The following is a 72,089-nucleotide window of genomic DNA, read 5'->3' as shown; positions in this document are numbered from 1 at the left end:
TCATTGACGCTACTCTTACCTACAACCTCCTTCTCGGACATAGCTGGATCTACGCGATGAAAGCTGTTGCTTCATCTCTGTTTCGTATCATTCGTTTCCCTCATGAAGGGAAGATTGTTACCGTAGACCAGCTATCTTTCTTCACTTCCTCTTCTGAAGGCAACATCCCTTTTGTGGAGCATACCTCGAAGTTATCTGAGAGTCTGGGAGCCGGACTTTTCAAAGATGCCGCCCTTATGGGTGTTTTTCCACTCCCACCTCCTAACGTCGCTTCTGTTAATATGATTACTACTTGTTCTGATCCGTGGATTATTCCTCCCACCGACCAAGTAGATTCTTGGGGCGACCAGATGCCGTTGAGTCCTGCCGAACTCAACTACGTTGAAATTATTGCTACATCGGCTTCCTCTTCTGAACTTGCTCCTTTGAGCACGATTCTCCATTCATTCGATCCATCCTCAGGGCTTGTAGATGAAACTTCTTTGGATCCTTTACAAGAAACATTCTCTTCCGATGAAGCCATTATTGAGACTATGTCTCTCGAGGAACTTCCTTGGCATGATTCTCACCATCGTTCCTCGTTTCTCCCTGCCCCTCAGGATATTCTGACTTGCCTTGAGCGATTTGCTCCTTGTCTCCCATTACAAACACCTATTCAGATTTATCAGGTGTCTTCTGAAGGGAATATGGCAAACATTACGCAAACCCAGCCCATCGACATCTCTGTGAAACCAGGGATTGTTGAGCGTCTTCACATTGGAGTCACTTGTAATTCGGAGGAGATTCAACTATATTCTAATCTTTTTCGCGAATTTCGTGACGTCTTTGCATGGTCCTATGAAGAAATGCCCGACATTGATCCTAGCATAGTGGTGCATGAGATCATCACGTACCCAGGTGCTAAGCCTGTTTGTCAACGTTTACGCCCTGTACACCCCCGAAAGGCTGCAGCGATTAAGGCCGAGGTAGAGAAGCTTCTTAAAGCCAGTTTTATTTATCCTATTCCGCTCACAGATTAGGTCTCAAATATCATACCTGTGACTAAAAAACAGGGTACAATCCGTGTTTGTGTTGATTATCGTGATATAAATCGAGCCTGTCCTAAAGATAATTTTCCCACACCATTCATTGATCAAATTATTGACGAGTGTGCCAGAAGTGAAATGTATTCTTTTATGGATAGTTTTTCTGGCTATAACCATATCAATATTGCTCCCGCTGATCAACACAAAACTGCCTTTATCTGTCCATGGGGCACTTTTGCCTATAAGAAGCTCCCTTTCGGTCTTAAAAATGCCGGTGCTACCTTCCAGCGTGCAATGTCTTATGCGTTCCATGACATTCGACACATTGTATAGCCTTACCTGGATGATCTCCCTGCTCATTCAGCCAAACGTCAGGACCACCCTAAACACCTTCGCGAAATCTTTCTTCGTTGTCGATACTACCGAATTAGGCTTAATCCTCATAAATTTGTCTTCTGCGTTGAATCTGGCCGACTTCTCGGGTTTGTCGTTTCCCAAGAGGGCATCCATTTGGATCCCCTTAAAGTCGAGGCTATAGTAAATCTTCCTCCCCCTGCTTCTTTACAGCAATTGCAAAGCTTGCAGGGTAAAGCAAATTTTTTACATCATTTCGTTCCAAACTATGCCGAGGTGGCCAAAGGTTTTACACGATTACTAAAACGTGATGTCCATTTTCATTGGGATACCACTGCTCAGGAATCGTTTGAGCATCTCAGGGGCCTCCTTGTTTCTGCTCCATTTCTCCGTCCTCTGAATTATTATCGCGACTACACTCTGTATTTGGCCGCCGCCGACACCACCATCGACATGGTCCTTGTCCAAACTGACGATGATGACACTGAGCATGTTATCTATTATCTCAACCACAACCTTTTAGATACGGAAACTCGATATGCTTATGTCGAGAAGTTGGCTTTGGCCGTTGTTTGTGCTGTCCAACGTTTCCGTCATTATATTCTGTTGCGTACTACTACTGTGATTTCTGATTGCAACCCCATGATGTATATATTGTCACGCCAGTTGCTGGGGGGCAAGTACTCAAAGTGGATTGTTATCCTCCAAGAGTTTGACTTGGAATTTACCACTGCCAAGTCCAAGAAATCCCTTGTGTTTGCTGAGTTAATTTGCTCTTTGCCATCTTCTTCCCCGACATCTCACGTCGAGGATCAAATTCCGGATGAGACCTTATTCCTCATTAGCACCCTCAATCCATGGTACGAAGATATAATTATATATCTGCAAACGTCCTCCTTTCGCTCGGGCGTGTCCAAAGACGCTCGGCGAATGATTCGTCATCAATCTCAACTATACTGTATCATTGGGGATACATTATATCGTCTCGGCGCCGACTCTGTTCTCCGTCGTTGTCTTACTCTCGAGGAGGCTAAGCGGGTCTTGAATGACTACCACTCCGGTGCCTGTGGCAGTCATATGTCCGGATATGCTACTGCCCAAAAAATCCTTCGTACTGGCTACTTTTGGCCCTCTATCTTCAAGGATTGCATCCTTGCCGTCTGCTCTTGTCATGAGTGCCAGATATACCAGCGGAAAATGCAAGCGCCTCCTGCTCCGTTGCACCCTGTTCTCACCATCGGCCCTTTTGCAAAATGGGGCATTGATTTTATGACCTGTAACCCTCGCTCGGTCGGGGGGCATGGGTTTATTATCGTTTCCGTCGATTACTTTATTAAATGGGCCGAGGTGATGCCTACATTAACTGAAGACGGTCACACAGCGGCGCAATTTTTATTTAATCATGTTATTTCGCGATTCGGTGTTCCTCAAGCCATCGTCACTGATCACGGGAAGCATTTCCGTAATCATATGATGTCGGAATTAACAACCCAGCTAGGCTTGCAACATGATAGTTCAACTCCATACTACCCTCAGTCCAATGGCCAAGTTGAAGCTATCAATAAGATTTTGGTTACAATGCTTCAACGTACCGTTGGCATGCATAAGTCTAACTGGCATTTGATGTTGTTCCCTGCCTTGTGGGCCTACCGAACCTCTGTGAAGGATGCCACTGGTTTCAGTCCATTTCAACTTGTTTATGGACTAGAGGCTACCCTTCCAATTGAATGTGAAATCCCTTCATTAAAATTAGATGTCGAGCTACTTCCCAACACCACTCCATTAGAAGAACGCCTTCTTTACTTAGAATGGCTTGATGAGACTCGTCGCCTGGCCTCTTTGGCCATCGAAACACAAAAGAAGCGAGTCAAGACTCACTTCGATCATACCGTACGTCCACGTTCTTTTGTTGAGGGAGACTTAGTCCTACTCTATGATCAGGCAAAAGATAAGCTAGGAGCAGGAAAGCTCGAGTCTATGTGGCTAGGCCCTTACATTGTCAAGAAAGTTCTACAGAAAGGGGCCTATGAGCTGATTGATTATGAATGGAACCCTCTTGGGAAGCCCTGAAATGGGCTTTATTTGAAAAAGTACTATGCGTGATGCTGGTACATTTTATTTTGTACATACATGTACTCTAGCAAGTGTGTTGTGTGTGTGTGTGTGTCAGTTTCAAAGGCGTAACTGCCACTTATTGTGTTTTCACTTCTTGTGCAGGTGTCTGATGCACCTTATGTTGGTTTCACTGATGGTGCGTACCGCAGTACTCGCAACTTGTCCTCTGCGGCGTGGGTGATCTACGATCCTCATGGCGAGCTGACAGATTGTCAGGGTGTGTGTTTGGGTCGTACTACTAACAATGTCGCCGAATACTGTGCTGTAATCGATCTACTTGCTGAAGCAATTAATCTCGGCATTCGTGCATTGGTAGTGAACTTGGACTCTCAACTTGTTGTCCACCAGCTCAACGGGCAATATTCCATCAGAGGCCATCGCATTCTAAGGTTGTATTTACGAGTGATATTGTTAGAATGGAACTTTGATTTTATCACATATCAACATATTCAACGACAATTAAACACATTATCTGATGCATTGGACAATCATGTGTTAGATAGACATTTGCGTAATTTGTAACCAAAACAGTATACAAGCAAGCACATGAAAACAAAATAATAACCCTAGGCATATGTATATATATACGTGTGTGTGTCATAATGTTTGCACCACGGGCATTACATAATCCAAAAAATAATACATGTCCGAAACTCATACGGCCGCTGACAACATGTCTCTCAAAATATGCAAAAATGAAACCTAGGCGTCTAATCACGGTGATGCTCATGATAGCATGTCACCGCTCGCGCCAAACATCTCAACAGATGATGGATGCGAGTAGATACTCCCACCATGTGCCTCTGGTACACTCTGGGTACGTCTTCCAATCTGGCATAATCTGGAATCCCTCGAGTAAGTGCCTCAAGGTTCTGTACTAGATCGTCACCCGCATCACCCTCTACCTGAGGGTCGGCTGCAGGTTGTGCCCTCCGTGCGATGTGAGACAAGTCAGCTGGTCACTCTGCACCAACATCTGCATAAATATATATATCTGTTGTCAGAGACTGGCATGTATAACAAAAAAAAAATATAAAAAACTTAAATACATAAAAACATCAAAAACACAAAGAGTTCTTACCTAGCTCCTCGTCCCAGTCTTCTCCCACAGGCAATGGGAGATCTCGATCTCCAGTAAAATCAGTGCCCGCATAGGGCCAGTCCTCTATGAAGATCATCTGGTGACGGAGCAAAATGAAGAACTCGGGCCTCTAGGCCATCTGCTGGCCCCCTCCTCCTCTAGGCATGAGTTCTGCCCATCGAGTCAACCTCAGCTCCCGTGGCACTCGATCTGCCACTATACCTCCCTGAATCCGGAATATCAGCAGTCGCTCCAGGAAGAAAGATACCACGATGGATCCATATCCAAACTGTTTGTTGCCATCGTGCTTACACTTGGTAAGCTGCCTCTTGATGTTTGTCGTCACTGCCGTGGCCCAATCAAACAGTGTAGGTTGGAGACACTCGGTGGCCAGCAACAAATGATTCTTGCTGGCCTCGTGGGGCGCCTATACCCCAGCCGTTCATGTGATACTGAACAATATCACTCGTAGCACCAGGTCGGGAACCGTGATAATATCTACTTTGGCACTGTTTGATCCAAACTGTGCCCCAGGACAAACTCATTCCATCACCTCCCCCATCTTCTCCCCGGAGGGCCTGCTACCAGTCAAGATGGGCTGTGCACCTCTCCGCGATAGTCCAGTGATGAAGTAGACATCGGAAACATCTAACTCCAATGTCTGATCTTTCAGGCGGAATACCTGATCCTCCGTATCCCAAGCATCCACGATAAATCGCAGCAACTCAGGTTGTGCACGTAAATACGAGGTGAGGAAGAATTTCTTCAAGCCACAGTCTCTCAAAGCATCCATGCATGCATCATCCTCCATTGCCATGGCATAGATGGCATCATGCTCTCTTTCTCTCCATTCTACAGCCATTCTGACAAATCCCTGCAACCATAAAGTCGAAATTTTCATCATTAGATCACTGGTGAAACCAAAATTGGAAGAAACTTGCAAAACCAACGGTTAAATTCATGGGAAATTTAGGTCGCGCGGTTGGCGCGACTGTTTTCAAAACAGTCGCGCCCCCTTTGGGCAAAAAATCCCATTGGCGCGATCCCGTGTGGAAAACTCGCGCCAATGGCGCAACCCTAAGAATTTGCAATTCCTCTGGCAGGGGACTAATCTATGGATGAAAAACTGAAAAAATGGAATGAAAATGAAGCTAAGGATGAGGCCTCTTACCTGCTTCAGACGGCGGCTCGAATGCTCTCCTGGATTGATCGCAATCAGCAGTTGAAGTTTGCACCCAAAACCCTCCAATGGTAAACTCACAAGGTAAAAAGTGAAAAGTAAATTTATTTTTTACCATTTCACTATTTATAGCAATTTTTGACCTAAAAATACATTAAAAATAATATTTTTTGGGTATTTTTGGAATATATTTATGTCGAAGTGGGTTTTACGCTGTTTTTGTATGATGACAGGGGTTGGTGCAACTCAAGCAATCAAACGAGCTCCTTTTCCTACTTTTTCAAGCTCGGTAAAACATGTGAAAAGGTTACTTTAAGGTACGCTTTCAGCGCTTTTCTGACCGTTTAAAGAGGAAAAGATTGCCGAGTTACTCCTCTTGACTCGCTAAACGTTAATAAGGGGCGATCGTTTTAAGTTCTTTTTTTCGATCGTTAAAACATAAAAAGATTACTGGGTTTTTGTCGTTTCAAGCTCGTTAATGGTTACGAAACGACATGGTTTTGATCGCTTTTTTACTTTTTCAGGTCGAAATCACTATTCATGAAAAGTACTCCTCGATCGTAATGGTCGGGCGGTTCTTTCAAGCATTGTTTTATACTTTTTCGGGCTCGAGAGACACAACTTTACGAAAAAGGACACCCCTGGAGTTTCCTTTTCTGCTGTCTTTTCAAACTCTCTAAACATGAAAAGACACCGAGTTCTTCCTTTGTCAGACTCGTTAAAACCTGATGACATCGGATTTTGTCGAAATGACGCACCACAAGCATATGTTATCCCCATCAAGCTTGTTAAAAATAATTGGGGTACTCGCCAGAAATGGCGGGGGGGGGGGGGGGGGGGGGGGGGGAAGAGGAACCATAATTATTATCGTGTCGGCAGTATGTCGCTCTTGAACATGGCACTTCTCTGCTTTCGTGTCTGGGTGGGTGTTATAGACATTTTTGTGCCTAACAGCGTGGAGCATGAAATGTCAATAATCTGAGTGATCCAAAGTCCCTAAACATGTTGTTCTTACCCTTAGAGGAACAAGGTCTGCAAACCACAGCACTGAAAATCAGTTCTCCACTCAAAAACACTCAAAAACAGGCTATTTCTGGATCATGTCAGCTGCTCCACTGAGCATCTGCGCTGAATGTCAACTGCTCCTCCTTGTACCTGCGCTGAAGGTCAAAATCAATGAAGGCTACCTGCGCTGGGCGAGATTGGCCAAGTGGCACAGTCATTCTGCAAGGTGTCAACTGCCCAGGAAGCTTCCAAACTGACACTTGGTTCAAGGAATTCGCCCTATGATGAGTAAGAGGGTCTTGATCTCCAAGTGGAAGCAAGATTCTCCAAGTGGACTCAAGAACTGAAGATTAACTAAAGTGGGAGAGGACACTAGTCAGCTTTATGCCAGCCTCAAGCTGACTCATCCTTTCTCCAAATCTCCTATATATAGAGCTCTCTCATGAGGTCTAAGGAGGCTGGAATTTTGTGCAAGTAAGGAAGTGTTGTTGGTTTGTGATTAGAGCTATTGGGTTTTTGCTTGAAGGAGGTGAAGAGGAGATTTATTTCAGCTGGGAGGTGTTGCTGGATTGGGCCCATTGTGGTTGTAACTCTCTCAGAACTTTACTTCTATTATCAATAAAGTATTCGAGATTCTTCTATGTGCATGTGTCTTTATGATGAATAGATGTTTGTACATTTGATTTATGCTAATCCTATAATCGATTATGGATGTATGCTGCTTGTAGTTTCCTTTTCTTATGCTTTTACAGGATCTGTGTGTAGCTGGGCCGGTGAAAGGGCAAGGAGCTAGGAGCAAGCGGCAAGGAGTGAAGACTGGATCGACTATTAAGCGCAAGATAACGGTTAGTAGATCATCCTTTTCTTCCCTCTCTCATCTCATAAAGAAGAAACTTTGAATAGCTTTGCATTCAGTTGTTGCTGGAGTACTATCACCTTCAGAGTAAGGATAGAGGCATTCTGCATTAGATACTTTTCCCCCCAACAAAATGGCGACTCCGCTAGGGATCGTATCTTGGTAGTTTGTTGTGTTTCTTGCTATTCATTTCATAAACAAGGAGAGTACCGAATCGAACTGTGTTTGAATCTATCAAACACAAAGTAGAGGGCAGCTACTCTGGCTTAGTTTCTGAGCAAGTTTATGATTTGAAGAGCTGATCCACAAGGACTCTAATAAGCTCTTAGTGATAGCTTTTCATCCTCCTTTACATCCCTAAGTGTGTCCTTGACTGATAGCTTCCGATTTGAGCAAAAACTGTGAATTTTTGAGCAATCTGTGACCCGGAAACCAAGACGGACGAAAGTCTCGTTCTTCATTGCAGGCTGTACACTAGCAGTCTGCATTTCAGCGCAGTTCCCGAAGGGGCTACCTGCGCTGAAGGTCAAACAGGCAGTGTTACACCTGCGCTGGACCAGTCTTGGCTTGAGTTCCTGTGGTTTCTTGCTGTGTCTTGATTTGTTTTCACTGTTGTTTTTGTTGTTTGCTGCTAGTCAGTAGGCCTATCTGAAACCATCTTCCTTTGTCATTATTCCGCCTCAGTTGTATAAAGAAACTGTATTTGTTCTTTTGTATTTCTTATGTCATTTACAGTTTCCCATAACAAAAGTGAACCAGTCTTGCATTGACCTCTTAGATCTAGACCTGTGATTAAGTGTTGTTTCTGATCTTAAGAGTTAGCTTATTTGATGTTCATAGATGATTGAGTTTGTCGCTTTCGTTATATGGTTTGAATTTACATATTTCTAAGTGTCGAAACAAGTAAATTGTAAGGTGTCTTTCGATTTTGGACGAACTTGTTTGCTTTCGCTTGAAATTGAATTCAAAATTATACAACAACTTTCTTTTTGTATTTCATCAAACATTAAGAAAGAGAAAAGAAATACTTGCATTGTGCATGTACATTATGATAGTTTGCATGTTGATTTAGGAAAGTGCATTAGTGTGTGCTCTATGATCTGTGTGAAAATGTGTTATCTTCCTTCTCCCTCAGTAGTTAAGGTTTTCAAAGTTGAAAGATTGAAAAGCTTGCTTATCATCTTAGATTGCATTCAGGAGTGTTTCTATACATCTCGTGGTGATCCATAAAGGCAAACTGCTAAACAAGATCAACCTTAAAATAAATTGAATTTACATAACAACGCATTGAAACATAATGCAAACATCTAGAGGTCTAAGCTAGAGACGTGTTCCGGTGTCGTTAAACGTGATATCTTAGCATTGAGTGGTTGGGTGATTCCTCCACGGTGAAGCGATAAGTATCAATACGGACTTGTGCTCCCACGTACCGTCGCGTATATATTGGGAGACCCCTATAGGATCAAAGCCTTTATCCATAGGAAACCGTGTCGGCTACCCTACTGATCGCAATGCAGTGAACACAGCATTCACGAAGATCGACCACTCGTACCGTAAAACGTATTCTGTGGTTTTGCGAAAAGTTTGGCACACCCTCTGCCTAGAACTCCAGAGAAGTTTCTTTTGGCCTTTTTCAAACTCTATAACTGAAAAAGTCCATCCGAGCATTTGTCACTTCGGGCTCGTTAAAACATCGAAGGAGACTAGAGTCATCTTTAGCTTTTTCTCGACTCTTAAAAAGTGAAAAAGCAAGTTGTGTCTAAGCGTCGTTATAAAATTTATTTTAAACGGAACATAATCACCTCCTATTCCCGCGTTGATATTAAGTTGAGAACATGGAACGCCCCAACCAAGGAACTCCACATGATGGAAGTCCTAGTCCATTCTCCTCTTGGGGAGAAGTTGGTGCGCCCCACATGGCCACATTGTCGCTTCCAGGACTAACAATTGGCCTGCCTGTTTGGCTATTCTCAACTAGTGTAGTTCAGAACACCATGGTTCCTGAGCAGTCGAGTCAACAGTTAGACGAGTCTAGAGCATCCCACTAGCCTTCTACTTCCTCTAACCCTTCCTCCGATCCTTCATCTTCAAAAGGTAAAGCTGGCAAAAGCCAAGCTCCCATGGAGAAGAAGGAAAAGAAGAAGAAAGAGAAGAAGAAGAAGGAGCCTAAGGCGACTGGGGGCAAGCAAAAGACATCTAACAAAAACCCACACACAGCACAGACCGGGCCTAAATCGCCATGTGTCATATCTAGAGGAGACCACTTCCATAGAGATTGTCCCTGTATTCCCCGGATACTAAGGGACTGGTCACCTCGTTTGCACAATTCGGGAGCATCAACCTCTGATAGCCATGTTGATTTCTTACCGTCAACCAACGAAAGTGAAGGTTCAAGACAAAGAGGGGGAGCAAGATCCCCCTGCAGACTGTGTGAAGGCGGTCACGCCATCCACCGTTGTCCCTTCTTAGACGAAGCGAAGAGAGTTTTGGAAGATCGTCCGGTTTCTCTGGTAATACTTCCTCCTGGATACAAAAAACTCGTGCCAAGTCCTTCGTTGGTTGAAAATACAGCTGGCCCGCTCAAGTGGTCAACTGAAGCGTCAGTCATTGAAAATGAACCTACTGAATCCAGACCAGACGAAAGTCTAAAGGTCGATACGGCAGTTGACCCGGTTCTTCCTTCAGAGGTTTCATCCTCAAATGACACCGTCACTGAAGATTCATCTTCAAATGACACCCTCACGGAAGAGAATAAGGATGACACCATCCAGATTCTTTTCGTCAACACAGATTCTGATGAGCATCAGGGCAATGCGCCCATTACTTTATCGCAGGAAGGAACATCGTCAGGATCGCATCCGGCCGTGTATTCGGTCCCACCACCAAGCAACCTGGTTGTGTCCTTTGATTGGAACCAACTGGGCAGACCCCGGTTACCAGCCAGTATACCATTCAGAATCATAGTCCAAATTTATAGAATGGTGATGGCTGGAACTATCATTGATGAAGGGGCATCTGTGAGTATCCTTTCCTCTGTTGTTTGGAAAGCACTGGGTTCCCCGACGCTTTTGCCTGAGATGAGAAATCTCTCGGGCTTTGATAAAGGAACCAGTCGACCATTAGGGATCCTCCCCAATGTGCCTGTTACATTGAAAGGGAAGACCGTTAATATGAACGTGATGGTCGTTCAAGGACCCTTGGATTATAACCTACTCCTTGGACGTGACTATATATATTGCATGGGAGTTATAGTCTTCTCACTCTTTAGAGTAATGTGTTTTCCACACGAAGGAAGGATGGTCGAGCTCGTAGACCAACTTTCATTTCTGGGATCACGCATCGCAAATAGTCAAATACCAATCCTCAATGGTCTATTCACCCAAGAAATGTCTCCACCCCCAGTCCTCCTTCCCAATGAATGCGAGTGATTCGGAAAGATAGAACTGGAACCCAGGGGGCATGCATCCTGGTCTGCTTCAGGCAGAAGAAACCTTGGGTATAAAGTAGAATTTCCGCGAAAGAATATGACTAGTCCGTACCCCGTCCGTGGATGGAAGAGGGGTTGTTCTAGAATAGGATTCTTTTGATAAGGTTACTTGTCTGACAAGTGTCACTCATCTTTTTCTAAAAAGGTAGGCTACCAAGGAAAGAGATTCTATTGCGGCAGCAAATGGTAACCGTCTTTGGGTAAAAGGCAAGGCTCACCCATTAAAACTATGTTTTAGAGGATAAGTAGGGGCAGCCCCCAAAGAAGGGGACTCTTTGCTGCAACAAGTAGTAACCATCTTTGAGTAACCTAATGATAGACATCGCCGAAGAAAGAGTTTCGTTTGCGGCAGCAAATGAAACCATTCTTTGGGCAACCAGAAAGAGGCAAGCCTCACCCTTTAAAACAAATGTTTTATCGGATAAGTAGGGGCAGCCTTGAAATTGTACTTTATACCTGGGGGCATGCAAACCTTTTGGAGTGCAAGCAAAGAGCGGTTATTTATCTACTTTTTGGATTAGTCGTTTCCGAACTTGCATAAAGAAAGGATGTGGGGCAAAGGTCAAAAATTGCCAAAGAGCATAGCTTATGTGAGGTGCAAGCTCTATAAAAATTAGAATCTTGCAGGAAGACATTTCTTATCTTATGACTAGTATATCGAGCAGTTTTAGCATAAAGTTCATGCTCGTTAAAAAATAAACGCAAGATCCGAGCAGTTTTAACGCGGTCTTCATGCTCGTTAAAAAATAAATATAAGCAGTGAGCAATGTTTCCTCCAGAGTTTAAGCTCATTTTTAAATAAAAAATGAACCTATTCCGGTAAATAACCATTGTGATCGTAAATTTATTAGCCATAAAAGCCTTGGTCGTGTTTGCACTCGCCACCTCCATTTCATTTGGCCTATCGTTCACCTCCATATGATTGTTTACCCATTTTGAGGAACAGCCGCGAAGAGTGATTTCACTTAGCCATCCTTGTGACACTGCCGTGATTGGAAAATTCCAACTTGTACCTGGAATCTGCTGCTATCCCTGTTTATCACTTGTTCATCAAAAGACGAGTCTTCTTTGAGCTCTTTTCATCTGACTCGTAAAATATGAAAAGTTTGCCGAGTTTTGGCCTTCCAGCTCGTTAAAAGGACCGGAAGAGCTATCCCTCTAGATTTTAATCTTTTTGGACCTGAGGGATTATTGCACAAAAAGGTCGAGCGCTTGTTTTATTTGGCTCGTTAAAATTATCGAAAATTCATCCCTTCTGTATTGTTTTATACTTTTTTCGGACTTAAGGGATTAGATGACGAAAAAGGAATTTTGGAGTTAACTTTCTGTACCTTTTCAGACTCTCTAAAAATGAAAAGGACCGAGTTTTCCTTGTCGTTAGACTCGTTAAAATGATTAAATAGCGACAAACTTGTCTTTAGACGAGAACGAGTTTCCCTATCGCTAGGCTCGTTAAAACATAGCGATGGGCTTGCCCGAAGGGCAGGTTATAGAACAAGCATATGTTATCCTCCTCAAGCTTGACAAAAATAAAGAGGTACTGGTCAGAAATGACTGGGGAAAAATTGGGAGAATCTTGAAGCTTTGATGGTAGCAAGTCACTCTTGAACATGACACTTTGTCCTCCGTACCACATCGGGTTGGGTTGTTTCATTCACCGGTCTCATCACCATGGTCCTCGCCAAACCATCCGTATTTGGGGTAATGCTACCGATCCATCACAATAGTGTCGTTATATGTTCAAGAGATGTGTTCAGAAAGAGTCAACCGTGTCCCATCCACTGCCATACATTATCCTTCATCCACCCATGATCGCCACCCTGAATCATATCTCACAGTTTGTTTTCACCTCCACTAAAGTCATTAGCTCAGTTCTGTGTCACTGATGTGGGATTCATTAAGGCCCTCCTTTGACAGATCGCTTCTTGTCGACTTCAGCTCATTATCCAAGAAGTTGATCTAGGAACACCCCCCCCAGTACTTTGAAGCTTGCATGCCTCAATGGCAAGTTTCTCACTTCCGGCGATAGGTATACATCAATGACCTTCGACCAGAAGATTTTGCGTGGTGTTCGACGCCAAGTCCTTTATTCACACCACGTGAATTGTACTGTAGTACCTTGAGGGTCATTTTCATTATTGGTGATTCCTCTCGCGCTTGTTAATGGTTTACATTATTGACCGGTAATCAAGCGATGTCTTTCCATGTTCGACTTCAGCGTAATTCTCACATGGATCGACTTGTACTTAGAGTGAAGATCGAATGAGATTGAAGACCCCGGATCTAGTTTCATCCATCCGGGCTGCGATATATATTCAGGATATAAAGACATTTGATATGTACATCTTTACAGTAGATGATCATCCTACTCAAAGGATGATAATTTCAGCAGAGAATTATCAGTCTATCATCAGACGGTCGTCTGTTATATGTACCAAAATGAATTTATAAAGCTGAGCATGGGAATGCCCGCCTCAGCTAGATCATGAAAGCAGAATGAAAAATAATGTATTGTATTGTATTTTATTGCAGGGCACCTCTCCGCCGATTGAATGAACTTCGGATCCTCCTAATAAAGCATTTCACCCGATAAACGACCTCATACTTTAGGGGGAAACTGTTATAGACATTTTTGTGCCTAACAGCGTGGAGCATGAAATGTCAATAATCTGAGGGATCCAAAGTCCCTAAACATGTTTTTCTTACCCTTAGAGGAACAAGGTCTGCAAACCACAGCACTGAAAATCAGTTCTCCACTCAAAAACACTCAAAAACAGGCTATTTCTGGATCATGTAAGCTGCTCCACCGAGCATCTGCGCTGAATGTCAACTGCTCCTCCTAGTACCTGCGCTGAAGGTAAAAATCAATGAAGGCTACCTGCGCTGGGCGAGATTGGCCAAGTGGCACAGTCATTCTGCAAGGTGTCAACTGCCCAGGAAGCTTCCAAACTAACACTTGGTTCAAGGAATTCGCCCTATGATGAGTAAGAGGGTCTTGATCTCCAAGTGGAAGCAAGATTCTCCAAGTGGACTCAAGAACTGAAGATTAACTAAAGTGGGAGAGGACACTAGTTAGCTTTATGCCAGCCTCAAGCTGACTCATCCTTTCTCCAAATCTCCTATATATAGAGCTCTCTCATGAGGTCTAAGGAGGCTGGAATTTTGTGCAAGTAAGGAAGTGCTGTTGGTTTGTGATTAGAGCTATTGGGTGTTTGCTTGAAGGAGGTGAAGAGGAGATTTCTTTCAGCTGGGAGGTGTTGCTGGATTGGGCCCATTGTGGTTGTAACTCTCTCAGAACTTTACTTCTATTATCAATAAAGTATTTGAGATTCTTCTATGTGCATGTGTCTTTATGATGAATAGATGTTTGTACATTTGATTTATGCTAATCCTATAATCGATTATGGATGTATGCTGCTTGTAGTTTCCTTTTCTTGTGCTTTTACAGGATCTGTGTGTAGCTGGGCCGGTGAAAGGGCAAGGAGCTAGGAGCAAGCGGCAAGGAGTGAAGACTGGATCGACTATTAAGCGCAAGATAACGGTTAGTAGATCATCCTTTTCTTCCCTCTCTCATCTCATAAAGAAGAAACTTTGAATAGCTTTGCATTCAGTTGTTGCTGGAGTACTATCACCTTCAGAGTAGGGATAGAGGCATTCTACATTAGATACTTTTCCCCCCAACAGTGGGGATATCTCATCTCATATTTTTCACTTGCCTCCATGGATTTGGGTAATCCTGTTTGACCTCTCATTTGCTCATTGCCTCGTCACCATGACCTCCGATCCATTGATGTCAAATACTGCCAATTCCACTGTCGTGCCGCCAATATGTTCAAGAGAATTTGATCTCTGCAAAGAAACAACCTCCCTCTGATAGCTTGCACAATCTTGATTCACAACATTATCTCTCTGTCTCGTGTGGATGATGTGGGAAACATTATCGCCCACCTTCGATCAAGGTCACTTCCTATCGACTTCAGCTGATTATCCAGGAAGCTGATCTAGAGACTCCCTTCTGGTGCCTTGGAGCCTGCATGCCTCAATTGCAGGTTCTTCGTGTTCGACGTGAGGTTTTCATCATTGGCCTCCGATCGAATGGTTCTACGGGTGTTCGACATCAGATCACTAATTCGCATGCCGTAGATTGTACCTGTAGTACCTTGAGGGCCATTGTCATTATTGGTGGTGCCTCTCGCGTCTGTTAACAATTTTCAATATTGACTGGTAATCAGACGATGTTCGTGCATGTTCGACTTCAGCTCATATATTCGCATGCTTGAACTTGTACTTTTGTTTGGGTCGAGATGGAGTGCAAGACCCTGGATTGTGTCTGTTGTAATCCAGGCGTGATTCTTGATACATGACTCATTCACTGGATGGCTGCGACCATACCTGAGTCGATTCATTGATCCTAACCAGATGGCTGCGTCCATACTATGGATCTAGATTATTATGTACTCTCTAATGGATGGCTGTGACCATACCACATACATCATGTAGTTGAGCTATCAGTTGTATCTCTCAATGCAGATTCTCGGTGGCAGCTACATGTGTTCTTGTAAAGCATTTCACCCCTCTCTCTCTCTTGGGCCTCATGCTTTAGGGGGCATCTGTTACACAGTAATTTGTCACCATTGGTCACCGTCCCTGTTACCCCTGTTTCCGTACGTTGGAGGATGCATTCCGGGACCTGTGAGCAGTGACATAACATAAAAACACTTGCATTATGTTCCCCTGAGTATGTACTTCATGTTCCCTGAAGACACCTTCTGTAAAATATCCTTGAAAAGTGCCTTTTTTCCATTAGCGCGGGTCCACAATGTCCTACCCGTGCCAATCACTGGGATCCTCAAAAGAGGGTGCGACCATTGGTGCTCTGTCTTAGAACAACACCCGCGCCAACCAAGTTTGGTAATGATTTTTGACAAACGCGTGCCCAGATGTTTTTTCCCCTTTAGATCACGAAGTATTTTGAGGATAAAGTTTATCTGATAGAGGTTGAGAGTCATCATCTATCCTTGACATCTATCCACAGTGGCTTTTCGGAGATAATGCCAACCCACAATAGGTGTCCTGATGCATTGTATCTTCCTCCCTTCTCCATCTATAAAAGTCTGTCCTCATGCATTTGACAAGCTAGTTTTTGGAGTAATGCTAGTTGTGATTATGCTTGTCTTGAGCGATAGTAAGAGTCTTGAAGCATAGGGAGGTTATGCTGCCGGAAGTCTGAGAGAGAGAAGGTCTATGGCAAGACATACATAGCTGCTCGCCCAGCCAGAGGAGTGGTTCAACTTCAGAACCTTGGTTGTATCTTTCTCTGTTGATTATTCATTAATAAACCACTACTGTTATGGTTCCAATCTCATTGTTCATCATGATAATGTTTGATTTATTTCCTTTCTGACTGAAATATAGTTGTATTTTAGTGGATTTTATGCTTGTATTCGCTTCGTTCTTTGCATGTGCAGGTATCCATTCGCGGGGATCGCAAGGATTGTGACCTGCCAGAGAAAGGGAACGGGAGTATCAACTCTTCTTCGACATTAGCGTTGGACTCCAGGTTGGTTCTCGTAATCCACTTTCAGTATGCAACTAGGAACTTGCATAGTAGCGTGAATTGATTGTTGCTAGACCCATTTTAGGCTAGTGGGATCGCCTCTATCCGCAGAGGGGATTTACCTCTCCAACAGCAACATCAAACTCTTCTTTAATATCTCCATATCATTTGAAGAAGCAAACCCAATTTCAAAATCTTGAATAAATCGACTACTACAATCTGTAGGGATTTCAAAATAAGTTGAGGTCCTTGGCCAGTCCTGGTTGAAACATGCAGAAAGATATGTTGAAGAATCCATTTTCAGTAAATGTTAATACATAGCAACATTAAGTGGATATCGTGACTATGACTGAATCTTATACATTACCGTAATAATTTATCCTCCAAGTAGGAGAATACTGAAATTGTAGAGTATGGTTTTAATTTTTTTTTTCATTGTATATTTATTTATTTATTTTCTTTGTCAAGGTTATGATAAGAGGTTCGCTTACACCAGACTATACAAACAAAAGGGTATGCAAACTCAGTGAATGTGCATTGAGATTAAACTGTAAAGAATTTCCATCAAGCCCCACTTATTGCCACAGAAGGATTAAACATTTGGATGCAATGTGCATTGGATTCTTCCATGCAGGTACACATACATGAATTTGAACTAAATGGAATATGCAAAAGCTTTGACAGAAAACATGCCTAAAAGAGCAATATTTTCACAGGCAGCTCCCACAAATTCTGGAGATGCTAAAGAATAACAAAATGAATTGTTATAAAATGAATCCATACAACGTTCACATGAACTCCTTCACTAATGGATGAACTGGTTAAACATGATTAAGACATGTCTAATTCTACTATCTCATTAAAATCTTTACAAAAGCAAACTATTGCTAAAATATTATATTGACATCAAATTGCTTATAGTGCTAAAATAATACAAGTACTTGCGGTTGGAAGAATATAAATATTTTACAATTGAAATCTTTGAAAACTAAAATGTAGAACTTTGATCATTTAATGCCATTTCACTATTCCTTGTTGCAGTGTGTTTAATATTTGCAAGCATAGCAGATATGCTTTCTTTTGATCCATTTGAAGCAACATTCTTTTCCACCAAATCTTTTTTAAAACTCTCCAACAGAGTTGACACATCTCTCATAGTTGGGCGTTCTTTGGGTGAATCTTTTGAGCATAACAAACCAACATGTAAGAGAGAAAGTAGGCATTTATATGCATCATTTTCTCCAATTACAGCATCATCCAAATCCCTCAATATATGAGGGTCAATTACCTCCTCCACTCTATTTGGAAATGCTAAGTTCACCCACTTATGCAAGTTCAAATCTCTTGCAAACATGTCACTAGTTGGTTTTTTTCTGGTAAGTATTTCTAATAATAGAATGCCATAGCTATAAACATCCCCTTGAGTAGAAACTCTCTAACCTATTCCATACTCTGCATTCAAGGAAACATTGATCAAGATTTACTCAACAAATCCATATCAAACTGTTGTGAAGACAATTCAATTAAAAATAATATTCTAAAATATCCATACCTGGGGCAATGTAGCCCATGGATCCTTTTAGAGCAAGTGTTGAAGAAAGTGAATCATGGGAGGTTGCACCAATTAATTTTGCAATCCCAAAATCTGTTACGACACCATGCATGTTTGCATCTAACAACACATTGCTTGGTTTTATATCACAATGCACTAGTTGTACACAAGCATCATGATGAATATATTCCATGCCATGGGCCACATCTATGGCAATGTCTAATCTTGTTTCCAATCCCAACTCACACACATCCTCAGCATTGTTGTCATCTTTATCAGGATACAAATGTTTCTCTAAGCTTCCATTACCCATAAGCTCAAACACTAAACCTTTGAAATCAAGATTGGAACATGAGGTTATAATTCTCACAAGATTTCGATGTCGAACATTTTGCAAGATTTTTCACTCCCTTTGAAAACTCTTCACAACCTGGTCATTTTGCAAACTGAAAACTTTTACAGCGACAAGCATGCCATCACTCAAGATTCCCTTGTATATTGATCCAAAACTACCCTTCCCCAACAAATTGGCTTCAATAAATCCATCAGTTGCTCTGGAAATCTCTTGATATGATATCCTTCGATGCTCTAATTTATGGGAAATAACTTGTGGGAAATCAAACTTTTGTATATGAAAATTTCCACTTGAGCAGAATCTCAAAAGAAAACAACACAGGATAAAACCAATCACACCACAAATTGGCAATAGAACTTTTCTTAGAACATCAAAATGACTTCTTGGTGTTGGAAACGTTGGTAAGGAAAATACTTGTGGCCCACAGAGGCCTGGATTTCCAATTAAGGATATGGTAATGGTTTGATTTGTAGAAAATTATCGTTTTGGTATTTCTCCTTTGAGATCATTGAAAGATAAATTCAAATAGTGAATCTATTTCAACTTGTTGATAGTAATTGGTATTGTCCCAGATAAGGAGTTGGAAGAGAGATCCAACACCTTGAGATTTTGTAGATATCCAAGTGAATCTGGAATGGAACCTTCTAACGAATTGTTAGATAGATTCAATGATTCGAGTGCAGTGCAACTTCCAAGTGTTGGTGGAATGACACTAGTCATTAGATTGGCAGAAATGTCTATAGTTAAAACATTTCCAAGTTTCTCTATCTCTAGAGGTAAGGGGCCATCCAACAAATTTCATGAAAAATTCAAATAAAAACACAATGAAGGAAGAATGGTGACTTCTGGTGGTATGTTTCCACTAATTCTATTGTGAGACAAGTCTAGCAACCCCAATTTTTTGCAATCTCCTAAACTAGAAGGTATTTTACCTGATAAGTAGTTGTGATGAAGAGAAAAGATCCAAAGTTCTTTAAGATGGTGCAAGGAATCAGGAATTTTTCCAGAAAGCATGTTTTTACTAATATCTAGGATACCAAGATGTTTTAATTGTTTGATATCATTGGGGATGTTTCCTTCTAATCTATTATTGCTTAAATCCAATAATTGTAGATTTTCAAGATTACCCAAAGGTGGTATAGTTCCATTTAAAAGATTTTTATATAATTTTAAAAAAATTAGGCCACTAAGATTGCCAATATGTGGAGGGATGTTTCCTTCTATTAGGTTATTTGATAATAACAAGTAAGACGAATTGGTAGAAAATAGACTTATAGATGGGGGCAAAACACCACTAAATTTATTGTTTCTCAAGTCTAGTTCTTCTAGGTGGGAAGAATTGGTAAGAGATGTGAGAAAGGGCATGTTTGTGGTGCTCCCACTATCAAGTTCATTAGATACTAAGTCTAGCCGTTCAAGGAGTGATAAATTACCCAACTCAATTGGCACACTTCCACTCAACTTGTTGTCGCCAATCAATAATATCATGAGCTTGGAACAATTTCCAATAGATTTTGGTATGTTTCCACTTAGTTGATTTTTCCATAAAAAGAGGCCATTCAAATTAAAGATATTTGACAAAGAAGAGGGAATCAGGGAAAATTTTAAGAAGCCCCCCTAAATTTACATGTATAATAAATGGGCGAATCTCCATAGTATATAGGAAAAATGGAAGGCGATTTTATCAATAATATGATATGTATATATAAATTTTTGGCGAATCTCTCACCAGGCATGGCGAATATTTTACTCAATTATAAAATCTTGTGTTTATTGAATACACAAATGAAATCATTGCATTTCTTTAAAATATCTTTTGAAATCAAAATTACCAATATTTGATACCTTTCGGGGGTTAATAGATCCAGAGTAAAGATGGATCTATGCTGGCTTAATTCCCCCATTTAAATAGGCTACATTCCAGGTGAATACCATGGGTCAATACCATGTGCCATTTTTATTTTTATTAATACTAATATTAGGGTTAATAATGTTTTTTTGCATGGTATTAATAACAATCTAGTCCATGGTATTTGTCCCATAGGTTTCACCTAAATATAACACATTTTTTGAGTGTTCGTAAATATAAGGTGACTTATGGAGTAAATATAAAAAAATGTTTTATTTGTTTACCATACCTCTCGTTTATTTATATTTTTATTAATTTACCATACCTCTTTTACAAATATGGTATTTGGCCCATAGGATTCACTTAAATAAAACCTCTTTCTTGAGCCTTCATAAATAGAACGAGGGTTATGGACTAAATATAAAAAGAGGTTTTATTTATTTACCATGCGTCTAGTTTATTTATATTTTTATTTATTTACCATACCTTTTGAGTAAGTATACAAATGTTAATAAACTTATTTCATAACATAAATAATTACTAAGAGGAATAAATATAAAAATGTTAATAAATATACTGCATAACATAAATAATTACTAAGAGGAATAAATATAAAAATAACCAGCAACAACCATAAACACATAAAAACAAATTTTTATCCAGGAAAACCCCAAATCTGGTGAAAAACTCAACCTAATAAGATCTCATTAGCATTGGCCAAAACCCTGGCCAATCCGACCAAGTGAGCCTTCGCCGCTCACCTCCAGGTCTTGCATCACAATGAAGTCCTTCCAGTATTTTATAAGCTCCATTACATATAATACCACAGGCATAATACTATGGGTGCACAATACCATGTGCCCCAAAACCATCAATGTTTAACCTCGTCACCTTTGACTCTGTCCCGAGTCAAGTTTACCTAACAAAAAAAACATTTTATTTATTTACCATACCTCCACTTTACTTATATTTTTATTTGTTTACACCCTTGCATGTATATAAGGTGATTTATGGAGTAAATATAATTTTTTATTTATTTATTTACCATACTTCTCATTTATTTATATTTTTATTAATTTACCATACCTCTTTTATAAATATGGTATTTGGGCCTTTGGCCCATAGGATTCACTTAAATAAAACCTATTCTTGAAAATGGGCGAATCGATTCACTTAAATAAAACCTATTCTTGAAAATGGGCGAATGGAAGGTTGTAACTCCTAATTTCAAGGGCTAAATTTACCTTTTTTACCCTCTCCCTTAAAAGAAGGTGGGCTATTTGAGGTGATTTGTAAAAGTGTACTATGATACAAAATAATCGCCCACTAAAAATTTAAAACCCCTTAATTTCGCCAAAGGGCGAAAATTCGCCCCTAAAATCACCCCTAGAGGGAATGTTGCCTACCAAGTCATTTTGATATAAGGAAAGTGTTTTGAGGTGGGTGAGCAAACCCAATTCTTATGGAATGATGCCAGTGAGTGAGTTTGTAGAAATATCCAAGTAAGTTAGAGCAGAGAGATTTGAGAAAGAAATGGGAATGGAGCCTGACAACTTATTTTCAAAGAGACAAAGTGTTTTTAGATTAGTTAGCAGGTCTAATTCTTGTGGAAGGTGTTGAAATTATAATTCCAACTGCCACGTCATTTATTTCAGAAAACCACCAGATCTTCCAACGCACCACTTTTCACGAGCAAGTGGTTTTCCTTTGGAGAGCAGTGATAATGTACACTAGTTGACACGTGCACAACAGTTTTGCAAAAGAGGTTTTCATCGGAGCATAAAGTTCGTGTGGATTGAGCGAGCGATATCTGTTCGATTGAAATCAAGGCTGTCCACCGTCGATTGAAACCAAAGCTGCGTACACGCTTGCACATGGAGCTGACGTGAAGTAGAAGTTTCGTCTTGACCGCTGTTTGTATCAGTAAAGAATTTAATAAAATTTACTGTGGTCGTAAATGTAGGTAGAAGTTTTAATTTTAATGTTTTTTTTTGTGGTAGAACATGTAATGAAATATACGCAGAAGTGAAAAAGGCGCGTATGTAATTTTTGTTTGTTGTTCATTGAAATGAAAAAGGGGAGCACGCAGTGCGATGAGAAAATGTGAAAAATGCAGCAGTGTGAAGGAATAGTTTGTTGTTTGTTGTTTGTTGGATATGAAATTAAATATAATATGCACAACAAGGCAAGTGAGTTTTTTTTGTAGTTGCATAGGAAATGCAATAGAAGCAGCAGAGCGTATGTAAAAAAATTTTACACAGCAGTATAAAGTTTTCAAGCTGAGAAAAAGTAATTTTTTCTGTGTGGAATTGAAATGTTCCTGTGTAATCCCTCTGAGAGAGGAAGAAGTTTGTAATAGGCAGTATTTATTAATGAATAGAAATCGTTTTTTATGTGTGTGAAAAACTCTAATCTTCTTCAACAAACAAATTTTTGATCCTGTGGTTATAACAGAGCATCTTTTTCTCTGTATATTTGTTTTGGAATTAAACAGAAAATTCCCAGCATGGTATCAGAGCTTGTCCAGGCTCTTTGAAGGTGTCAAAGAAGCTGAAGGAAATATTTCTTGCTGCAGAAGTTTCTCCAGCAGAGTGAAGACTCATTGAAGGTATTTCTCAAGTTAGTTTCTATGTTACTGTCCTCACAGTCAGTTATTTTTGAAAAACACAGTCAATTTTTTTGAAGCATAGTTAAGAGTGCAAGAATGGCTAGAGCCAGCACTAGCATGGGTATCTTTAATAGTCAGCTCCCACACTTTAATGGAAAAAACTATGAATATTGGGCAATAACTATGAAAGCTTTGCCTGCCTCACAAGACTTATGGGAATTTGTTGAAGATGGTTTTGAAGAACCAGCAGATGAAAATGAGTTTAATAGGTTAAATTAGGCAGAGAAAGATCTGTTGAAGAGCTATAAGAAGAAGGATTCTAAAGCCCTCTGCTTTTTGTATCAAGCAGTGCATGAGAGTGTGTTTCCAAGGATAGCAGCAACCAAGACATCCAAAGAAGCATGGAAAACTCTCAAGACAACCTATCAAGGCATGGAGAAAGTGAAGAGAACAAAACTACAGTTGCTAAGGAGAGATTTTGAGAATCTTTGCATGAAGGAGTCAGATAATATTGACTCATTCTTCACACATGTGATTGGTCTGGTCACAAAGATAAGGCTTCATGGAGAAATTCTTGAAGAAAGGAGGATTATGGAGAAACTATTGAGGATCTTACCGTCAAGGTTCGATGTGATTGTCACCACCATAGAAGAGACAAAGGATCTCACAAACTTCTGAGTTGATGAACTACATGCATCACTGATAACACATGAGCATAGATTGAATAGAAATGAAAGCTCATCTCTAGAACATGCCTTCAAGACCCAGATGTTCTTTGGAAGAGGAAGAGGTCAAGGCAGAGGAAACAAGAGAGGAAGAGGCATAAGCCAAAACAGAGGTGGAAGAAACAGTCCAGCAAATGCACAAGGAAGAGGCAGCAATCCAAATCAGAACCAAGGCCAAGGTAGTAGCCAAAAAAGTAGACAACATCATGCTCAAGGACAAAGGCATGATAAATCCAATGTCCAATGTCACTATTGTAAAAAATATGGGCATTATGCAAATGAATGTAGGAAAAAGCAGCATGATATGAATAATAGAACTAGTGAAAATTTCACTAGAGAAAATATCAGCCAAGATAATTTGTTTGTAGCCTGTAATATAGCTGAAGAAAAGAGTGAAGATGTATGGTTTCTAGACTCCGGTTGCAGTAACCATATGACAGGAAACATAGCCCTGTTTTCTATGTTAGATCAGAATGTGGAGTCACAAGTGACACTAGGGACTGATAATAAAGTTTCTGTTATGGGAAAAGGAGAAGTAAATGTCTTAACAAAGAAAGGTGAAAAGAAAACCATAACAGATGTTTATTATGTTCCTGGAATGAAATGTAACCTCTTAAGTATTGGACAGCTTGTTCAAAAGGGTTACAATGTTTTCTTTGAGGATGATGTATGCACCATCATGGATAAAACACCCAACAAACGATGTATTGCTGAAGTAAAGATGACAAGTAATAGGACGTTCCCTCTCAGAATGAAGGCAGATTTGAAAAATAAAGAAGTAATAGCAGCAGTGACTCAAGAGGCTTTCCAAAGCAAACCAAAAGATGAAAATTGGTTATGGCACTTGAGATTTGGACATCTCAAATTTGGAGGTCTTAATTTGTTGAATAGAAAAGGAATGGTAAGAGGATTACCATTGATAGAGAAACCACACAACCTTTGTGAAGGTTGTATCTTGGGGAAACAACACAGAGAAAGTTTTCCATCAGGGAAAAGCATAAGGGAAAAAGCACCTTTAGATATTGCCCACTCAAATTTATGTGGACCGATGCAAACTCCATCACTTGCAAGCAGCCACTATATACTAACATTTATTGATGATTTTACTAGAAAAATTTGGGTTTATTTCCTGAAGAACAAAAGTGAAGTGTTTGACAAAAAACCAAAGCGGGCTGCATATCAAAGTTTTAAGAACTGATAGAGGAGGTGAGTATATCTCCAAAGAATTTCTATGTTTTTGTAGAGAAAATGGAATTCATAAGCATTTTACCACTAGGTACACTCCACAGCAAAATGGAGTTGCCGAAAGAAAGAACAGAACAACCATGGATATGGCGAGGAGCATGTTAAAGGCAAAGCATTTGCCAAATGATTATTGAGCTGAAGTTGTACACTATGCAGCGTACATTTTGAATAGATGCCCTACAAAAGCAGTGATGAAGAGAGGGCCGAAAGAAGCATGGAGTGGGACAAAGCAAGGAGTTACCCACATGAAAGTTTTTGGATGTGTGGCTTATGCACACATTCCAGATCAGCTAAGGAAGAAGTTGGACAGCAAAGGGGAGAAATGTATTTTCATTGGATACAGTGAGGAATCCAAAGCTTATAGGTTGTATAACCCATCCACCAAGAAGCTTATTGTGAGTAGAGATGTTCAGTTCATTGAGGAGGAAGCTTCGGATGAAAGCATAGAGAACACAATGAATGTTAAAAACTCTATGTCACATGATGAAAATGATGAGGAGATCGCTGAAATACATCCCCAAACAGCAGCACCAACACAAGGGCAGCAAGATACACCCTTGAGGAGAAATGAAAGTGCTTCTCCAAGCACACCACAAGGAGGAAATTCAAGTGCTTCTTCAAGCACTTGTACACCAAACGAAAGAGGTAAGAAGTTTAGAAATTTAAGTGACATTTATGAACAAGAGGCAGCAAATGAAGGTATCAACTCTTTGTTTGATTTATATTGTGATTTTGATGATCCTATTCATTTCGAAGAAGCAATTAAGGATACGAAATGGATAGAAGCTATGGATGAGGAGATCAATACCATAAAAAGAAACAAGACATGGGATTTGGTTGAACTACCAAAAGGAAAAGAAGTCATTGGAGTTAAATGGGTTTACAAGACCAAGAGTAATGCTGAAGGAAAAATAGAAAGACACAAGGCAAGACTGGTTGTCAAAGGATACAAGCAGCAGTATGGGAGAGACTCTGAGGAAACTTTTGCACCGGTTGCTAGAATGGAAACCGTGAGAGCAGTGTTGTCCATAGCAGCACAAAACAAGTGGAAATTTTACCAAATGGACGTGAAGTCAGCATTTCTAAATGGAGTGTTAATGGAAGAGGTTTACATTGAACAACCTCTAGGCTATGAAAAGAAAGGCCAAGAGCACAAAGTGTGCAGATTGAAGAAAGATCTTTATGGGCTGAAGCAAACACCAAGAGCATGGTACAGTATGATAGATTCCTATCTACTGGAAAATGGATTTGAAAAGTGCGAGGGAGAACCCACCCTCTACATCAAAGAAAAAGATGGTAAAATACTAATTGTTGTGTTATATGTTGATGATGTTATTTTCACAGGTAATGATGATTATCTTATTGAAAATTCCAAAACAGTCATGAAAGAAGAATTTGAAATGACTGACATGGGTTTGCTGAGATACTTCTTAGGAATAGAAGTAGAACAAAATGGAAATGAGATTTTTATCTCACAAGCAAAATATGTTAATGAAGTGTTGGAAAGATTTAATATGTAAGAAAGCAAGGCAACAATCACTCCCACAGTGATGGGATTAAAACTCAGCAAAGAGGACAACAACAAGAATTTTGATCCTAGGTTGTACAAAAGCATAGTTGGCAGCCTCATGTATTTGACTGCAACTAGGTCGGATATAATGCATGCTGTTAGTTTAATTTCCAGATTCATGGAAAGGCCAAAAGAAGCACATTGGTAGGCAGCAAAAAGAATTCTGAGGCATGTTAAAGGTACTAAAAGGTTTGGCATTTTATATACTGTTTCAGAATGTTCAGATTTAATTGGATACACTGATAGTGATTGGACTGGAAGTGTAGATGATTGGAAAAACACATTCGGTTATGTTTTTCACATGGGTTCAGGAGCTATTTCATGGGCTTCTAAAAAACAACCTATTGTAGCATTGTCTACAGCAGAGACAGAGTATGTGGCAGCTACAGTAGTAGCATGTCAAGCAATTTGGATGAGAAGGATGTTAAAGAGCTTATGCCAAGAACAAGCAAAAGGAACTGTGATTTTTTGTGACAATAGCTCAGCTATTGCATTATCCAAGAATTCTGTGTTTCATAAGAGAACGAAACACATTGACACAAAGGTTCATTACATCAGGGAATTGGTAAACAATGGAGAAATTGTTTTAAAACACTGCAGAACTCAGGAGCAGGTTGCTGATATTCTCACCAAACCATTAGGGCATAAAAGTTTTGAATTTTTGAGGAAATGTTTGGTTATGACTCATAACCCAGCAGTTGAAATTAAAGGGGAGTGTTGAAATTATAATTCCAACTATCGGGTCATTTATCTCAGAAAACCACCAGATGTTCCATTGCACCGCTTTTCACGACCAAGTGGTTTTCCTTCAGAGGGCAGCGATAATGTACACCAGCTGACACGTGCACAGAAGTTTTGCAAAAGAGGTTTTCATCGGATCATAAAGTTTGTGTGGATTGAGCGAGCGATATCCGTTCGATTGAAATCAAGGCTGTCCACCGTCGATTGAAACCAAATCTGCGTACAGGCCTGCACATGCAGCTGACGTGAAGTAGAAGTTTCGTTTTGACCGCCGTTTGTATCAGTAAAGCATTTAATAAAATTTACTTTGGTCGTAAATGTAGGTAGAAGTTTTAATTTTAATGTTTTTTTTTGTGGTAGAACATGTAATGCAATATACGCAGAAGTGAAAAAGGCGCGTATGTAATTTTTGTTTGTTGTTCATTGAAATGAAAAAGGGGAGCACGCAGTGCGAAGAGAAAATGTGAAAAATGCAGCAGCGTGAAGGAATAGTTTGTTGTTTGTTGTTTGTTGGATATGAAATGAAATGTAATATGCGCAGCAGCGCATGTGAATTTTTTTTGTAGTTGCATAGGAAATGCAATAGAAGCAGCAGAGCGTATGTAAAAAAAAATTACACAGTAGTGTAAAGTTTTCAAGCTGAGATAGAGTAATTTTTTCTGTGTGGAACTGAAGTGTTCTTGTGTAATCCCTCTGAGAGAGGAAGAAGTTTGTAGTGGGCAGTATTTATTAATGCATAGAAATCCTTTTTTATGTGTGTGAAAAACTCTGATCTTCTTCAGCAAACAAATTTTTGATCCTGGTTATAACAGAGCATCTTTTTCTATGTGTATTTGTTTTGGAATTAAACAGAAAATTCCCAACAAAAGGGTGTCAATGATTTTGTTGGACGAGATATCCAAAGAAGCTAAGGTGGAGATATTTGACAAAGAAATTGGAATGGTGCTAGACAATTCATTTTCAAATATGGACAGAGTTTTAAGATTAGGGAGCAAACCCAACTATGGTGGAATGGCACCACTGAGACTATTTTTTGCTATTGCTAAAACATTCAATTCTGAAAGGTTTGCTATGAAAGAGGGAATAATAACTGTGAGTCTGTTTGCACCCAAGTGAAGGAACTGCAATTGTTTAAGGGAACCCAACTCCACGGGTATACTTCCTTCTAGCTGATTGAAACGCAGGGAAAGAGTTCTCAAACGAAAGAGACGTCCCAATTGAGGCGGGATATGACCGTGGAGCACATTGTGGGAAAGATCGAGGGAGTGGAGAAACGACAAATTGGCGAGGGAAGGAGAAATGGTCCCTTGTAGATCCATGGCACCGAGGTTGAGCATGATCACTCTGTCAAATGGATGGCGGTGGATGCATGTAACCGCAGTCCAGTTGCACAAGGGAACGGCGGAACTTCAATCAGCCATGGATTGATTAGGATAGCTGGTGATGAGCGACTTGAACGCCAGTAGCAATTGCCGATCATCGTGAAATGGGTGAGAGGTACAGGAAACGATGAAGAGCAGCAAAGAAAGTGGAAAATAAAACTAGGGAGACTACATCATAACTTGAATGGGGAAAGGCGAAGAGTAGAATTGTCGTTCTGGGCACAACCTCTTGGCTATTTATAACGGGGAAAGAAATGGTGGCCCGGAGGGCAGCCCAAAGGAAGGAATGAGACCTATCAAGTGCCATGGTGGCAATGCCTTGTTTTTTCAAACGCGTGTTGTTGAGATAGAGAGACGGGGGCACCGTAGTTTATGGAGTGACGGGGATACCGAAGAAAAGTAGCGGAAGTTTGTGTGTTATAACTATTGTAACAGAGACATGCAATATTGTTATAGACACTAAATATTCCGTCAATATGAAAATGTTGGAAAAAAACAGTAGAGAAAGGTGCCAAACAATTCAATTTCTAATAGCTCAAATTCTTCTTTTCAAATGCGTGTTGTTGAAATTGTAGATAGGGAGACGCGGGCACCGTAGTTTATGGAGTGACGGGGGCACCGAAGAAAAGTAGCGGAAGTTTGTCTATTATAACTGTTGTAATAGAGACATCCAATATTGTTATAGACACTAAATGTTCAGTCAATATGGAAATGTTGGGAAAGAACAATAGAGAAAGGTGCCAAACAATTCAATTTCTAATAGCTCAAATTCTTCTTTTCAAATGCGTGTTCTTGAAATTGTAGATAGGGAGACGCGGGCACCGTAGTTTATGGAGTGACGGGGACACCGAAGAAAAGTAGCGAAAGTTTGTATATTATCACTGTTGTAACAGAGACATGCAATATTATTATAGACACTAAATGTTCAGTCAATATGGAAATGTTGGGAAAAAACTATAGAGAAAGGTGCCAAACAATTCAATTTCTAATAGCTCAAATTATTCTTTTCAAATGCGTGTTGTTGAAATTGTAGATAGGGAGATGCGGGCACCGTATTTTATGGAGTGACGGGGACACCGAAGAAAAGTAGCGGAAGTTTGTCTATTATAACTGTTGTAACAGAGACATGGAATATTGTTATAGACACTAAATGTTCAGTCAATATGGAAATGTTGGGAAAAAAAAATAGAGAAAGGTGCCAAATAATTCAATTTCTAATAGCTCAAATTCTTCTTTTCAAACGCGTGTTGTTGAAATTGTAGATAGGGAGACGCGGGCACCGTAGTTTATGGAGTGACGGGGACACCGAAGAAAAGTAGCAGAAGTTTGTCTATTATAACTGTTGTAACAAAGACATGCAATATTGATATAGACACTAAATATTCAGTCAATATGGAAATGTTGGGAAAGAACAATGGAGAAAGGTGCCAAACAATTCAATTTTGAATAGCTCAAATTCTTCTTTTCAAACGCGTGTTGTTGAAATTGTAGATAGGGAGACACGGGCACCGTAGTTTATGGAGTGACGGGGACACCGAAGAAAAGTAGCGGAAGTTTGTCTGTTATAACTGTAGTAACAGAGACGTGCAATATTGTTATAGACACTAAATGTTCAGTCAATATGGAAATGTTGGAAAAAAAAACAATAGAGAAAGGTGCCAAACAATTCAATTTCTAATAGCTCAAATTCTTCTTTTCAAACACGTGTTGTTGAAATTGTAGATAGGGAGACGCGGGCACCATAGTTTATGGAGTGACGGGGACACCGAAGAAAAGTAGCGGAAGTTTGTGTGTTATAACTGTTGTAACAGAGACATGTAATATTGTTATAGACACTAAATGTTCAGTCAATATGGAAATGTTGGGAAAAAACAATAGAGAAAGGTGCCAAACAATTCAATTTCTAATAGCTCAAATTCTTCTTTTCAAACGCGTGTTGTCGAAATTGGAGATAGGGAGACGGGGGCACCGTAGTTTACGGAGTGATGGGGACACCGAAGAAAAGTAGCGGAAGTTTGTGTTATAACTGTTGTAACAGAGACATGCTATATTGTTATAGACACTAAATGTTCAGTCAATATGGAAATGTTGGGAAAAAAACAATAGAGAAAGGTGCCAAGGAATTCAATTTCTAATAGCTCAAATTCTTCTAGTAGAGAAAGGTGCTCAATTTCTTTTGGACATGGAGAGAGGGCTTCATGTTGTTCAAAGTAGACAGCTTTTAAGTCAATGATTTTTTTCTTTTCAAACGTGTGTGGTTGAAATTTGAGATAGAGAGGTCTCCAGTGGTGTTGGTGGTGTTGGGTCGATGCGTTGTTTTTTCAAAGGAGTTGTTTAACGAGGCAGAGGAATTGTCCGGATGGTCAAAAGTAGTTGGAATCCGGGAAAACAAATTCAAAAAATCTAGTAGAGGAAGTGTTTGAATGGTGTTTTTGATGGTGGAAATGGATTCAGCACCATCAAAAACGTCTAAGACACCTAAAATTTTGAATTTTAACAACTATAATTTGGATTTACAAAAATCTTTGCCGGATTTTCTCTAAATATGATCGGAATTTCCATAGCTTTCCGGGAAACTCCTCCGCCTGGTTAGACTACGCGTTTTTCAAATGCGTGTTGTTGTTGAGATAGAGATAGAGAGACACCCTAGAAAAGTAGGGGAAGTTTGTAGAGCTCTTACGTGACATTAGTTGTTGAGATACAGAAACTACCCGGGGCTTGTTGGTGCGAAAATCAATTCAAATGCGTTGTTTTTTCAAATGAGATGAGAAGAGATGCTGCCCACATGATTAAAAATATGTCAAACCAAATCAAACAAAACATATCGCATGTTGTTGAGATAGAGAAATGGACACCAAAGTAAACTTCCGGCCAGACGAATAAAATGGTGTTGTCTATTATGGGGCGGAGGAGGAGGCGGCGGCGTGGCAGGGGTTGGTGACTCAGTAACAATGAGATTTTATATTCTTTTTTCTGATAAGCTTACAATCCTCTTTTTATAATATGTTACTTGTGAGAGCATTCATTCATAAAATAAATGAGCAACAAAGTTAAATATTCATGTTCATACAACCAATCACATGAGAAGCACACATATTTGACATAGTGTTTTCATGTGGAAACCTAGAAGGAAAAAACCACCAAATTGTTTTTCTTTATGATGTAAATTAAAGACTTACTTAATTGCATTTGCATGTTTGTGAGAACCCACTCACAAGAGGCACCAGCTCCCTTTGGTTAGCAAGCACCTTCTTGCCAAGAGGCACCAACCTACTCTTGCCACTTTTCTATTGTTTCACACAATTTCCAAAATGAAAATAAAGGCATATGCATTACAAGTAAAATATCAAAATGCTAGGTTGTGGAATCAACTTCTGCTCTCATTCCTCTGTTATTCCATTGACTCCCTTTGGTCTCATGCAATGGCTCTTTACTCGCTTCTCACAACAATGTATCCTTAACACTCTGTCTTATCTCACAAAGGATCTATGATGCATACACTTTAGCTTTTCCCTTATTGTTTTCCTCACAACACATTTGTTGCTCTCACTACTCCAGCTCTCTATCTGCTCTTGGTTCTTAGACCTTCTTGTCTACACACTCATCTCTCACTCCTAAGCACTCCGGTGATATGCTCAACTCCTCCAATTTCTCACTGACAATCGATGGTTTTGATCCACAAATGCACACTATGCAAAGTTTTCTATGCTATCTGTATCCATATTGCTCAAGTGTACTTCGCCATAGCTCCTTCTACCACTATTGCGTCTTCTGGTTGAACCCTGTCATAGCATTAACCATAGAGATGGACCTTGAAATTCTTTATTGACTGACAACATAAAACTCCATGCCGATAATTCAATTCTTTGGTGGCATGCACACTCCTCCGAAAGTCTCCTTCTTATTTATTACTCCAAAAAGCTTGATAGTCCTCAGGGATGGCTACTTTGATCCTCATTTAACTTTTCCAAGCGTGCACATGAAGCAGCCGATTGCTTCCTTCATGCCTGCAAATTCGTCTCTGTTAAATGTTATCCTTGTTTCCTTGTTTCCGAGTCTTTTGCAGGCCTGGCTAGCTTCAACAACCAACTCTGACATTTTTGCATTCGATTCTTCAACTGTCGACTGATACATTCACTTAACTCATTGTAATACTTCATCAAAACCCAACATATCGTAACTTACTCAGGAGGCATATTATGATACTACACTCTCCAATATCAAATCACCATGGCCATCATTGTATGGATTCTCTAGTAAGCCTACTACTATGGTGATTCTCTACATGAATCATGCAGCTACCATGGGATTTCGTCTAGATTCCCAATCATCATATTGACCTTGGTTGACAACAATGCCAACACTAACACAACCACTAGCCATCTAGATGATGAGCGTCAGTATTGCAACAAGGATGCTGCAACTCTTGGGCTACCAGCGTTACTTATCAACTCGGGGTTCGTACAAACTTGGAGGTGACAATGTTGTATGCACAAGTAAAATTGATGGTTATGCCTGTTGTCACTGTTTATTGCGAGAGACCACTAGGGTTCCAAGACAGACTTCTATAGCATCAAAATAAGCTTGATTCTTTGATGGAAGAAGGGAAAATCTACTCTAAGAGAGTTACTCTACTGCAATAATGGAAAAAAACCAACATGTAATGCTAAACCACACCATACCCTAATTAACATTTAAGAAGCTATGCTAATCAGAATTGCTAAATTAACACTAAATAAATGCTACTATCTAAGTTGGAGATGTAAGAAGCATCAAACAATACTAATGTGCAAGCAAAGAAATTAAACTAAATCTGTTTTCATTTTTTGGATTTTTAGGCAAAATCAAGTATGCAAACTAATTGTTTTTGTGGATGTGACAGGTTGATGGAAGGTGTTTGAGGATGGATAGAAGGTTTATGAAGTGGTTGGATGGTGTGGAGGGGTCCTAGGAGGCTTTTTGTGACTTCCTAGACGTTTCCCATCAATTCGGCCTCAAAATAGGTTGTTTCAGGAAAACCTATAGGATGTACTAGAAACTTACAGGATGATCCTGTAGGAATTACAGGAAACCTACAAGATACAACTGAGAGCTAATTGTGAGGTGTTGCAGGTATTGGGAAGCTTGGGAAAGATGTGCGATGGGTGGAATGGAGTGTTAGAAGGTCTAGGAGCACTGAGGAGTCAATATCCAATATAAGAGATGGCTAGATTCGCTCAATGTGTTTAGGGAAATTTTAATGAAAAATGATGAAAAACTAGTGAGGGTGATGGTGAAACAAGGGATGGCTAAGGTGGATGAAGTGGAAGGTGGTTGCTGATTATGAAGTCTTGGTCCCCTCCTGAGGTACCTACTCTGCATAAAACATATGTGTCTTCCAAAAGAACTATGCAACAAGATATATTTTTCATAAACTAGAAAAGAATCAATCAACTACCTATATTATGCACGAAGAAAGTTGTTGAAGGGAATATAAGAATGAGTGAGATCTTATTGCAGAAATGGAAATGGAAAAGGATGACAATGAAATATGCCTTGCAACATTAACCAACTACTAAATTAAAGACAACAAACTCCAAAGCTCATAAAAGAATTAGAAATCTGTGTTTTTGGGGCTACTGAAGGGTCCCTTCCTCAAGTCATGGTCCCAAAGGGAGGAAGTGAGGCCAAGACAATTGCTGACAATCTTGTGGTGATCATTTTTCTCCTTGCTAACCTACTACTTGAAAGAAGGCACAAATGGAAGCAAACTATCACACAACCAATCTGATCTACACTACTTGTAATGGCAATGCATTTACTAAGCAAACTAACAACTAAGCTATGAATCTACACTAAGCATACATGTACAATAAAGAGGAGCCTTGTTTGCTAGGGTTGGGTCCTAACTGAAGAGCTTCAACCCTCTGAGTTAACTCAGTGTTGGCTAAAAAAAAACTCATTCTTATTACCAAAACAATAGATTACATCAAAAACTGTCACAATTCTTGCAACTCGAAAATAGAGTATAGTTTTACAATAAAAATCCGAATCCTACTGAGGTCCTAGGCCTCTCTACTTATACATCTGAACTCTCCATCGAATTCCTTAAAATTAGGGAGGCTCGGCTCCCAAACTCGAGATAAACTGGTGCTCTATCTTTCACTTTCTCGGCTGCCTTCTAGTCCTCATGATTTGATTGTTTGCACTCTGAGCTGATGGAGGAATATTCGAATGGAGGAGTAGTAAATGAGGAGGATTTACCTCCTATAATCCCTCTCCCTTGTCCCATTCGAATTTTGACCTTGGTCTTTGCCAAAATTCCTTGATTTTATTATTTAATCATGCATTAAATGCACAAAGCAAAATATCCAACTCTAACTCATTTCATAAACAAAATATAATCAAAATTATGCAATAAGTTATGAGAATAGTTGGTTTGACTAAGCTAGGAGGTGAATTAAGGCCCATATAATTACCCAATGATGAGGCTCATCACCAGACACCACCAATTGTCCAACAATCTCTCCCTTTAGCATTGATGGTAACACCATAAGCTTCCCCTTAGGCTAAGAATAGTCTTCTTTGATGCCCTATTAATCTTCTCCCTTTTTGGAATCAATGGAAAATAATACTTCTTGAATACTCCCCCTAAACCACTGCAACCTACTCTTCCATGGATCCCATGTGCTGAGTAGCTAATTTAGTCGGTGGCCAATAGTGGCTAATTTACAGTATTTTATAACACGACCAACTTTTAGTCATTTTTAGCTTAGTCATTAATTGGTTTCCTCAATTTTACCATCTAGTAGTATATTTAGTCATAAATTTGTTTATTAATTTTTCATTGGTTTAGTCATTAATTGTCGCAATCAATAACCAAATATACAACAAAATATATTACTATAAGAATTCGCGAGAAAATCAATTAATGACAAAAATGTTGGTCCTCTTATAAAATACTGTAAATTAGTTGTTACTAGTCACATATATGCAAATTTTAGTCATTATTTAAAACCAATTAATGACCAAAGAAATATGACTAAATTTTAGTCGTGTTATAAGATATTGTAAATTAGCTACTAATAGTCATATATAAGCAAAATTTAATAATCTTTTTAATAAAAAATTTATCATTTGCAGTAGTCATTTATGTTTTTTTTGGTATTTTCATATTCATTATATAAACCACTGATTTAGTAGTTTCTATTCATTTCATTTAATTTCATTCATAATCATTATAAATGACTAATTTAGACATATATTCATTTTATTCATGTTCATCATTAATTAAATTAAACTATTAATTGAGTAGTTTTAGATTGATTTTATGTGTTTATTATTAATCAACATAAATTAATTAGTATGATTTTGTGACTAAATTTTTAAAAATGTCATATAATGTGCATGTTTATCTAATATGATAACGCAAAGTTACATATGTTAATTACAATACTAAATAATATTAAGTGCAAATAAAAATAATTTCAACCGTATAAATTTTATTATATAAAATATCAAATATTACAATATGAGTTTTCAACTTAATATCGGTTGGACTATAATTTACAATATTGTTTCTGAAGGCTTGACCATTATTCTCTATGAGTGTCTTATGCAAGATATTGGCTCTAAGGGTATCACTAGACAGATTCTCTTTTCTCTCTCCTTTTGCATTTGTCGCTCCAGTGTTATTTTTCTCCTCTTTCTTCAATTGCTGTTTTTTACCATCAATAATGAGTTCCTCTCCTAAAAATGAAAGAAGATACAATGCAGAGTATAAGACATGAATTAAGACGATGAATACTTGAATATAAAATAAAGTAGACTATAAAATATTTATACGAGATATGCCTCAACATTCGATAGTGGCCACTATATGGCTAGATGACCTATATAAACAAATAAAATAAAACGTCACTATAGAAAATAATACCTTAGGAACTTAATATTCAACCTTCAACAAAACCTTAGGCACAATCATACTAACTAAGTTATATGTTAATAATATAAGGCAATAAATAACTCGTGAAAACAAATGAAACAAAAAAGAAGACCAGTGTAAAAAATACCCTTATTACTTGTTCTAAAAGAGTCATGTTCCTTAAATTTGGGTATTCTTTTTCCCACAGTAAACGTTCCTCGATATTACGACCTATGTTTTTAGGATCGTGAGATTAATCCAACATCATATTGGATTGTGGAGATAAAATGATTCAATTTTCCAAGATGAGTACCTCACTTGGTTGAATGAAGGTGCTAGTTATGAGTAATGTCAAAACCTTAGGGAAGCATAACACTAAGGCCTAAGAAAATATATCACCACTTGTCCACTGAAAGAAAAAATTTCAATCCCACAATGGCCTCTGGGAGTACATTTCGTTGGATGGATATCACACTCTCAGAGATGATTGTCTAATACAATTAGAAGTGTACATATATTGTCACAACGCCCCTCACAATCAAACCCTATAGTTGTCTCCTATAATATTAATCATATTATACTATTTAATTATAAATTATGACTATCAGATAATTATTAGTTTGAATAATTAGTCTGAAATTGTGTTTCTAGTATTTATGTATACATGAAAATATTCGGAAAAAAAAAGGTACTTTTTGTGACTAGTTAATTTCGAGTGACTCTAAATACAGAAGAAATTATGGTGCCTCAGTGTTTCTCTAGCAGTTACCTGCTCATTGTACCAATTTCTCCCATGTCCTCTATTGCTTTTGGTGAATTCCTCTTTGATGATGTCTAATGCCAATGCAGTGGACATTTATCATCGATGTTTTTTGAGCCAAATGGAAGCTCCCCAAGTAACAACCAAAAAGTAGCCTCAAATATATTATTGGGGGCCAAAATGCAGTGATTATATTACAAGCCAAGAAACATTGCATGTTAATCATCTTCCCTTTAATATTGATTAATAATTTCTTTGTATGATCGTGTAATACTAAAGTGTCAAGTAGGGATATTAAAAGCCAGTCATCCATCAATATCACATTTGAGAGTGCTTAGTAGTTAATACTTCATGTTACACACACAGTAGATCACCAACTTCAAGGATAGCAATATAAACACAACAAAAATGAGATTAAGAGAAATTCTAGGAAGTCAAATGCGACTAATCTTGAGTCAAGAAAATACCAAGCCCTTCACATTAGCAAGGCATTCTTAGGCACTAAAACAGAAAATCATTCCATTGCATAATTTTCACCTTTTCTTTAATTTCTTTAATTGAGAACATAACTTTCAGAAGAAGAAAAAAAATCATTGAAAAAGGTCTCAAAATCCTAACGAATGCTCAAGTGATTGTCGTATCACTTAAATAGAAAGGAAATCCTTCGATATGATTTTAACTTGCGGAATATATTGAAGAATATGAAGCTTTCTCATCCCTTTCTCCTAATAAAATTGTAATTTGTGTGTTCCAATCAAGTAATCAATTTCCCTCCAAGATAGTTAAGATATCACTTTGGAGAAGGACTTCAAGAAACATTGGGATAGTAGAAATGGAATTAACTAGGAGGAAAATAGAGAACTTTAGTGGGTGATCCAAAATATTTGAACGCAACTGAAAATGATTTTATACTCCCTCCACGCACGCATGTTAAAACAGAAACCATTCAGCTGCATCTCATTTATTTTCCACCTTTCTGTAATATGTAATTCTTTGAGCAATAAAAGAACATTCATAAATATTGTCATGAAGGAGGACTCTTCATAATCCTAATAAGTTGGGCTCTAACAAATAAATAATTTCATGTAGTGAATAAATCTTACATGGTAGATTTCAGTGATTAAAATGACAATTTTATTCTTAATCTCATTACAACAAAAATAAATTCAACCCTAACTAGTTGGGATCTAACAAATCAAGAATTCCATGTAGTAAAGTAAACTTACATGGTAGATCCCAATTATTTGCAATGAAAACTTTATTCTTGATCTTATTACAACATAGATAAATTCAAGAGTACATACATATTTCCTTATCTGAGACAAACTTTGAACACATTCTGAGATTTCATAGAAATATAATGATACGATTTACCTGTAGGACATGAGAAAGCTATCTACATCTAGCACCCGTCACTGGACAATAGTGTTATTGAGACACCATCTCATGGCATTAGAATCATGTAGATAGATAGTGTTATAGAGATACCTTGCAACACCTATTCAACACTACCTTCAAGCTTCGAATTCATCAATTGATTTACTTTACTAGCAAATTCTAGTGGGATTTCATTAAATACAACCCAACAAAAGCCATTTATGATAGATGTTGTTGCCTTATCTGGATCTATCCCCCTCTAGAAATAACATAATTGATATTCCCCAATTTTTGAGGTACTTGTTTCATGTTCAACATGGGATATTGGGTTCTTCACGTGAAAATGGTTGCAAATATTCAATGTATAATGGAAACAAGCATGAAATTCAAGGTTGCTCCTAAAGTCTCTTGGGTGAATTATAAAACACCATGAACTTAAAACATGATATATGGTAGTAACAAAAACCTACCCAATATCCCACTTAAGAATTCAAAATGTTGGAAATATGAGATGTCTTAAATAATATCAACTATTTAATTGCATAATCACACTAAAATAGACAAATCTTTAAAAGTTTGAGAAAAATGGAGTTGGAATATTATAGTTATGTCAGGGTAGATATAGATATGTAAAATGAAACTTCTATCTAAAACACGTAAATGTAACTTCTATAGCTACATGAATCTATATAAAAAAATGGAGTTGGAATATTATAGTTACGTCAGGGTAGATATCGCTACGTGAAATGTTATTTTTATATAACATTCTAAATATCCTTTTTTAGTCATTTAAGAGACTAATATTTTTTTTTTTTATCTTTGGTTAGAAAATTAATACTCCACTAAAAATAACATTGAATTGGTTCTTCACCAACCAAGGGGAAATTTTAAAACAGTGTGAAAATACTTACTCATTTCCACTGGGGCTTCACTGGGGGAGCAATATCATACCATGTGGGTTCATATTGGGGGATGTTTATTGAGGAAAAAAATGACATACTATAGTGGGGGATATATAGGGGTAAAGGCTTTTTATATTGGCAAATATAAAAAATGGAGCTTAAAGTTAATGAAAAAATATAATGGGGTATAAAAAAATTTAATGGAAAAATGGATACGTATAATATCTAGTGAAAGTGGGAGTTTTCTAAATTGGGAAGCTGTATTGGTTCATATTGGTAGGGGGTAAATAATGTGATTTTAGAGGGATTTTTCAATATGTAGTCAAATTAAGGGTATTGTTTAATATGCCACGAATGCGCATGATATGTCATAGGTTCACTGAATGAATCCCCCATGCTCATTCCCCTTCCATATTTTTGATATTTCATTTGTGTGTGGATTTAAGCTAGTGTAATGTAACTTCCACATATTTGACAATTTAAATGTAAAAAATTACTGAGGTTGAAGTTATACAATTAACATATGCACAATAAGATACAATATGCATGAGCTATAAATAATATGGCATTTACATGTTATATCAAGACAAACTTTTTCTCATCTCATTAACTCTTATCTTAAAGTTAGTGATGGATATAGCCTTTAAAATTATGAGCCATCCTTGTCATATCTTATATTTAATGATGGATATAGATTTTAAAAGCATCAACGTTGTTTGTTATTTTATGTACGGTCAATTTAAATGGAAGTGCTCATAATTGTATTCAATATTATCTTGTACAACTAGAAACAAAATGATGTGTGGGTGGTGTTTCTACTTATTTTCAAACATGTTTTAATTACCTAAATTTAACCTATTTAAAATAAATAGCTGCACTGACCATCTTATCTTCAAGTCAGTAACTTTACTTGAGGGAATCTTCATGACATCCACCATCTCTGAAAATTATGAAATATTAGTAGTATCTTGCACTAAATAGGTAACGTTGGCATATAATCTTTTGCTGTGTTTTTTACTCCGTGTCACAAATTTATTGATATTTTATGATTCTTCGTTTCGAATTCCATGCTAAGACTAGATTCATCACACCTGCTAGGATTTTTAGTTGTGCACACATCATATTACTCGCTTCTAATTGTATCAAAAACGAAGAGTATGCACAATGTCATGTAGTGACATGTGGGTGTCTATTTTACTCAATGATATGCTTGATTTTTTAACCCATTCCAATCCTACCACAATGAAATTAAGAGATACAAGGACACAAGAAGGACTATCAATAAATGAAATTAGAGACTTTAGAATGCAACTCAATTGTACCTAAATGCAACGATAAGTATTTGCAAGTTCTTGGTCAGCGATGAGCATCGAATCACACTATGAAAAATGCCTTGCATTATGAGAATTTGGTTGCACCCACACTAATCCTCTATAGTAGTTCTTTGAGTTACCTATAGATATAATTTTAGAAACAATCCTACTCCTGCAATAGATGTTGGGAATAAAGTGATGGTTTCTACCAGTGTAGGATTTGGGGTCACTGCTTCATCTCAACCAGTGTTATAGGGACCGGCCCTCCCCTGTGTTCAAAAGCCGGATTCATGTCCCGTTCGGAACTACGGTTATGATGGAAATTAATTCTTCTTGGAATTTTGGAGCTTGAAATTAACGCTTCTTGGACTTTCAGAACTGTGATAGTTTCTGAAACGCAGTTCCGACACGAACTATGGTTGCGAAAATCAAGAAGCCATGTTTCTAGATATTTCCAATGTATTTTTTTGACACTTTTTAAATACTATTTAATGGTAATGTTAAATTCTTAAAATGTTAAATTATTGAAGTAAAAGTGACATTCCTAAATTTATTTTTTTACTTAAATTTTTAACATTACCATGACATGATTCATGATGTTTAAGAGTCATTCCAACCTCATCAAACTTCATATGGAAAAATTAGAACTTCATATCCCACTCAAAATTCAGTAGACTTAACAATTTTCAATATTTTAAAATCTATAGGATTGTGGCATTTCATTAGATTATTTTATGTATGAGGGTATGTGATTGGCATTTAATCAAGAGCACCAAGCCTTATATGTACCCAAGTGTTGGTGGTGTTGACTGCAAAAATGTACCTTTCGCTTCCGTCAAAATCATTGATCTGGCGTCTAATGCTTTTTTTTCCATATTATAAGGCTTGGATTAGGCAATTTGATAAAGATTGGGAAATGTTGACTAATATCCTTAAAGAATCAAGGTAAAGGTAAAAGCTAAACCAGAGAAAAAGAATCTAGATTTTAGATAGTTGATGCTCCAATAATTAAACATTAATGTACTATGGATGTCATCTCTATTTTAATTTGTGTATAATATACATACTTTAATATATTATGCAACTCATTTAACACTATTAGTTGTTTTTTTTAATATAAATGCAATCTCACACATATATATACACACGCTGCTTCATGCAACATTGATCTCAACTAAATCCCTGTACAACTATTTATTTACATGTCCTTCGACTTGTAATAACACAAGGGTTGAAGAAGGTTCAGAATTCAATGATGTAGCAAGAAGAAGAAGTGTCATTCCATTGAGATGAATTGTTTCTCTTCATGATTATTAACACGCAATTGCCAAAATCTAATAACTTCGAAATTATTAACACCCAAATGCCAAAATCAAAGAACTTTATGACTAAACAATGTAGCTATGCTAGACTCAAAATCAGCAATTTCGACTTCACTTGCAGATTCATTGTCTGCCTCTGAAAACCTATGGACCAATTTTGTCTTTGGGACAAATGTTTAAATCCAAATGCTTAAACCACCAAATTATCATTCTAAGTCCGGATCTCCTATGACCTTCTGTTTTGTCTGTCAAATGAACCCGGCTGAAGATCTGTGGCACAAAAACGTGTGTTCTTGATTTCTCTGATAAAACAAAACAACAATATGTAGGTTGGGAAGTTTAAAATGCAAAATATCTGGTTAAGTTTGAATGAAGTAATTAATGTAAGTTATCATGGACTATGGTATATTGGGCACTCTAGAATGGACCATTTAAATGCAGTAATTGGCTTGTTTAAGTTGAATGTACTATGGTTTTTTCAACTCACTGGGTTTTTTGACAACATGGTGAATCAGTAATTGCCTGCCAGACTTAATTTAAGGAATTAATTTAAGGAAGGCCCAGATCAATTCTCGTAGCTGCCACTATAACACGAAGAGTACATCCAACCACCTACAAACAGGATATACTAATTTCTTATGATTTTGGCATTTGCCGAGACTCACCCTAGGCAGCCTCACACCATAACAGAAAAATATAGTCAATATAATTTGAATCCTAACCTCATAAATTTCACCACACATCACTGTACTTTTTTTCAACTCACTGTTAATCCATTAATTTAAAGAAAATTAAGGGCGAGATTACAGGGGAAATTTCCTTAAGGACTCTTCAAAATGACGTAGACACAGAACCCAACCTGTAGCATATAAGAATCAGAAATAAATAATCGGCAACATCAAACTCTTCTTTAATATCTCCATATCATTTGAAGAAGCAAACCCAATTACAAAATCTTGAATAAATCGACTGCTACAATCTGTAGCGATTTCAAAATAAGTTGAGGTCCTTCGCCAGTCCTTGTTGAAACATGCAGAAAGATATGTTGAAGAATCCATTTTCCGTAAATGTTAATACATAGCAACATTAAGTGGATATCATGACTATCACTGAATCTTATACTGAAATAATATATCCTCCAAGTAGGAGAATACTGAAATTGAAATTGTAGAGTATGGTTTTAATTTTTTTTTTCATTGTATATTTATTTATTTATTTTCTTTGTCAAGGTTATGATAAGAGGTTCACTCACACCAGACTATACAAACACAAGGGTATGCAAACTCAGGGAATGTGCATTGAGTTTAAAGTGTAAAGAATTTCCATCAAGCCCCACTTATTGCTACAGAAGGATTAAACATTTGGATGCAATGTGCATTGGATTCTTCCATGCATGGACAGATACATGAATTTGAACTAAATCGAATATGCAAAAGCTTTGACAGAAAACATGCCTAAAAGAGCAATATTTTAACAGGCAGCTCCCACAAATTCTGAAGATGCTAAAGAATAACAAAATGGATTTTTATAAAATGAATCCATATAACGTTCACATGAACTCCATTAATGGATGAACTGGTTAAACACGATTAAGACATATCTAATTCTACAATCTCATTAAAATCTTTACAAAAGAAAACTATTGCTAAAATATTATATTGACATCAAATTGCTTGAAGTGCTAAAATAATACAAGTACTTGCGGTTGGATGATTATAAATATTTTACAATTGAAATCTTTGAAAACTAAAATGTAGAACTTTCATCATTTAATGCCATTTCACTAGTCCTTGTTAGAGTGTGTTTAATATTGGCGAGCATAGCAGATATACTTTCTTTTGATATATTCGAAGCAACATTCTTTTTCACCAAATCCTTTTTAAAACTCTCCAACAAAGTTGACACATCTCTCATAGTTGGGTGTTCTTTGGGTGAATCTTTTGAGCATAACAAACCAACATGTAAGAGAGAAAGTAGGCATTTATATGCATCATTTTCTCCAATTTCAGCATCATCCATCTCCCTCAAGATATGAGGGTCAATTACCTCCCCCACTATTTGGAAATGCTAAGTTCACCCACTTACGCAAGTTCAAATCTCTTGCAAACATGTCACTAGTTGATTTTTTTCTGGTAAGTATTTCCAATAACATAATGCCATAGCTATAAACATCTCCTTGAGTAGAACCTCTCTCACCTATTCCATACTCTGCATTCAAGGAAACATTGATCAAGATTTACTCAATAAATCCATATCAAACTGTTGTGAAGACAATTCAATTAAAAATAATATTCTAAAATATCCATACCTGGGGCAATGTAGCCCATGGATCCTTTTAGAGCAAGTGTTGAAGAAAGTGAATCATGGGAGGCTGCACCAATTAATTTTGCAATCCCAAAATCTGTTACAACACCATGCATGTTTACATCTAACAACACATTGCTTGGTTTTATATCACAATGTGCTAGTTGTACACAAGCATCATGAGGAAGATATTCCATGCCATGGGTCACATCTATGGCAATGTCTAATCTTGTTTCTAATCCCATTTCACATACATCCTCAGCATTGTTTTCATCTTTATCAGGATACAAATGTTTCTCTAAGCCTCCATTACCCATAAGCTCAAATACTAAACCGTTGAAGTCAATATTGGAACATGAGGTTATAATTCTCGCAAGATTTTGATGTCGAACATTTTGCAAGATTTTACACTCCCTTTGAAAACTCTTCACAACCTCATCATTTTGCAAACTGAAAACTTTTACAGCGACAAGCATGTCATCACTCAAGATTCCCTTGTATATTGATCCAAAACTACCCTTCCCCAACAAATTGGCTTCAATAAATCCATCAGTTGCTCAGAAAGCTCTTGATATGATATCCTTCGATGCTCTAATTTATGGGAAATAACTTGTGGGAAATCAAACTTTTGCATATGCAAATTTCCACTAGAGCAGAATCTCAAAAGAAAAGAACACAAGATAAAACCAATCACACCAAAAATTGGTAATAGAACTTTTCTTAGAACATCAAAATGACTTCTTGGTGCTGGACATGTTGGTAAGGAAAATACTTGTGGCCCACAGAGACTTGGATTTCCAATTAAGGATATGGTAATTGTTTGATTTGTAGAAAATTCTCCTTTTGGTATTTCTCCTTTGAGATCATTGAAGGATAAACTCAAATAGTGAATCTCTTTCAACTTGTTGAGATTAATTGGTATTGTCCCAGATAAGGAGTTCGAAGAGAGATCCAACACCTTGAGATTTTGTAGATATCCAAGTGAATCTGGAATTGTTAGATAGATTCAATTATTCGAGTGTAGTGCAACTTCCAAGTGTTGGTGGAATGACACCAGTCATTAGATTGGTAGAAATGTCTGTAGTTAAAACATTTCCAAGTTTTTCTATCTCTAGAGGTAAGGGGCCATCCAACGAATTCCATGTCAAATTCAAATAAAAATGCAACAAAGGAAGAATGGTGACTTCTGATGGTATGTTTCCACTAATTTTATTGTGAGACAAGTCCAGCAACCCCAATTTTTTGCAATCTCCTAAACTAGAAGGTATTTTACCTGATAAGTAGTTGTGATGAAGAGAAAGGATCCAAAGTTCTTTAAGATGGTGCAAGGAATCATGAATTTTTCCAGAAATAATGTTTCTACTAATATCTAGGAGACACAGATATTTTAATTGTTTGATATCGTTGGGGATTTTTCCTTCTAATCTATTATTGCTTAAATCCAATAATTATAGATTTTCAAGATTACCCAAAGGTGGTATAGTTCCATTTAAAAGATTTTTATATAATTTTAGAAAAATTAGGCCACTAAGATTGCCAATATGTGGAGGGATGTTTCCTTCTATTGTGTTATTTGATAACAAGAAGTAAGACAAATTGGTAGAAAATAGATTTATAGCTGGGGGCAAAACACCACTAAATTTATTGTTTCTCAAGTCTAGTTCTTCTAGGTGGGAACAATTGGTAAGAAATGCGAGAAAGGGCATGTTTGTGGTGCTCCCACTATTAAGTTCATTAGATACTAAGTCTAGTCGTTCAAGGAGTGATAAATTACCCAACTCAATTGGCACACTTCCACTCAACTTGTTGTCACCAATCGATAATATCATGAGCTTGGAGCAATTTCCAATAGATTTTGGTATGTTTCCACTTAGTTGATTTTTCCATAAAAAGATGCCATTCAAATTAAATATTTTTGACAAAGAAGAGGGAATGTTGCCTACCAAGTCATTTTGATATAAGGAAAGTGTTTTGAGATGGGTGAGCAAACCCAATTCTTGTGGAATGATGCCAGTGAGTGAGTTTCTAGAAATATCCAAGTAAGTTAGTGTAGAAATTCTCACTGTAGATTAATCTGATTATGCAATGTACTAAAGCAAAATACTTAATCTACTTCTACAATCAAACTTGCGGAAGCTTAATCGATTTTGAGCAAGATCAAACAGAACACATATAATAGAGAAGAAGAATCAATTACACATGAAACACAGAAGAATACTCTGGGGAAAGCCTCAACTAAAAGCCCCGCTATCTATATTATCATACAAGTGGAAATATCTCAAGATTACACAAAGCTTTAGCTCTCACAGCTATCCAGCTCTCAGTACAATCCCTCTCACTGCTCATAGACAGAATAGACAACACATATGCCTTTCCCTCTGTCCTCCAAGCCTCCTATTTCCTTTCGTTGTTTTCCCTGGGTGTTCCCGTTGTAACCTTGTGTGACACTAATCTCACACATTGCTCCAACACACTGTGAAACTGCGCAAATCTCGAGGAATGAATTCTTTCTGCATGCAAGAGATTTTCTTATAGGAAAATTATTGCAACTGATAGTACACTGTCCCTGCCTTTAATCTCAACTGGTTCTTTGTCTGAACTGACATGCATGAGTTATTTATGAGAGAATATTCAGTTATCTGGACTACACTAGTTGTGTGCATGCATGCATTAACTGACTGAACTCATAATCAGTTCCACACATTGTTTGGAACTAATCTAACTGGACTTAACTCAGTTAACTGAGCTGAATAATTACAACTCAAATACAGCTCATCATTATATCCTTAATTAAGGGATAACTTCCTCAATCAAAGGGATAATTGTTCCATGACTTCACAAAGACTTCATGTTTGAATTTCTCCAACTAATTAACTCAAGATGAATTAATTAATTATTTTTCAAACAGCTGGTGAGACTAAATTCGAATTTTAATTTAAGGACGAATTAAAATTGGAATATCCTGAAATGCTATCTTTAGCAATGCTATTTTTAGCATTTCTTGTTGCTTTTTTCAACACTCCCTGTCAACAAGAAAGGGATTATCTGCCACCCCGATCCTGTCTCTGTGGAACTCGAATTTACACTTTGACAATGCCTTAGTCAAAATGTCAACATCTTGCTCCTCGGTCGAAATATACTGCAACAACATGATCCTCCTTGCCACACAGTCTCTAAGATGATGGTACCGAATGTCGATGTGCTTGGGCCTGTAATGAAATACTGGATTCTTAGAGAGTTTGATACAACTCTGATTATCGCAATAGATCACAGTTGGATCCATCCTCTGATCAAACAAACCAACTAGAATTTTCCGCATCCAAATGGCCTCACATGCTGCCTGACTTGCAGCGATGTATTCGGCCTCTGCTGAGTTGAGTGCAACTGACCTTTGTTCCTGCTATACCAAGAAAATGCAGCTGAACTAAGGTTGAAAATTCCTCCTGATGTGCTCTTCCAATCTGATGGACCCCTGCCCAATCTGCATCTGTGAAGCCCTGTAGCTTCACTACCTCTGACCGTCTGTACCATAATCCATACTGAGATGTGCCTCTGAGGTATCTCAAAACATGCTTAGCTGCCTTCCAAAACAACTTGGTAAGCTGAACCATAGCTTGACTCAGCTGGTTCACTGCATAGCACAAATCTGGTCATGTGTTCACTAAGTACATCAGTGAACCCACAAGCTTCCTATACACAGTAGCTTCTACTACTTCTCCTAAATTAGTATCCTCCTTCCTTCAGTTACTTGTTAGAGGATTCTGCATGGGCTTGCACTTCTCCATGTGGAATCTCCCAAGTATCTCATTGGCATACTTGCCTTGAGACACAAACACTTCCCCATCCTTCTGCCACACTTACATGCCTAGAATTAGTGCATGAGACCCATGTCTTTCATCTTGAACTCTCTTGCAAGGTCCTCCTTGCAAGACATGATCCACTGATCATCACCTGTCAATATGAGATCATCAACATAAATAACAATGATCAACTGCTTACCTTCTAGCATTATGTGGTACAGGTTCGCATCTGCTTCACTCTTTGTGAAGCCCAACTCAGTGAAGTAGTTGTCGATCCTGGTGTACCAAGTGTTATCACTCAAGAAAAAATTTTAAATTGTTCACATCAGTTCGATTGTTTGTCAAAGGGTTGGTGTCAATTTTGGGTCTAGTCTTTTCATCTGGTTTTAGAGTCTAAATAGTTTGAATAGGAGTCTTGTTAAGAGTATTGTTGGTATGTATAAAGGGGTCAATTCTCTGTCTTAGTCTATCATTGGTCCCACATCTCACATGGATATCATATGTCCAAACTTGTTTCAAAGCTGAAATTGTCTAGGTGATTTCGTAGCGCCTGTAATCATTTTAAAGTGGTTTTGCAGCACATAAAGCCTTTTAGCAGTTTCGCAGCGCAACATGTTTTAGGTGATTTCGTAGCGCATAATTCATATTTTGCACTGGCTGCGCTAAGAAATTGGGGATTTGTTCGAATCCATAGCCAATATTTCACAACTGTCATATCCATCAAAATCCATCAACAGTTGTCAGCCTATACACTTCGTCTATCATATCCGACCGCTTATCCTCATCATTAGGTCGTTAGGTGTCTTGGTACTGGTACATGTTTGCAGTTGTATTTTACTCTGCTGTTTTGGCCATTCAATCAGGCTTTTCAAAATAGTATTAGAGCAATCGGGGAAATGTTCTTCTAGGTTTTGCTTCTATTCTTTGAATTTGGGGCAGTCTGAAACTATTCCTTGTAAACAATCTTGAGCTCAGTTTTTAGGGATATTCTCATTATACTGGATATTCTGTTTTCTGAGATTTTACGCCCAGCTGAAAGACGGTTGATGCCCAAAGAAAGAAAGGCAAAGCAAGTTTGCGTAAACTTGATGAACAACCTGAATGGTTTAAAAGAGGCACACGAGGCATATGCTGGAAGCATCAGAAAAGAAGTTGGTTTGGATAGTTTAGCATCTGGGTCTGGTGGTAAGAGGTTGAAATGGGTTTTGAAAGATGAAATTGTTATTGCTTCTTTTGTAAGAGACGCTGTGAATTGTGGTTTAGATGGTGTGAATTCTGCAACAGATACAACACGTTTCAAGTTTCATAAAGGATTTCGGGAGGAAGTGGCCAATAAATTGAACAAGGAGACAAGGCAATGTGCATCAGCAGTAAAATTGTTTACCAAGTTCAAGTGCATAAAGAGTAAATACGTTGTAGGTAAGCAGAGTTATCTTCAACAGCTAAACCAGCATGATAAGGAGCTTTTTGGCATACTTGAGCAAATGTTTGGCAATGATGTGAAACAAAGATCAGGCCACCATGGCTCTACTGGTTCAGATGTAAAGGGAGAAGCATCAGGTGGTGACACACTTTTGGTAGATACAATGTTGTCTACAGAAAGAAAATCATTGGAACCCTCAACTGCAGCTTATTCATCTCAACCTTCCACTGGCACTGATTTGAGAAATCTAAATGAGGTGAGGCCTGCACAAAATTGCAATGAAAGGTTTCCTGGGGATCAAACTCCAATACAAGAGGGTGGAAAGGATTGTTCTAAAAATGGAGGGCATAGCATGTTATTGAACACATGTTTTTCACCTGTTAGGTCTCTAGCAAAAGACAGAAAGAGAGCAAAGGGGTAGAATGAAGACCAGAAGTGTGAACGTAAGGCCAATGTGGATAATTTAGTGCTTCGTTCAGGTGTCAAGACAGTAAAGCGGCGTGTTAAGAGGGTAAAGTGGGGATTGAAAGATGAAATTTGTATTGCTTCTACTGTACAAGATGGTATAAATCGTGGTGCACATGGTGTGACATCTTTAAAAGATGCAATGTCTTTTTCCAAGCATCAAGCGTTTTGGACTGAAGTGACTAGAAAATTTAAAGAGGAGATTGGGCACTATCTATCAACAGATAAGTTGTTTCAAAAGTTTAGGAGCATGAAGTACAGGTACTTGAGTATTAAGTAGAGTGATATCCAAGAATTCAACAAGCATGATAAGGACCTTTTCAATCTACTTGAACAGGGTTTTGGCAATGGTAGCTGTGTCACTTCTGATTCAGATATTAAAAGACAAGACAAATCTGGTGCTCCTTTTTCAGGCAATGAAATTGAAGATAAGGTATACAAACAGAGTAGAGTCTAAGACTGTGTTTTTGAAATTACACAGCAGTTTCGTAGCGCGCTACGAAACTGCTGTAGCTGCATGTTACAATTGAGTTGATCAATTATGATTGACAAAGCAACAAATCTTTTTGAAAGGTTTTGTCATCACACAGGTACATGGGAAAGGCTTACAGCACATCAAGGACGTGGCAGTCTGCTCCATTTTGGGTAATTAAAGGATAAAGGACATGCTTCTTTGGATTCGAATATTTTGAGGAAAAATAAAGACCAGTAAACAGGGGTAGTTTCCTATGTTTCAGGGCATTGGAAAAGATGTGATATTGAAGAGCAACATGAAGCATTAAAGGTCCATCACAGCCACCGCCAGAAGGGAACCAGATGTCAGAGAACGAAAATTATTGTAGACCAAGGCTGTTATGGAATTAGAGTTCCATTTGATTTAGATGTCTAGAAGATCTAGTAGAATTAGAATCCTAATTGTTTTAGGATTCCAGAGCTGTCAATTAGTAGTCAGTTGTATTTATTAGTTAGTTAAAGGGTTAATAGGTGTCATTAGAAGTAGTTTTCGAGTTCCCTTAATGTTTAAGGAGGAATCTCGATCAGTTAGAATAAGAGCTCTATATATAGCTGAAACAACAATGTAATCGGGGTTGGAAATTTTTATGAAAAAGCTTGTATTTGGCATATGTAAGACTCATTTTCAATAATGCATGCTTGACTTTACTTCTCAGGATTCATGAAGGGTTTTTTATGTTCAGAATATGTGATGTTGTCCTTTTCTTAATTCTTACAGTGTTATGGATGTATAATCACTCAGAATTCACTGAATGTGCTCTGACTTCCTATATACATGCATAAACTGTGTGGTCCCATATGAGTTTATGTTCTGAATGTTTAAACGCTGAATGCCCTGACTTCCATGTAAGGTTGAGTTCATTGTTATATTGAGGTGTTGTTGACTCCATAAGCCCAATGGATAGTTTTGTTTAATGTGTTTCCACCATTCATATTTTTCACAGTTGTTCTATAAGAGTTAGCCATCTTATCTTTAATCAAAATCATTAATCCATCAAGAGAGAGCCCTCTCAGGTTGAGGAGGCTAAGCCTCAGCCTAAAGTAGGTTTGAAATAGTTACTTGAAGTCTTCCTGGTCTGCATCCTTCCAGGACCTGATTTTGAGATAACATTTTGGTGCGTCTGCCGGGAGTCTGAAGATTATTCATTCCCGAAATCAAGAGACTGAACTTCTGAAGGTAGCAGGAGCTCAGACATCATTTTGAGGCTGCAAAACTACCTTGGCGACTCCACACATCGAATAAGAAATTGGAAGGTGACTCCACTGCTAGAAGATCAGTAGCTTGATGAAGTTACAAGATGAGTTCCATTGCAAGAATAAATGCCAGGTATGCCCCTATGAATCGGTCTCATATCCCTGGTTTTCCAAATCCTATGCCCAAGATTGATTGGTTAGATGATCTTCCAATATTCAAAGATGAAAAGAAAGACAATGCTGCTCTTCATTTGGTTAGGTTTCATATGCATGTACGCAGTCTTAAGGTTCAGTTCCCTGAAGATTGTCTCATGAGGATGTTTATGACCACTTTAGAAGGAAAAGCATGGTCTTGGTATAAAAGTTTGGAAAATGGTTCATTATATTCTCTTGCTGATTTCCATGATGTGTTCTATGACATGTATAAAGAGTGTCATCCCTCCTTATTGCTGGTCAAAGATTGTTGTAAACATTCTTTAAGTCTTATTCAGTACTTGGAGGATTGTTATGATGATGATGAATTTATGGATGAAGAAATTTTAGAGGCTCTTCATAACAATGCATTTCAACACCAAGAAGAAAGTATAACATCTCATGAAATGCAGCATGAAGATCAGCAGGGGTTTACTTATGAAAATCATATTACATCCTCTGAGATTGATGTAGAGATGCAGCAGATTTGTCAGGCTTCAGATCATTATGAGTATGAAATTGATTGCAAACATCAAGAAGAAGCACTGGAAAATAGCTTTTATAGCCCTCGGGTGAGGAAAAGGTTGTTCAATTTTGTAATTCCTTGCAGCAACTTACTCCAAAGAATGATAACAATAGTGAGGAAAATTACGTTGTTTATGAGAATCATACAGAAAGGCAGTTGGATAGCACATCAAAGGAATTTTGTGTGGCTGAGGATCAGTTGTCTAAAGAAATAGAATTTTATGATGATTATCAACATAACCATGTATTCTTTGACCCTATAAGTGAATATATGGACAAGCTTTGCACTCCGGTCTTTCATTTTCATTTGCATTCTGAAGATCAAGTATATTATGAGTTGATGTGGTCATCTCGCTACCATGGTTATTTTGAGGTTGGATGCAGTCAAGAGCCTCTAATATCAGATAAAACAAAGGATTGGTTACATTGGAAATTTCACATTGATTGAGCAGAAAGAAGTTGAAATTGATAGGGTAGATAGGTAGGAAAATGCAAATAAGCTCAAGGTTGACTGAGCATTTTTCAGTAGATGTAGATTTCTCTCTCCTACAGTGATCATCAAGCTTAAGCCAGAGGTGAAGGCCCAAGACGCTGGAAAGGGATGTTTTTCAAGCAAATTTCCATTTGTAATGAAAAAGATAAAGCACTGGACCTACGAGTTATTAGTGTACTACAGGAGCACACTATCCCAAGTGGAGCCACTGTTATCACTCAAGAAAAAATTTTAAATTGTTCACATCAGTTCGATTGTTTGTCAAAGGGTTGGTGTCAATTTTGGGTCTAGTCTTTTCATCTGGTTTTAGAGTCTAAATAGTTTGAATAGGAGTCTTGTTAAGAGTATTGTTGGTATGTATAAAGGGGTCAATTCTCTGTCTTAGTCTATCATTGGTCTCACATCTCACATGGATATCATATGTCCAAACTCGTTTCAAAGCTGAAATTGTCTAGGTGATTTCGTAGCGCCTGTAATCATTTTAAAGTGGTTTTGCAGCACATAAAGCCTTTTTAGCAGTTTCGCAACGCAACATGTTTTAGGTGATTTCGTAGCGCATAATTCATATTTTGCACTGGCTGCGCTACGAAATTGGGGATTTGTTCAAATCCATAGCCATTCTTTCACAGCTGTCATATCCATCAAAATCCATCAACAGTTGTCAGCCTATACACTTCGTCTATCATATCCGACCGCTTATCCTCATCATTAGGTCGTTAGGTGTCTTGGTACTGGTACATGTTTGCAGTTGTATTTTACTCTGCGGTTTTGGTCGTTCAATCAGGCTTTTCAAAATAGTATCAGAGCAATCGGGGAAATGTTCTTCTAGGTTTTGCTTCTATTCTTTGAATTTGGGGCAGTCTGAAACTATTCCTTGTAAACAATCTTGAGCTCAGTTTTTAGGGATATTCTCATTGTACTGGATATTCTGTTTTCTGAGATTTTACGCCCAGCTGAAAGACGGTTGATGCCCAAAGAAAGAAAGGCAAAGCAAGTTTGCGTAAACTTGATGAACAACCTGAATGGTTTAAAAGAGGCACACGAGGCATATGTTGGAAGCATCAGAAAAGAAGTTGGTTTGGATAGTTTAGCATCTGGGTCTGGTGGTAAGAGGTTGAAATGGGTTTTGAAAGATGAAATTGTTATTGCTTCTTTTGTAAGAGACGTTGTGAATTATGGTTTAGATGGTGTGAATTCTGCAACAGATACAACACGTTTCAAGTTTCATAAAGGATTTCGGGAGGAAGTGGCCAATAAATTGAACAAGGAGACAAGGCAACGTGCATCAGCAGTAAAATTGTTTACCAAGTTCAAGTGCATAAAGAGTAAATACGTTGTAGGTAAGCAGAGTTATCTTCAACAACTAAACCAGCATGATAAGGAGCTTTTTGGCATACTTGAGCAAATGTTTGACAATGATGTGAAACAAAGATCAGGCCACCATGGCTCTACTGGTTCAGATGTAAAGGGAGAAGCATCAGGTGGTGACACACTTTTGGTAGATACAATGTTGTCTACAGAAAGAAAATCATTGGAACCCTCGACTGCAGCTTATTCATCTCAGCCTTCCACTGGCACTGATTTGAGAAATCTAAATGAGGTGAGGCCTGCACAAAATTGCAATGAAAGGTTTCCTGGTGATCAAACTCCAATACAAGAGGGTGGAAAGGATTGTTCTAAAAATGGAGGGCACAGCATGTTATTGAACACATGTTTTTCACCTGTTAGGTCTCCAGCAAAAGACGGAAAGAGAGCAAAGGGACAGAATGAAGACCAGAAGTGTGAACGTAAGGCCAATGTGGATAATTTAGTGCTTCGTTCAGGTGTCAAGACAGTAAAGCGGCGTGTTAAGAGGGTAAAGTGGGGATTGAAAGATGAAATTTGTATTGCTTCTACTATACAAGATGGTATAAATCGTGGTGCACATGGTGTGACATCTTTAAAAGATGCAATGTCTTTTTCCAAGCATCAAGCGTTTTGGACTGAAGTGACTAGAAAATTTAAAGAGGAGATTGGGCACTATCTATCAACAGATAAGCTGTTTCAAAAGTTTAGGAGAATGAAGTACATGTACTTGAGTATTAAGCAGAGTGATATCCAAGAATTCAACAAGCATGATAAGGACCTTTTCAATCTACTTGAACAGGTTTTTGGCAATGGTAGCTGTGTCACTTCTGATTCAGATATTAAAAGACAAGACAAATCTGGTGCTCCTTTTTTCAGGCAATGAAATTGAAGATAAGGTATACAAACAGAGTAGAGTCTAAGACTGTGTTTTTGAAATTACACAGTAGTTTCGTAGCGCGCTACGAAACTGCTGTAGCTGCATGTTACAATTGAGTTGATCAATTATGATTGACAAAGCAGCAAATCTTTTTGAAAGGTTTTGTCATCACACAGGTACATGGGAAAGGCTTACAACACATCAAGGATGTGGCAGTCTGCTCCATTTTGGGTAATTAAAGGATAAAGGACATGCTTCTTTGGATTCGAATATTTTGAGGAAAACTAAAGACCAGTAAACAGGGGTAGTTTCCTATGTTTCAGGGCAGTGGAAAACATGTGATATTGAAGAGCAACATGAAGCATTAAAGGTCCATCACAGCCACCACCAGAAGGGAACCAGATGTCAGAGAACGAAAATGATTGTAGACCAAGGCTGTTATGGAATTAGAGTCCCATTTGATTTAGATGTCTAGAAGATCTAGTAGAATTAGAATCCTAATTGTTTTAGGATTCCAGAGCTGTCAATTAGTAGTCAGTTGTATTTATTAGTTAGTTAAAGGGTTAATAGGTGTCATTAGAAGTAGTTTTCGAGTTCCCTTAATGTTTAAGGAGGAATCTCGATCAGTTAGAATAAGAGCTCTATATATAGCTGAAACAACAATGTAATCTGGGTTGGAAATTTTTATGAAAAAGCTTGTATTTGGCATATGTAAGACTCATTTTCAATAATGCATGCTTGACTTTACTTCTCAAGATTCATGAAGGGTTTTTTATGTTCAGAATATGTGATGTTGTCCTTTTCTTAATTCTTACAGTGTTATGGATGTATAATCACTCAGAATTCACTGAATGTGCTCTGACTTCCTGTATACATGCATAAACTGTGTGGTCCCATATGACTTTATGTTCTGAATGTTTAAACGCTGAATGCCCTGACTTCCATGTAAGGTAGAGTTCATTGTGATATTGAGGTGTTTTTGACTCCATAATCCCAATGGATAGTTTTGTTTAATGTGTTTCCACCATTCATATTTTTCACAGTTGTTCTATAAGAGTTAGCCCTCTTATCTTTAATCAATATCATTAATCCATCAAGAGAGAGCCCTCTCAGGTTGAGGAGGCTAAGCCTCAGCCTAAAGTAGGTTTGAAATAGTTACTTAAAGTCTTCTTGGTTTGCAGCCTTCCAGGACCTGATTTTGAGATAACACCAAGCGCGAGGTGCTTGCTTCAGCCCGTACAAAGCTCTCTTGAGTTGGAACACATGCGACTCACAATCGAAGATCTCAAAACCTTTAGGCTGCTCTATATACACCTCTTCCTCAATATTTCCATTGAGGAATGCAGTCTTCACATCCATCTGATGGATCTTCCAACCCATCTGTGCTGATAGTGCCAACATCGATCTGATAGATGAGTACCTTGCTATAGGAGCAAAAGTCTCATCATAGTCAATCCCCTCGACCTGTGAGAAACCACAGGCAACAAATATTTCCTTATGTTTCTCCACACTACCATCAGCAGCTTTCTTTACCTTGTAAAGCCAATGGGAACTCACAACTGACTTGTTCTCCAGTCTTGGAACCACATCCCAAACACTGTTCTGAACTATGGAGTCATAATCCTCCACCATAGCATCAACCCAAATCGGCTGCTGCACTGCTTCCTCAAAGGAAGATGGCTCAATCTCAACACATTCCCCAACAAGGGCCATGTATCCAGTGTACCTATCAGGTGACCTCCTCTGTCTTTGCTGAGAAGATGGTTCTCCCACATTCTCTCTTGCATCCGACAACAATCTATCATCTTCTCTCGTGCGCTTTCGCTCATCTCTAGACGTATATGCTTGAGTGGATGTCTCCACTCCTGGAACCTCTACATGCGGCTGCTCCGCATCAGTCTGAGGCTCCTCCTCCTTCGGAACCAAAAGTTTCTCCACACCCTGTAGTTGGAGCTCCCTCTCAAGGGAAACTCTCATGGATTTCTGCTCATCAAACTTAAGATCTCTACGAACCACTGTCCTGCGAATGGTAGGCAAATACACTCGATAGTTGTGGGGCATATCAGTGTACCCCACAAATATCCCCAACTCTGTTGTCAGCTCAAGCATTTTCTGGGCATCCTTGGTCACATGGCAATATACCGATGAGCCAAAGATCCTGAAGTGACCCACATTTGGTCTCTTCCCAGAGAAAGCTTCCTTTGGTGTCTTCATCCCAAGTATGCGATGTGGGCTTCTATTCTGCAAATAGACTGTTGTGTTGCATGCCTCAGCCCACAAATGAAGTGGTAGGCCTTGGTCATGCATCATTACCTGAGCTGCCCCCACAATCGTTATATTCTTTCTCTCGGCCACCCTATTCTACTGTGGGTTATGAGGTGTTGTCGACTCCCGTTTAATTCCTTCCGCTGCACAGAAGTCCTTAAACTCTTGAGAGACATACTCTCCACCATTGTCACTTCTCAAGGCCCTAATCTTCTTCCCTGATTCTTTCTCAACCAAAGCTTTGAACTCACAAAAATTTGAGAAGGTTTGATCCTTCTTCTGCATGAAATAGATCTAGCATTTACGAGAAAAATCATCAATGAAAATCACATAATACCTTTGTTTCACGGTGGAGGTTGTCGAGAATGGTCCACACACATCTGTATGAAATTGCTCCAAGATTGCTTCCGCTCGACTGTCTCGATCATGAAAGGAAGACTTGGTGTACTTTCCCAAGGTACAATCTTTGCATGTGTCCACTTGCTCAAGTTTACCTTTGGGAAGTCTGGTAGAAATCTACTGCATTATCTTCAAGGCCCCATCATGCAAGTGGCACAACCGCCTATGCCATAACTCACCAATGTCTTAGCTTTGCACCAATTCTACTTTCAAACTCAATGCAACACATTCATCTACCTCTAGCTTATAGAGATTCTTCACTCGAATCCGAATCCTCTTGGTCTGGCCTATGGCTATGTGTCTCAGGAATGCCTTTCCCTTATTTAAGACTACATCATAGCCTTTGTCTTCCAACATCATGACTGATACCAAGTTCTTCTTCAGTCCAGGCACATACTTTACATCAATTAGGGTGAGAGGAGCTCCATGCTTCCTTTGAAAAACAACTGTGCCTTCACCTGAAACACAGTACTTCCCATCATCACCCATCTCTATGCGCATCTTGAGGACTTTCTCCTCCAAGGTATTGAATAAACTCTTATCACCGGTCATGTGGAATGAGACTCCACTGTCCAGGTACCAAACACAACCCACCGTCGATGAAACCATGCATGTGATGAGGGTAAAATCCAATTTGAACTGAGAGGCCAGTGCCTCACCTTCTGATCCTTTGGAGGATACCTTCTTGGATTTCTTCAATGGACAATTAGTTGCATAATGTCCCACCTCATGACAATTAAAGCATCTCACTTTAGATGTGTTAATCTTCTTCCCACCATGAGAAGAACTCGATTTGGAATGGGAAGCCTTCCCTTTCCCTTTCCTTGCCTTACTGGCTAAGGATAGATTTTCTTCATCATCATGCTTAGATGAAGAACCATCTCTGGTGCTCCTCCTTATTTCCTCCTGCATCAGATCTGACCACAGTCATTCCAAATCCTACAGTTTCTCTCTTCCATTCACTAAGTCCTGGTAGCTATGCCAACTCTTAGGAAGACCGAGGAGAGAAAGACTCACCATATCATCATCGACTGTCGTTATTCCTACACTTCCAAGCTCATCTCTGTAGGTGGTGAGCTTGTTCACATATGTAGAAATAGTGTCACCCTTTTCACACTTGATTTTCCAAAGCTTGTCCTTGAGTGCCAGTTTCCTCTGGTCGCTACTGTTCTGATATAGGTCCTTCAATGTCTTCCACATTGAAAATGGAGTCTCCTTCCCATGGAGACTCGAGACAATATGGTCTTGAACTCCCTCCAGAAGAATCCTCCTCGCCTTCGCCACACACTTCTTCCATTCTGCCAATTCTTGGGCATTAACTGCTGTTGGCTTGGGGATTTCTTGATTAATGAAATCCTTCAAACCATTGTCTTCTAATACCGCTTCCATGCAATCCTTCCATGCTATGTAATTCGAGCTGCGATCCAGTGCATAATCGAGTCTCAAGCCATTGAACGCCATTGGTGAACTTTAAGGTGTGATAAGAATTCGATTTTGTACTTGCAATCAAGAACTTCAAACTTCGACTTTTCCCTTCTCTGTATGATGTTCACAGCTCTAATCAACTTTTCTCTAATACCATGAAGAAATTCTCACTGTAGATTAATCTGATTATGCAATGTACTAGAGAAAAATACTTAATCTACTTCTACAATCAAACATGTAGAAGCTTAATCGATTTTGAGCAAGATCAAACAGAACACATATAACAAAGAAGAAGAATCAATCACACATGAAACATAGAATAATACTCTGGGGAAAGCCTCAACTAAAAAACCCACTATCTGTATTATCATACAAGTGGAAATATCTCAGGATTACACAAAGCTTTATCTCTCACAGCTATCCAGCTCTCAGTACATCCCCTCTCATTGCTCATAGACAGAATAGACAACACATATGCCTTTCCCTCTATCCTCCAAGCCTCCTATTTCCTTGCGTTGTTTTCCCTGGGTGTTCTTGCTGTAACCTTGTGTGACACTGATCTCACACATTGCTCCAACACACTGTAAAACTGCGCAAGTTTCAAAGAATGAATTCCTTTTGCATGCAAGAGATTTTCTTATAGGAAAATTCTTGCAACTGATAGTACACTATCCCTGCCTTTAATGTCAACTGGATCTTTGTCTGAACTGACATGCATGAGTTATTTATGAGAGAATATTCAGTTATTTGGAGTACACTAGTTGAATGCATGCATGCATTAACTGACTGAACTCACAATCAGTTCCACAAACTGTTTGGAACTAATCTAATTGGACTTAACTTAGTTAACTGAGCTAACTAATTACAACTCATCCTTATCTCCTTAATTAAGGGATAGCTTCCTCAATCAAAGGGATAACTGTTGCATGACTTCACAAAGACTTCATGTTTGAATTTCTCCAACTAATTAACTCAAGATGAATTAATTAATTATTTTTCAAATAGCTGGTGAGACTAAATTCAATTTTTAATTCTCAATTTTAATTCAAGGACAAATTAAAATTGGAATATCCTGAAATGCTATCTTTAGCAATGCTATTTTTAGCATTTCTTGTTGCTATTTTCAATAGTTAGAGCCGAAATATTTGAGAAAGAAATGGGAATGGAGCCAGACAACTTATTTTCAAAGAGATAAAGTGTTTTTAGATTAGTTAGCAGGCCTAATTCTTGTGGAAGGGTGCCAATGAGTTTGTTGGACGAGATATCCAAAGAAGATAAGGTGGAGATATTTGACAAAGAAATTGGAATGGTGCCAGACAATTCATTTTCAAATATGTACAGAGTTTTAAGATTAGGGAGCAAAGCCAACTATGGTGGAATGGCACCACTGAGACTATTTATTGCTATTGCTAAAAGATTTAATTTTGAAAGGTTTGCTATGAAAGAGGGAATAGTACCTGTGAGTTTGTTTGCACCCAAGTAAAGGAACTGCAATTGTTTAAGGGAAGCTAACTCCACGGGGATACTTCCTTCCAACTGATTGAAATGCAGGGAAATAATTCTCAAACGAAAGAGATGTCCCAATTGAGGCGGGATATGACCGTGGAGCGCATTGCGAGAAAGGTAGAGGGAGTGGAGAAACGACAAATTGGAGAGGTAAGGAGAAATGGTGCCTTGTAGATCCATGGCACTGTGGTTGAGTGTGATCACTCTATCAAATGGATGGTGGTGGATGCATGTAACTGCAGTCTAGTTGCACAAGGGAACAACAGACCTCCAATCGGCCATGGATTGATTAGCATTGCGGGTGATGAGTGACCTGAACGCTAGTAGCGATTGTCGATCATCGTGAAATGTGTGAGAGGTACAGGAAATGATGCAGAGAAGCAAAGAAAGTGGAAAATAAAACGAGGGAGATGACATCATTACTTGAAAGGGGGAAAAGCGAAGAGGAGATCAATTGGCGTTCTGGGCACAAACTCTCAGCTATTTAAAATGGGGAAGGAAATGGGGGTGACTTGGTGTCAATGCATTGTTTTTTCAAGCGCATGTTGCCTAGATTGAGACAGGCACCATGTTGTTAATGAATAATATTATATGTCAATATTTTTGTGAATGAAAACTTGAAATTTTAAATGGAATTAAAATCAAGGCAGGTTATATATTTAATATCTATATATATATATATATATATATATATATATATATATATAGATAGGGTAAATTTTTCTTGGATAACTAAAATTCTTATTGCTTAGTTAAGGACTAATTCTCATCAACTCCGTAGTGAAACAGGGTGTTGGAAAAAGTTAAAAGAGAGTGGGAAGAAAGAGTATGTATATTTTTTTTCTTACGAAAAAGTGGAAGCAAAAAACCATTTCATTTTAGAATGCAAGGTCATATTGTAGTAGTGAGATCTTGGGATAATTTATTCAGCTAGAGGTTTGTCGAGGAGCTGTTGATGTTGGTGTTACAAGAATCCATAATCGCCTGAACCCACAATTGCAAAAGTGAAGGAACGGTGGGTAGCAGCGTCATTTGAGGAGGACATCTGCAGAGAGAGCAACATCGTTCGAGTTGTTGGAGGAGATTTGTATGAGAAGATCTGTCCGAGCAGTGAAGGAGTCGTGGGTGGGTTTTGCCGTTGGAAGGAGATCGTAGTGGAGGTGAAGGGTGAATGTTATCCGTTGCAGAGGAAGTGTGAAGGCGAACTATTCTGAAAGTGTTGTGTGCTGCTCCTGGTGTTGCTCCACCTGTTTTTTGCATGTAGCTGCAAGTGGAAGCTGAGAGGTGGAGTAGCATACCTATGTGGAGAGAGGGGTCTGACTGTGGAGGACATGCCGTGTGGAGACTGTGTGCTAGGAGGTCGAGCCGTGTGGAGACTATGTGCTGGGAGGCCGAGTGGTGGAGTCTGCGGTGGATTGAAGGGGCCAATAGTGTTGGATGTGACTAAATAAGAGCGACTGGGAAACTTCGTTCTGTGGAAGAGCTATGTGCTGAGAAAGATCTGCTCGAAAATTTTGAGAGTGAATGGTGTGGTGAGCCAAAGCTGAGGGCGTCCATGTATGGTAACATTTTTTTTAAATGTTTTGGGATTATTAATGTTGGTCGCATTCGTTTAAAAAGGGAAGAGTTTTTTTTTTAAAAGATGTTTTTTTTTTAAACAACAAAGGGGCTCTCGTTTAAAAAAAAAAATCAATTGGGGCATGCTTTTTTAATTTGAATCTCAAGCTTGCATTTTGAGATTGCTCTTCGAATCTGGGATAGATCTGGTTTTTTTTTGCTGGAGGTCGTTTTTTTTGTTGTCAAGATGAACAATCAGATGACAGAGGCTTATCTAAATGAGATCAATAAGCTCGAAGGTTCCAATTACTCCAATTGGAAATTTAAGTTGCACACCTTGTTGGAGGGGAAAAACGCATGGGCGATTGCAGCCGGTGATCAGTTGAAGCCAACCCTAGCCACAGGTGGAACAACAACAACAATTCAAGACTAGTAAAAGAGGGAGAACAAAGCAAAGGTGTTGCTCAATTTGTTTGTGAAAGATTGTATTATTCCTCATATTCGAGAATGTAAAGTTGCAACAGACATCTGGAAAACTCTCAAAGAATCGTACGAGATCAAGAACACAAATCTCCTACTGTTTCTGAAGAGCAAGATTCTCTCCATTAAAATGGAGGAGAATGAATCAGTAGCAATGTTCATCTCTCGTATCAAGGAGCTTAAGAATAAGTTGGGCGACATTGGTGAAACAATATCAGATATTGATTTGGTCACAATTACCATGAATGGTATGACTGACGACTATTAGATGTTTATCATTGGGTTGAATGCGACAGAAAATTCCCCCAAGTTTGAAGAATTGACATGGATCCTAATGCAGGAGGAGAAAGGTGGATGACCCTGAAACCCTAGAGCTCAGATCTTTCCCTAATGGTAAAGAAGAATCCCTTCAGAGGAAAGAAAAATGTAGCACACAAAAGTAGAGGAACCCCACAAAGAAAGGCATGTTTCCAAATAGAAGTGATTCAGGACCAAAATGATTTTATTGCAGTAAATTTGGTCATATGGCTAAACATTGTCAGAATAAGTTTGATGAAGGTCAATGGAGACATAAGAAGCACGCAGACCATCTAGCTGATGTTGATCAGAATTCAAATATCAGATTGTTCATATTAGATTCTGCACTATCAAATAAGGAGGATGAAGCATAAATCTGGTTCGTGGACTCAGGAGCCTCCTCCCATATGACAGGGAAGAGGCAATGGTTTAAAAATTTCAGAGAATCCAACACTGGTACGTGTTGGGTTGTGTTATATTCTTCCATGTAGTTAACAGGGGGTTTGAGGGGCACCCGTAACCCCACTTTATGGGGTCTGGGGCAACGCCCCGGAAAACTTTGGTTTTGGACCCTATGTTAGGTTTGGCGAACCCACCTATGGTTTTGTGCATGATTTTTGCACATGTTTTTTGGACGCGATGGCTTTCGGTCCATGGTATTAGATGTGATGGTTTTTTGCTCCATGGTATTGGATACTTCGACATGTATAAATATGTACTGTAATATTGAAAGGAACATAATGAAAAATCAAGCTGGTAGTCCCGGTTTTGGGATCCAGGGGGAAAATCTTTGTGTATATGTGTTTTATGTGTTATGCTCTCGCATTGTTTATTTTTATGTGTTTTAGAATTCGTATGCAGGTAATTTCTGTACAAGGTTAAAACCTACATTTGGTATCAGAGCTGTTTTGGCTTCAAGGGGACGCCTTTGTTGCTGAGGGGTTTTGCTCGGGCCTGTGGTAGACCCTGTTCAGTGGGTGATCTGCGAGATCGATTCTGGTGGTGAAAGAAGATGGCGAGCCGTGGAAAGATAGAGATCGAGAAATTTAATGGTTAGAGTTTTCAGTCATGGAAACTGAAGATGGAGTATCTGTTGGTGGATAAAGATTAGTGGATCGCGGTAGATCCGGGTACTAAACCAACAGGAGTGTCCGATGAATAATGGAAGAAGTTGGATTGGAAGGCAAAGAGCACAATACGATTGTGTGTCTCAGATTCAGTATTGTTGAATGTATCAGGGGAAGCTACAATGAAGGCTTTGTGGGACAAGTTAGGGACTTTGTACCAATCTAAGTCTCTGGTGAATAAATTGTTCCTGCGGAAAAAGATGTATAACCTGAGGATGAAAGATGGAGATTCGGTGACAAAGCATCTGAACTCATTTAATACTATGGTAAGTCAGTTAGCATATGTTTATATTAAAATTTCAGATGAAGATAAGTGCATCAGTTTGTTGTGTTCTCTACCAGTTTCGTGGGATAGTCTGGTTATTGCAATAGGTAGCAATGCAACTGCCTTGCAGTTTGATGAAATAGTCTCAGCCTTGTTGACGGAGGAGATGAGACGGAAGAATATGGAGAGCCAGAATGGTGATGCCTTGTCTGTACGAGGATGGTCCCAGAACAGAAACAAAAATAAGTCATCGAGTGGGAGATCTAAATCTAGAGGGAGATCTAAATCTCCAGGAAAACTTGTAAAGGTGGTGTGCTGGAAATGTGGAAAGGAAGGCCACTTCAAAAGGGACTGTAAATCTAAAGCTCCTGACAAAGGAAATGGATCTGATGATGCTCCTTCTGTAGAGGCAAAAACCACCTCAGATGAAGGTGGAGATGTGTACTTGGCTTCTTCAAGTACACATGTAGATCATGAGGCATGGTTGATTGACTCAGGTGCATCCTTTCACTTCACTCCCCATAGAGAGTGGTTTTGCGAGTACGAGAAATACGATGGTGGTGATGTCTTCTTAGGGGATGATAGGAAGGCTAGAATCATTGGTCGCGGAAAAGTAAAGTTGAAGTTGCAAGGTGGAAGGGTTAGAACACTTCCGGGTGTTCTGCATATTCCTGCATTGGCCAGAAATCTTATTTCTGTAAGCAAGTTGGATGATGCAGGTGTAAAAACAGTGTTCGAGAAGGATACCTAAAATATGGTTCGGGGAGCACTGGTATTGATGCGGGGAGTTCAGACTGGAACTCTGTATAAGCTGCAAGGTAGCACTGTTGTTGATGAGTGCAACAGTTCTGTGGTTCTTGAAAGTGGAGCAGAAAATCTAGTGGTCTCTGGAGAAAAGACCATGTTGTGACATCAAAGGCTTGGACATATCGGAGAGAAGGGCCTTCGAATACTTCATGGTAAAGGTATGGTAGAAGGTATGAGTAATAGCTCTCTGGATTTTGATTTCTATGAAAATTGTGTACATGGGAAGAAAAATCGGGTGAGTTTCCCCTCTGGTGGTAAGAGGACGAAACAGATATTAGAGCTTGTGCACAGTGATGTGTTTGGACCTGTGAAGGTTCCATCACTAGGTAAGTCTGTGTACTATGTATCATTTATAGATGATTTCTCAAGGAATACATGGATATATTTCCTTAAGAAGAAATCTGAAGTCTTTGACAGGTTTAAAGAATTCAAGGCTCTGGTGGAAAACCAGACAGAGAAGAAGATGAAGGTGCTGAGGACAGATAACGGTGGAGAGTTTTGTAGTAAGGAATTTGAAAAATTCTGTAAGAAGTGTGGTATAGCACGACAGAAGACTACTCCATATACACCTTAGAAAAATGGAGTTGCAGAAAGAATGAATAAGACGTTGATGGACAGGGCAAGAAGCATGCTCAGTGGTGCCAGGTTAGGATAGGAATTCTGGGTAGAGGCAGTGGGTAATGCATGTTACTTGGTCAACAGGTCACCTTCATCAGCGTTGGAGGATAAGACTCCACAAGAGGTATGGACTAGTAAGAAACCCTCTCTTTCACATCTGAGGGTATTTGGATGTGATGCATATGTACATGTTCCAAAGGAGAAATGAACCAAGTTGGATAGTAAATCTGAAAAGTGCATCTTTATTGGGTATAAGGATGGTTTAAAGGGTTATAAGCTTTGGAACCTAGTCACATGAAAGGTTGTGTACAGCCGAGATGTGGTGTTCAGAGAGGTGAAAGTTGTTATCAAACATGAAATCCAACCAAAGGAACCCGAGAAGATAGAGTTTGATCTAAAGGAGGAAGAATTAGACTCTACAGCAGAGGAGGAATCAGAAGATGAAGAGCCACAAACTCCGGTTGTGAGAAGATCAGTTTGAGAAAGAAGGTAGCTAAAAAGGCATAGTCCATCTGCTTTCTATTCAAATTTTGCTTTGTCTATTACTGATGATGATCCCAGAACTGTGAAGGAAGCAGTGGATTCAGAGGATGGAAAACTCTAGAAAGAGGCCATGGTTGATGAAATGGCATCTTTGCACAAAAATGAGGCTTGGGATCTAGTGGAGTTGCCGGCTGGAAGGAAACCCATTGGCAGCAAATGGGTGTTCAAAAAGAAGACAAATGCAGAAGGAAAAGTGGAGAAATAAAAAGCTCGATTGGTAGAAAAATGCTATTCCCAGGTGTCGGGAATTGATTTTGGTGATATTTTTTTTCCTGTTGCCAAGGTAACTTCTATTAGATTACTTTTATCTATTGTTGTTGCTTTTGATTTTGAGGTAGAACAGATGGATGTGAAGACATCATTTCTTCACGGGGATCTGGAAGAGGAGATCTACATGAAGCAACCTGAAGGCTTTGCGGTGAAGGGTAAGAAAGAACTGGTATGAAAGTTAAAGAAGTCTCTGTATGGATTAAAACAGTCACCAAGGATGTGGTATCAGAAATTTGATACATTTATACGGGGACTTGGCTTCATCAGAAGCAAAGAAGATCACTGTGTGTATTTTAAATTAATTGGTGACCGTGTTATTTATCTGGTCTTGTATGTGGATGATATGTTGCTGGTTGGAAATGACAAAGAAATTATCCAGGATTTGAAGACTCAATTGTCCTCCAAATTCGACATGAAAGATCTTGGTGCTGCAAACTATATTTTGGGTTTGGAAATTAAAAGAGATCGTAAAAAGTGGAAGCTCTGGCTAAACCAGAGGAAGTATGTCGAGACAATACTACAGAGGTTTAATATCCAGGATAGTGAATCCGTGAAGGTTCCTATTCCTGTAGGTGTGAGGTTATGTGCTGAATAGTGTCCCAAGACACAAGAAGAGGAAGAGGACATGTCCCGTGTTCCATATGCAAGTGCAGTCAGTAGCCTGATGTATGAAATGGTCTGTACTAGACCAGACATTGCACATGCAGTGGGAGTATTGAGCAGGTTTATGTCAAAACCAGGGAAGGAGCACTGGACAATAGTGAAGCAGGTTTTCAGGTATTTACATGGCACTAGTGATTATGGTCTGTGCTACCAAGGAAGACCAGGATTGGACAGAGTGTTGGATATTCATGGCTTTGTTGATGTAGACTGGGCTGGAGATCTAGATCAGGGAAGATCTACAAGTGGGTATGTGTTTAACCTATTTGGAGGTGTAGTTAGTTGGATGAGTAAGAAACAATCTGTAGTGGCACTATCAACTACAGAGGCAGAATACATGGTAGCCACTCATGGAAGCAAGGAAGCAGTTTGGTTGCAGAGATTGTGTTCAAGTATGGGATTAGTACAGGAAGCTATAAGGATAGACTGTGACAGCCAAAGTGCAATTTTCTTAGCAAATAACATCGCATATCATTCAAAGACAAAGCACATTGATGTTCAGTATCACTTTGTGAGGGATATGATAGAAGACAAAAAGGTGTTGCTGTTAAAGGTGGAAACTTTGAAGAATACTGCAAATGCATTGACAAAATCTTTGAGCTTTGAGAAGTTCTCTTAGTGTAGAGAGACAATGGGCATTTCAGGGCTAGAAAAATGACTAAGCTCTCTTGTGGCCCCTTGTGGAAAGAAAACAACAAGTGGGAGAATGTTGGGTTGTGTTATATTCTTTCCACGTAGTTAACAAGGGGTTTGAGGGGCACCCATAACCCCACTTTATGGGGTCTGGGGCAGCGCCCCGGAAAATTTTGGTTTTGGACCCTATGTTAGGTTTGGCAGACCCACCTATGGTTTTGTGCATGATTTTTGCACATGTTTTTTAGACGTGATGGTTTTCGGTCCATGGTATTGGATGCGATGGTTTTTTGGTCCATGGTATTGGATGCTTTGGCATGTATAAATATGTATTGTAACATTGAAAGGAACATAATGAAAAATCAAGCTGGTAGTCCCGATTTTGGGATCCAGTGGGAAAATCTCTATGTATATGTGTTTTATGTGTTATGCTCTCGCATTGTTTATTTTTCTATGTTTTAGAATTCGTATGCAGGTAATTTTTGTACAGGGTTAAAGCCTACAGTACGAAGGTCTACCTTGGAGACGATATAGGGTATGAAATCAAGGGATATGGTGATGTCCCTGTCGTACTACTTGATGGAAACATTAGGCATATTCATGATTTTATGTATATACCTAGGATAAAAAAGAACCTGATTTATGTATCTAGAATAATAGATTAGGATCTTAAGATAGAGCTCTTTAAATCTTATTGTGTAATTAAAGACATTCTGAATCGGATGAAGTCCATTGCAACAGGTGTACGTTTAGGAGGATTGTATAAACTAGATGTCAGAAGTGTGTCACATCAAGTGTTGGCATCATCAGCCATGTCTATAGAGAATCTCTAGCATCAGAGATTTGGATATATAACCTTTAGTGACCTACTACTTATTCATAAAAAAAGGTATGGTGAATGGTCTTCTTGTTTTGAAGAGTATGCATGTTGACTGTGAAGCATGTGCCCTTGGTAAATTACTTAGAGATGAATTTCCTGCTATTGTTGATAGGAAGCAAAGGGATATACTTGAACTTGTACACACTGATCTATGTGGACCAATGTAGACAAGGTCATTAGGAGGGGCCTACTATTCTCTTATTTTTTTTGTTGAATATACAAGGTCCACCTGGGTGTATTTCCTCACGCAGAAAAGTCATGCTTTCGAATACTTCAAGCAATTCAGAAGTGTGATTGAGAAGAAAACAGGAAAGTTCATCAAAATTCTTTGCTCAGAACAAGGTGGAGAATTCAAGAAGGGTGAATTCATCAAATACTGCAAAGAACATGGAATACAACAACAATTCACAACACCTTACACTCCTCCGCAAAATGGGGTTGGGGAAAGGAAAAACAAAACCCTCGTGGAGTGTGCCCGTAGTATGTTAAAAGGTAAGAATCTGACCAATGGTTTTTGGGCAGAAGTTGTAAACACTACAGTGTATCTTAAGAATAGGAGTCCTACTAAGTGTTTGGATTATAAAACTCCTTTCGAATCATTGTTTAGCTTCAAGCCTGTAGTAAGTCATCTTAGAGTCTTTGGATGTAGGTCTTTTTCTCATGTCCCGAAAGAATATAGGAAGACGTTAGATTCAAAAACCATTAAGTGTACTTTTGTTGGATATTGCAGTGAGTTTAAGGCTTATAAGTTGTTTAATCCTTCTACTCACAAGGTGTTTACAAGTAGAGATGTGGTATTTCATGAATAGGTAGATGATGGGAACCCTATTCGTAGTGATGAAGAATGACATGTGCCTTTACTGTCAAAAGAATGTGATGAAACAGGGGCCAGTGAGCAGAAACAACAATAGCAAGAGAAAGAAGAAATGGCTGATCAAATCAGGTTTGAAACCAATCTGCAAAGAGGAGATCAGAATAGGTTTGAATCCACTCCACCACTCAGGATATCAGGTAGGCAAGCTCAATTCCCAACAAGATATAGGGAGAATTCTTTTATAACTAGTATGTTAAGTGTTGTTGAGCCCTTTAATTATAAAGAAGCTAGTCAATATAGTGAATGGAGGGCAGCCATGGAAGAGGAATATGAATCAATACTTAAAAATAAAACCTGGTATCTAGTTGAATTACCTGAAGGAAAACAACCTATAGGTTGTAAGTGGTTATACATGCATAAATTTAAATCAGATGGGAGTATAGACAAATATAAAGCTAGGCTGGTTGCAGAGGCGTATTCGCAGAAAGAAGGCATTGATTATGAGGAAACCTTTGCCCCTGTAGCCAAATCAAACAAAATCATAATTTTAATTGCTTCAGCTACCAAACATCATTGGGCGATACAACAACTAGATGTGAATTCTGCATTCTTAAATGGCGAATTAAAAGAAGAAGTGTATTTAGTGAAACTTGAGGGGTTTGTTAAATAGGGGGAAGAACATTTAGTTTGTAGATTGGAGAAAGCATTGTATGGACTAAAACAGGCACCCAGGTCATGGTATGACAAAATTGATTCCATTTTCCTACAACATATTTATAAAAGAAGTAAGGATGACCCTAATCTGTACACCATGTTTGACAAAGAGGGGCGAATTGTTTTGATTTCTTTATATGTAGATGATCCTATCATTATAGGAAATGCAGATGAACTGATTAAAGAAATCAAAGAGTAGATGTCATAGGTCTTTAAGACGAAAGACCTTTGAGAGCTACACTATTGTTTGGGTTTGGAAGTCTAGAGGCATTATGGCCAGACTTTTTTGTCACAGAGTAAGTATGTCAAGAGCTTACTGGAAAAGTTCAGAATGGATCAGTGCAAAGCTACAACAGTTCCTTTACAGCAGAATACCGAACTTCAGAAGGATGACGGTTCTAAGGAGGTAGATGAAACATTGTATAAACAATTGGTTGGGAGTCTAATCTACTTGAGTACAACTAGGTCAGATTTAGCTTATGCAGTCATTGTATTGATCCAATTCATGTCAAAGCCTCTTGAGAGTCATTGGATTGCAGTGAAAGGTGTCTTAAGGTATCTGCAAGGAACCTTAGACTTTGGTATTATTTATATTGATTTGTTTGATGTTAGATTGATAGGTTTTTCAAACTCCGATTGGGGTGGAAATGTAGATGACAAATGATCCATAATAGTCTATGCATTTAGCATTGGGTTCGGGGCCATTGCATGGAGTAGCAAAAAGCATAACACAATATCCTTGTCTTCAACAGAAGTTGAGTATCAAGCGATGTGTGCAACAACTTGTGAAGCTGGTTGGTTGAGGAGACTTCTCCATGATGTTGGAGAAGAATACAAGGTTGCAACAGTTATCAAATGTGACAACCAGAGCTCTATCAAACTTGAAAATAATCTAGTGTTTCATAAAAACACAAAGCACATTGATACATAGTTTCATTTTTTCAAGGAGAAAGTTCAGTCAAAGGAAATCCATAATGAATATTGTAATACATGTGACAATGTTGCCGATATTTTCACTAAGCCTCTTGGTAGAATCAAGTCTGAGTTGTTTAGAGAAATGTTAGGAATACTTGTCATCACCTTTCTCCATTAAGGGGAAGTGTTGAAGATAATGGAGAATATGTAAATCTGGAGACATTCGGTTCACTACAACCTTAGATTAGGAATTAGTTCCTATTTCTTAGGTAGTTGTTCTAACTTCCCTAGATGTGTGAAAACTATATATTTTTTTATTGTAAGATGAAGAGGTAGAGATTTCTACCAGAGGTAGTCTCCAGGTGGAGCTCAACACCTGTAAGCTGCCCAATTTATCAATAAAGTTGATTCTTCCAAAAGAACCCACTATAATTATGGAATTTGAGTAACATTAAAGAGTGCATGACTTCTTAATTATTTCATGCCGGCCAATTGGTTAGGAAATAGAGAAAGTATT

General features: G+C 38.6%; 2 protein-coding genes across 2 annotated transcripts; both read right to left on the bottom strand.

The window, feature by feature from the left end:
• Positions 1-17,951: 17,951 nt before the first annotated feature.
• LOC149225080 (putative receptor-like protein kinase At5g20050) lies at positions 17,952-18,814 on the bottom strand. Its single transcript, XM_089383633.1, has 2 exons — positions 18,213-18,814; positions 17,952-18,112 (listed from the first exon to the last, which is right to left on the bottom strand). The coding sequence occupies exons 1-2, from the start codon at positions 18,523-18,525 to the stop codon at positions 18,096-18,098; spliced, it is 330 nt and encodes a 109-aa protein (XP_089239759.1). The 5' UTR covers positions 18,526-18,814; the 3' UTR covers positions 17,952-18,095.
• A 25,196-nt stretch (positions 18,815-44,010) lies between these two features.
• Positions 44,011-45,044, bottom strand: LOC149225079 (putative leucine-rich repeat receptor-like serine/threonine-protein kinase At2g24130). The gene is made up of 3 exons (XM_089388347.1): positions 44,573-45,044; positions 44,311-44,472; positions 44,011-44,201 (listed from the first exon to the last, which is right to left on the bottom strand). Exons 1-3 carry the CDS (start codon positions 45,042-45,044, stop codon positions 44,011-44,013), a joined length of 825 nt encoding a protein of 274 aa, XP_089244473.1.
• Between the last annotated feature and the right edge of the window lie 27,045 nt (positions 45,045-72,089).

The sequence above is a fragment of the Pinus tabuliformis genome, chromosome Q (genome assembly GCF_031772625.1).
Source record: "Pinus tabuliformis cultivar Carrire ecotype Pingquan chromosome Q, CPIR1, whole genome shotgun sequence".
NCBI lineage: Eukaryota > Viridiplantae > Streptophyta > Pinopsida > Pinales > Pinaceae > Pinus > Pinus tabuliformis.
This window is presented reverse-complemented; position numbering and strand designations above follow the sequence as displayed.

Coding starts and splice junctions, on each gene's coding strand:
- LOC149225079 (XM_089388347.1), bottom strand. CDS start 45,044: ATGCTTGTCGCTGTAAAAGTTTTCAGTTTGCAAAATGATGAGGTTGTG. Junction 44,473..44,572: donor CATGGGCTACATTGCCCCAG/GTATGGATATTT, acceptor CCTTGAATGCAG/AGTATGGAATAGGTGAGAGA. Junction 44,202..44,310: donor ATTTCCAAATAGTGGGGGAG/GTAATTGACCCT, acceptor TATGCTCAAAAG/ATTCACCCAAAGAACACCCA.
- LOC149225080 (XM_089383633.1), bottom strand. CDS start 18,525: ATGGGTAATGGAAGCTTAGAGAAACATTTGTATCCTGATAAAGATGAC.